Source organism: Pinus tabuliformis, chromosome 3_2, assembly GCF_031772625.1.
Source record: "Pinus tabuliformis cultivar Carrire ecotype Pingquan chromosome 3_2, CPIR1, whole genome shotgun sequence".
Taxonomy (NCBI): domain Eukaryota; kingdom Viridiplantae; phylum Streptophyta; class Pinopsida; order Pinales; family Pinaceae; genus Pinus; species Pinus tabuliformis.
Genome location: NC_142302.1, coordinates 120,266,258 through 120,338,346, shown reverse-complemented (window position 1 = coordinate 120,338,346; position 72,089 = coordinate 120,266,258). Strand labels below are relative to the sequence as shown.

Genomic DNA, 72,089 nt, shown 5'->3' with positions numbered 1-72,089 from the left:
GCCAAAGTTACTTCACTAATGGTTTACATTTCCATGTTGTTCGGTTGGTTTTCTTGGAATGTGGAGGACCATGATCTGCATAGTCTGAACTATCTGCACATGGGTGCTTTGAAACTTTCGTATGTTGTGCCTGGAGATGCAGCTCTTGCATTTGAGGAAGTGGTCAAACGTGAAGGTTATGGCGGCTAGGTTAATCCAATAGGTACATGCCCTGTATTTATTTTGCATTCGTAGTTATTTTCTTACTGTTATTTCTTTTCCCACTGTAAAGATCGTATCATTTCCCATTCCTTGAATTAATAAGATACCTCTCGAAATGTCACCCATGAATGGGGGAATTGCTGCTATGGAGCTAGGATAACTTGTCCAACATTAACTGGGGGAATTTCTGCTAAGAATATATGATAGCTTGTCCAACATCACCTATGTTTTAAAGAGTGCAATAGTATTATATGATCTGCAACTTCTACTTTACTGTGCAAAGATCAGGGTGCTAAAATCACACATCCATTCAAAGCATCTTGATTTCTAACAATAAATGCATTATGCCAAGCTCTTAAAGAGTAAAGTTAATAGTAAATCTCTCTTGGGGAGAAGAACTTTCTTCAAGCCATTCAATCCACCTATCAATCTGCAAAGGGTTGTGAGGCTTACTACGTGCTTGATTGTGTTCCCTGTGCACATGATAGCATGCAAATGAGTGAAAAGTAGCGTTTAGATCTAGCATATGTGAGAAACATCTTGCAATTTTGGGTTTGAGGCTTGATGAGATCCATCCATCCAACAACTAACTGGTTTGTAATCCCTAAAAATTTGCAACTGACCCAAACCTTCTTCCAGTGCTAATGTCATCATAAATTTTGTAGCCTGTACGTCAGCATCATTATTAGAATATAGCACCCCTTCCTGTACCACACCCAAAAAGGAGTTTGTGAGATTCTTATAACTATAGAACACCTTCTACTTCACTAGGGCATGGATTTTCTTGAGAGGCCACATTAAAAAAGCCACAAGTTATATATTAATCAATATCCACATTAGAAATCTCTCTTGCATGTCTTGGTTTTTTCACCTGTAAGTAGTACTTGTATGTTTCCTTAACTTTATAGAAGACCATGACTGGTGTGAAAGATTTATCTTGGAAGAGGGTTGCATTTCTTGTTAGAAATATTTCTTGAAGGACAAATATAGGTAGAGTGATGAGTCTTCTTTACCTCCTCATTGTCCAACAAATATTGTAAAGCTTCCTCAATAGTTGTCTCCATTAAATGACCAAATTCCAATGAAGAGGAGGAACAAATAGAATGTGACAATCCGCAAAAATCTAGTTCCAGAAGGTCTGACCTATCTTTAAATTCCATGAAAGATGCCTTTTAGGTCATGTAACAACCATCTAAAAGTCTTGTATGTTGAAATCTATCTGTTTTTATGTGCTAGGGTATTCTTGAGAATTAGTCACCCAATAACCATGGCTTTAATAAAAGGGTTTCCCTGAAATCTTTTAATTCACTTGATTTCCTTTTCCTAGTCAAACCATCTTCTATTAACCATATGCAAATGTAAAATCAAGGAATGGGTCTTATCATAAGGTCCTTTGATCCTATAATCAAAGAAGGATTTCTTGTAGGACTATTTCCAAACTTTCCAGATAGGCCCCATGGCATCTAGAATCATTTTGAGCCCTTTGTATCTTGCATTTCCATAAAAGATGCTTGATTGCCTTTTACTTTTAGCTCATGCCAACCATCCAAAATCCTTGTATAATGAAGTCCATCTTTTTCTACTATGCTATTCTTGAGAATCAACAACCCTAGCACCATGAATTTAAAGAAAGAGTAGGCTTCCAGTTTCCTTGACATATTTGAATTCACTTGATTTCCTTGCACTAGAAAAACCATCTTCTATTGAGCCTCTGTGCAAGTGAAAAACAAAGGTTGGATATTATTACAAAATTCTTTGGTCATGTACTTAAAGAAGGATGTCATTTGGGACTATTTCCAATTTTTCTAAATAGGCCCCTTGGCATCTAGACTTTTTTTGAAAAAACTATCATTAGAAATGATCTTACAGAGTTGTATAAAATATTCATTGTCTTTTTCCTTGAGACTTTTTTCTCTATAAGAACCAATCACTTGAATCTTCAACACGTATAACCCCATTTATGAAATCCTTTTTTGGACGTTTTTTTTCCTACAATGGAAGGGATTAAAACAATTTTCTATCTATCTGACAATAAGTTCCTAATTGACTTAATCAGATCCCAACCATTTCTAGGCTCTTCAAATTCCAATGCATCTCTTTGGATACTAGATTCCAAGACTGCAACTCCTTTATGAGGATTATTGAACCTGATATACCAAAAGCTTGTGTTCCACTTATAATGATAGAACCAAAAAAACCTTTTATACCACTAATATGTATAGTAGTCTGAATGTTGTTGCTCTCTAATTGTCCCTAACAACAATTGATATTTACAATGACAACCCTTTTGGGTGCCTTGGATATTGAAGGACTTATCTTACAAATGCCACATTGGCTAGCTTCCTTCTCTATCTCCAAAATATATGCAATTGGGTCTACATATCTAGCCTCTATGTGATGGTACTCTAGTGCTAGTGGAAATAACTTGAGTGATAACAACACCTCAACATTTCCCATCCTGTGAATCTAAAGCTTTATCTATTTTGATTTATATTTCGGGTTGCAACCCACAAGAAGAAACAAAATACAAGTTCAAGTGGGTGTTACTTAGCTCAAACTTACTCTCACTACAAGGATTACAATAGGAAAAATCAATCTCATGATCAATGGCTTCTCCTACTTCATTGTCATTCATTTCTTCTACCTTGTAGCGTGCCTATGTATAAAAACATTCATTTTGGTTCATATTTTTGGCCACTCTCTATTTGACTATCTCCTCATCAACCCAAGATAAGGGCAAATAACAAGAAAAAAATGGAGGATTTTTTTCATTTACTTTTTAGGTTAAATATTCTATGAGACACCTTTTTCTCCACATTCAAACTTCATGTACACTTGATCATTTTCTCAATATTCCCTAACTCCTATTATTTTAATATACCATCCTCCACCCTACAGTTCTTTCCTGTTGTTAATTAGCTGTTACAGGCCTAATTCAGCCTCCTCTCACACTTATCAATAAGACAACTTGGTGCTTTGTAACATGGGAAGGCATCAACGAAGTTTGACCTAAGTGATGTGAGAAGAGTGGTACCCTCTATGGGGATTGAAAAAGTGTCTAAGGGAGAGATATATCCCTCTATATGAAATAATACACCATGCATTAGTGATGAGAAAAATTTCCCATAATAAATATGGTCAAATTTTGGTTGTTCACATGATGTAATACTGTCCACAACTAACTAAATTTATGCCTTCTGTGGATAGTTGTTTTGTAATCCAAAGAGATTTTCTTCCAGTTTTGTATGGGGTTCAAGCTAGGGAATCTTGTTAATTCCTCCATCTAATCATGGTCTCGACTAACTGTCCTTTTTTAGCATTCCACTCCACTTCCCAATCACCTACCAAACTTGATTGTTCTGCATTTTTCCACATGGTATCCTATAGTTCATGTTGTTCCCTGTCATAAACATTTCCAAGATAGTGAAAATTTATTGAATGAAGATGGTGAATGAGATTATATGATAGTCTGTTTGCATACATATACACCTAATCAATGGAGCTTCCCCCATTTACCTATCAGCTTAGGTCAGTGGTCTTCAATGAGGTGGTAAGTTGCCATTAAATCTTTCCATACAATTTATCTCCTTGCCCAATGCCACCCTTTCTGTTGGTTTTTTAATCCATTTCTCTATATTGTCTGGATCTATGTAATGTTAAACTTCTCTGGTTGAATATTAAACTAATGTGTGAAACAATTGTAATGTTAAACTTCTCTGGTTGAATATTCACAATTTGCAATGTTTGGAGACTTATTTATATGCTAAAACCTATCCAGTATTGGTTAAATGGTGCTAAGAGTTGGCATAAGCCCCGATCTCTATGGGAGATCATTTATGCCTATTTAAGCCCTATATAATGTTGATATTATGGTTAATCCTCACTGAAGGTCATGTGTCAACCTTCTATTTGATGTATTGATGGCTTATTAAACCTACATATCAGTAATTAATCCATTTTATTGTATTTGTCTATTTTTGGCTAAGGTTGACCTAGTCAACCTCTTGGGGCTAGCATCCAAACCATAAAGGAGGTGGATAACTAAAGCACACTCATTCACTCAAGTTGATTATTGATAAAGGCCTAAGGGCATCCTTCTATACAATTCTCTCTTGGAGTTCTTGTGTTTGGTTATGGTGTGATCTTCTCTTGTAATGTTGTTCTAAATCTGTTGTGTTTTTCTATTGCAGATTAGGGTTTGCTGAAGTGTTCATCATGTATTTTCTATCTATTTTATGATCTCAACATTGTATCATAGCTAGTGTGGACTTTTCCTTCTATATCTAGCACTATGCAAAGGTTGTTTCAAATCTGAAACTAGGGTTTCAATACTTTTTTTGGGGGGACAACAAATGGAGTTGTAGGGTTTTTATCCTCTCTTTTCTAGTGCCCTCCTTCATTGGCATATTTTGGTCTTTCCAGTGGATTCAAGGGGAGTTTTCCTAGATCTATGCCCTTTTCTAGGATGACACACTCATCTTTTCTCTCTTTTCAGCCAAAGTTTTGTAGTATTTTGTGAATCTATCGAGGGAAGATGGCTTTTTCCTAGTCTCAATTGGGAAACAAGCCCAACTATCATATTTGGACTGATTCAATGACAACCCTTCTTGGCAGAAAGGATTTATGGATATATTTGGAGAAGCCTCTTCTTTATGAAAGTGATGAAAACTATGACCTTGTATGTCTAAAGAAGGATGACGCCCTGGGGTTGATCATTATTTATGTGGAGCTAGACCTTGTGCATCGAACAAAGGATAAATAAAGTGTGAAGTAGATATGCTTTCTACAACTTTTTGGCACAGTGAATACTACTTCATTTGACTTGAAATTGAGCTCTCCAATCACAAAATGGCAGATTTCTCTATCATTGAGGAGTTTATTGCTTGGTCTCTGAACCTAAAGATTGACATTCTTACATCTTGTGGCCGAGGTAAAATGGATTTTGATTTTGAATATATTAATATTGTTCTTAAGAATCTTTCCCTTGCAATTAGAAATTTTACTATCGTTTGTTACAACATTCCTCATTTTTTCAAGGCACCTACTTCACCTAATTAGCAGATGTGTCTTCTAACCTAATCTAGTATCACAAACTACCTCATAGAGATCAAGCCCATTCTAAGGCTTCTACATCCCCATGCAAGCATGATTTTGCAAGGGGAAGTCAAAAATCCTTAAGGAATTAGAGGACAACGTGCTCTTATTGCAATAGGGATGAACATTCCTTCAAGAATTCAGAATCATATTCTTTACATTGCTCAATTAGTTGAAGGTGCCTTTTTGCCCCTTATTTATATGTTTGAGCTATTGATTTCCTAGGGTACTTATTGGAGTTGGCCAATATGTGAAGAAGAATTCAAAGTATTCTCTTTGAATAGGTCTCAAATGTTTAATAACATTTTCACTGATGATTTTATTTTCTCCATTTGGTTGGATCAGGATTTGGTGGAGGCTACTTGGGGTTGCTTGGACATTTTTGTAGTGATTCTAGGGTAGTGGTTAGTGAACGATAAATTGACTATTGGTTGGTTGGGCTTGATGATTCACTATCTAGGATCCTTTCTCTATGGAATTGGGTCAAGCTCACAATAATACTAGTTCATAATGATATTTCTAGTCCCACAACCACTACTTCTCTTTGGGTAGCTAAGTACTACCTCACTTTTACTGATGATTATTGTATGCATCCACACAATTAAATCCAAGGATGAGGTGTTTGACAAATTATGGGAATTCAAATCTCTTGTTGAATCTCAATGCGAATAGAAGATTGAATGTCTTTGGACTAATGGGGGAGGTGAGTACATTAGTAATGTTTTTTGACAATTTCTTCACTCTTAGGGAAATTCTTGGTAAAAGAATGGTGTGGTTGAGCATAAGAAAATCCTAACGTGACATCATAATCACACACCTACTCATGCAATTATTAGTATGACCCTCTATGAGGAGTTTCAGGCGTAGAAGCCTGTTATCTCACATTTCAGGATCTCTAAATTAGTTGCTTGTGTCCACTCGCCTCATAAAAGGTGTATTAAGTCACTTATCCATTGTACTTCTTGTAGGACTTTGGTTGGCTACAATGAGACTTCTTAGGGGTATCATTTCTATGGATCCACCTCTCACTAGGGTGATGGAGTGTTGTGATGCTATATTTGATGAGCCTTTTCTTCATGGTTTGCCAATATCTCTTATGTCACTCCTTTCTACTAATGATTCTTAACATGTATCCATGAAAAATGCCTCTTGTCTTGTTGGGTCACTTGTTGATGAATCTTAGATAGTTATAGTGCACCTTTCCACATCTCCATCTAATGTTGGTCCACCCATATGTACTCCATGTTCATCCTCTGTAGTTGTTGGACAATCTATGGGGACTAATAGGACTGCTTCCTCATCCTATCCCTTCTCTCCTCTAAATGTTTCTTCCAATATTTTGTGATTAAACAAGGTAAAATATTCTATAATCCAAGTTGATACTCTTCTGGTGGAAACACAATTGTTTGATGATGACGGTGATGATAATCCTTTACTACATTGTTTCTATCCCCCCTAAGTGGGTGTTTTCAGTTTAATGATGCATCTCCTTCCAATTATGTCCTGATTTGAGATGCTACTCTTATGTGGATGCACAATTGTTTGATGAGGGGGTAGAAACTGCATTATTGGCAGACTGTCAAAGGATGGGAGGAGAACTAGGGACCTTATTCTCATACAAATCAAGATCACATAGAACCAAACACCTTAATATCAGGGTCATGTTATGATAAGTACTCTACTTTTGGTTGGGGGGGTGGTTAAATTTATACACTGGTAACTTGTGTGTATTGGTTGTGATAGGATTTAATTTTTGTTGTAGGTAATCTGGTAACTACAGTAATATGTGTTTCCTTTAAAAGATTATGCAAATAGGAAACCTACCTACTTACAATGGGCTCTTGATAAATTGACTTCTCTACTTATAATTTGGATTTCCTTGCATATAGATAGTAAGATAGCAAGTGATTCTTGTAGCCATAAAATTCTGAATTCATCCACCTATATCACACTGTCTCAATGAACTATATATAATTTGTTGATGGATAACTATTGGGACAAGAATTTCACATGGGATAATATTATATCACATGTGCACATAGTCTCAAGTGTACAATTCACCTAATGCTATGAAAATGGTTGATGAACACATGCTTCTCTCTTCCTTAGACTATATCAAGAACTTCCAACAAGGGTTGCGTACAGTTCCTGTAGAAGTTGCATAACAATTCACCATGGATGGTTGCACACTTTCCTAAGTTTTCCCTTGAATAGTGACAGAGCTTAAGAGAATTCCTTTTGTACTGGTTAATGGTCTTTAGTGTCACTTTGGTGATGAGATGTTGTGTGATCCAAATGGAAAATGGCATCTACCCATGGTATTCATCCACCCATGGTATTGAAAGTGGCATCCACCCATGGTGTTTCCCCATGGTATTTATGTAACATCAACCCATGGTATTCATTCTCCCATGGCATTTACCCACCCATGGAATTTACCTATGGTATTATAACCAAAAAAGGCTATAAGTAACAAGTCACATTTTGTAAAAGGACAGATTGTCCACCACATTGTAGCCTTTACAATTATTATCTGTTTTAATAATAATAATAAAATCTTTGTGGTTTTATTTACTATGTGTTCTCTCATTTTATTTCTGGCATTACAATTTTTCAGATCTTGGAAGCCTCCTTCCCCAAGATCCATTTCAAATTTTTAGATCTTGGGGGCCTCCCCCAAGATCGGATCAGTGGTATCAGATTCAAGTTATGACTCCATGGGAATAAGGATTTGATGCATATTTCAGTTTCAAAGTTTTGTAGAAATCTTCAACAATCTTCATGCACGTGCTACAACATCTATAGAGCACTTTCTTGGGAAAAGTGGGAATAATTTTCTTTTTCTCATTTTTTTTTGTAGGAATTTTTTGGGCAGCAAGTTTGCAGATAAGATCTAAAAATTTTGGTGAAAATTTTACAAAAAAAATTAACATATCTGGATTCCTTGAGAAAAAATACCCAAATTAAAAAAATAAAAAAAATAAAAAATAAAAAATGGCCAAATCGGAGTCTAGATGAGGGAGATTTCACTGATTTAAAATCAGTTGTGTTGCAGAATTTTTTTTATGGCAATTCATCGACGGTGACTCTTCTATAATTTTTTGCAATTTTTGTGCATAATTTCAGAAAAATGAGTGAAGATCTAAGCTCCTTTGAAAATCACTCAATTTCAAAAACAAAATGGGTAGAATCAAAGTTCGGATGTGGGAGATATCGCTGATTTAAAATCAGCTATTTTTTTAGAACTTTTGTTACGGCGAAATAGTTGTAGCGTGAATTTGAGATTCTAGAGTGTCCAGATAAGGATTTCCAACACATGGGAAGATGCATAATGGTCATTCTATTTCCAAAAATAGGTTATACTAAATATTCTAAGTTATATTGACCGAGTTATCTCCATTTTAAACTTGGAGCAACATTCGGAGTGGGATCCCTTTGGAGATGTGCCCTCCCACCCCGCCTTAGTAGGCACCTGCTTCACATTCATCAGTTTCATCATAGCAACATCCGACTTGGGTTCTTTAAATACATGCCCTCCCACCCCAAGCTATGTAGCCACTTGCTACTTCATCAACAATAAGCATCATGGTTATGGGTCAATCACATAAAATCCTTGTCATCGAAGTCCATTTACTAGGTCTCACACTGTTAGTATCACATGTGGTCACAAGCATTACATGGTATCTCTATCCTCGAATCTTCATTTGTCATGGTTATGGGTCATCCACAAATCCACACTTCATCGAAGTCCATTTGTTAAGTTGCACATTGTCAGTATCGCAATTGGTCACAAGCATTACAATGTATCTCTATCCTCAGATCTTCGTTTGTCATGGATATGGGTCATCCACAAACCCAAACTTCGTCGAAGTCCATTTACTAGGCCGCACATTTTCAATATCATAGTTGGTCACAAGCATTACAGGGTATCTCTATCCTCGAATCTTCGTTCATCACGGTTATGGATTAACCACACAAAACCCTTCTCTTTAGTGACTCTTCATATTCAACACATGCTTCTTAGGAGGGAAATTCATGCAATGGGAATCACTGCTTCTTAAGGAGGGAGGAATGATCCAAATGGAAAATGGCATCTACCCATGGTATTCATCCACCCATGGTATTGTAAGTGGCATCCACCCATGGTATTTGCCCATGGTATTGTATGTGACATCAACCCATTATATTCATTCACCCATGGTATTTACCCACTCATGCAATTTACCTGTGGCATTGTAACCAAAAAAGGTTATTAGTAACAAGTCACATTTTGTAAAAGGACATATTGTGTACCACAATGTAGCCTTTACATTTATTATTTGTTTTAATAAAAAAAAAACTTTTTGGTTTTATTTACTATGTGTTCTCTCATTTTCTTTCTAGCATTGGAGTTTTTCAGATATTTGGGGCCTCCCCCCAAGATCCATTTCAATTTTTCAGATCTTGGGGGCCTCCCCCCAAGATCCAGATCATGGTGTAAACATGTTATAGTTGTATAAATGGACTGCTTAATATTGTCCTCACTGTCATAGGGTTCCATCATGGTTAAAATTGATTAATAAGTCTATATATGGTGGAAGACATTGTCTTCATTACTTATACTTTTTTGGCGGTTACTCTGCCCTCATTTTGTAATCTTGTTTCTTGCCTTGATGATCGAGAATACAATTAGCTCCATGGTCTTGAGCAAGGCAAGTTAATAGCAAGGAAAAATTTAACCATAATTCTTGCAGGTTGTTTGCATGATTAGCCATTTTGTTTATGCAAAACGCATGTTACAGTAATCATGTACTTTGAAACAAGCCATAAAATATTTTTCTCCTTTAAAGTACTAAAAAACAAGTCATGATATTTTACCTCTAAAAATATTTCCAAGCAAGGCCACACATCAAATACTGAACAAATACATTTTATTATATGTTATTCTAATAAAATTAGTTCTTTTTTTTTATCTTTACTTTGTGCATTGTATGCATGATGGAGGTGCATTTAAAAAATGGTGCCTATTAAACTAGGAATGACAAAGAAGTGCCTTTGAATTCCCACTAGCAGTTGGGATTCAATTGTGTTTGTTTCTTGTTCAATATTGTAGCTGCAACAAGCCAAGTCACTTGGAATATTACAGGATTTTTGGCTAATGTTTAGTCATGGAGGGAAGATTTTAATCTATGTTCAGTTAGGGAGGGAAGATTTTAATTTATAGGATTGTATACTTTGTAAAAAAACTCTCTTCCAATTAATTTGTGGCCATTTGTCAAATGACATGTTTATTTGGCTAGCATTGAGAAGTTTATCATTGATGCATGGAGCACTACATTCTGCATTGGTGCTTAAACTTCCTAACACATAACACCTTGAGGTGAAGATAGATTCTTCACAGCACACCTTAGGTTGTTTCTTCACAACACACCCTCGGTTGTTCTTAATCAAGGAAGACATCTAGTATCTTCCCATTCATATACTCTTTTCACTTGAAAAACTCAGTTACAGTAGATGCAACAAGATTTATACACTTTACTAGTTCAAGCACACAAACAATGGTAATGTTATATCCTTGGTAAGGAAACTATTTTACATATTGACCAATGGTCTATGTAGTTTATTAATTACCAAACTAATATTCAGGAACATTCGCATATGAAATGGGCATCATATTTACAACAGATTTATCTAGTGATAGAGTAAAAGAGAGGGACCACAATAAAGTCCTTGGCTTTTCTAGCACCCTTGCATCCCACGTTCTTAGTATCCTATATGTTAGGGATTCTCATCTAGTGGTTGTTCTTCTGGCAGCAACTAATTAAGGGAGAACCTAGAGGTTTAGTTAAGGCATAAGGCTATATAAGGGACAAATAGTTTAGCTTCATCAACTACATATATAACTAATTTCTGCATAAGATAAAAAAAACTTGGATCAACTATAAGACTCATCAGCACCATTTTCCACCAAGGAAATATACCAAAATGGACGAATGGATGAACATTGAAATTATGGAACATAAAAGAAAAACTTCACTAGGAGGAGATTCAAGCTACTCTCACCCTCTCTGGTTACTAGGTACTATAGTTTGCAACCCAGGTTTTTCATTTACCAGTACTATGTCCTTCTTGGAAAAATTTGTGATACCATTGTTCAGATAGTTTTGGGTAATGTTTTTGTTTGTCCATGAAATCCATGTAGTAAAGGCCAAACATATATCCATTCAAAGTTATATAGAAATTCCCATACAGAGTTCCCACACACATTTACTCCTCTATAATTTGTTCCATTTCACTTGTTATTCAAACATTCATTTAATTTTTTAATAAAATTTTCTTCACTCTCTAGCACATTCATAAATATCAATCAAACTTCAACATTAACAGAACACATGCCTCATTGTGTTTGTCAAATGATGTAGTGTACTATGTAGATAGTCCACTTGAAATGTATCATTCCATATTTATGAGAGTGGGAGGTTGTCATTATTGGCATCACCAAAACCTGATACCATCGGTCCTTAGATTTTCCAATGGCTTTGCTTTTCTCGTAGGCTTACGCCTACCAAGTTGTTGTTGGGAAAAGTATCTATTCAGAACGCCCCTATCCCACTCTAAGGTGTGATAGTGCCTTAGCAACAAACAAGGAAAACTACTTGAGTATTCTTCTTTATGAAATGTAAATGAGGAGAAAGGATGTAACTAACCTGTGTCTTTCTCTAGTTTGTTGATCCAATCACTCCTCTCTTCAATAGCTCCCAGCTCCCTGCTCCCTTACCGGCCCAGCTTCACCGAATTCCTGCAAGATCACAAGAGAGAGAAACTACACGAAGATATAGATATACATTCATAAAAAGCTCAGGATCAGATTAAGCTAAACATGCAAATATAACAAAACATCATTGGTACACAGCATGTAGGAGAAACTCAAATAGTTTATTGATAGAATAAGAAAGTCCAAGAGGAGATACAACCAAGTGAGTCCCGATCCAGCATCTACCTCCCAGCAAAGGAATCCCTTCCTCTCCTCCAACAAAGCATAAATCACCCAATGTACTAATCTCAATCTCAAACCAACAACAATTCTCTGCAAAGTACAAAATTTCAGCCTCCTGGATCTCTGGGATGAGGGATCCATATATAGATGTAAGCATAGAGGATGAGTCAGCTTATGTTTTGACTTGTGGCTTCTCTCTGTCAGTTCTTGCTTCCACTTGGAGACTGAGAGCCTCTTACTCATCACTTGGTCGAATTCAGTGAGGCAAGTGTCATTGGAGAAGATTTTGGAAGCTTCCATGGTCTTTCCACCTCGTTGAATGACTCTACCACTTGTCATTTCCCGCTAAACGCACCTGGGTAGTGCATTCAAGTGCGTTGCAACGCACCTAGCCAGTGTATTTGGGTGCTTTGCAACGCAGGCAGCTAGTGGAGCTCCTGAATTGATCCTGATTTGACTAGTTCTGAGTAGTTTTTGGTGGAGAACTTCTGGGAGAAGCTGTCATTGGTTGACCTTATTCCTTTAGGGGTAGGAACAACACTTTTAGGGACTTTGGATCCCTTGGATTATGGACATTTCATGCTTATAGCTGTAAGGCACAAAAATGTCTATAACAGTTGCCCCCTAAAGTATGAGGCCGTTTATCGGGTGAAATGCTTTATTAGGAGGATCTGAAGTTCATTCAATGTTGGGAGGAGACCTGTAATAAGATACAATACAATACATTATTTTTCATACTGTTTTCATGATCTAGCTGAGGCGGGCATTCCCATGCTCAGCTTTATAAATTCATTTTTACGTACATAGGACAGACAATCGTCTGATGGTAGACTGATGATCCTAATGAAATCATCATCTTTTTGGTAGGATGATTATCTGTTCTACAATGTTGTACATGTTAATGTCTTTATTTCTCCTGAATATATATCGCAGCCCGGATGGATGAAACTAGATCTGGGGTCTTCAATCTCGTCCGATCTTCACTCTAAGTACAAGTCGATCCATGTGAGAAATGTTTTGAAGTCGAACATGGAAAGACATCGCTTGATTACCAGTCAATGATGTAAACTGTTAACAAGCGCGAGAGGAATCACCGATAATGATAATGACCCTCAAGGTACTGCAGTACAATTCACGTGGTGTGAATAAAGGACTTGGCGTCGAACACCATGCAAAATCTTTCGGTCGAAGGTCATTGAGGTATACCTGTCACCGAAAGTGAGAAACTTGCCATTGAGGCATGCAAGCTTCAAAGTACTGAAGGGGGTGTTCCTAGATCAACTTCTTGGATAATGGGCTGATGTCGACAAGAAGCGATCCGTCAATGGAGGGCCTTGATGTATCCCACATCAGTGACATGGAACGGAGCAAATGATTTTGATGGAGGTGAAAACGATCTGATGATATATGGTTCAGGGTGGCGGTCATGAAAGAATGAAGTATAATGTATGGTAGTGGATGGGACACGGTTGACTTCTCTGGATGACTTCTCTTGAACATATCGGTGACACTTATGTGATGGATTGGTAGCATTTACCCCAAAGGTGGATGGTATGGCGAGACCATGGTGATGTGACCGGTGAATGAAACAACCCAACCCGACTCAGGCACGGAGTGGAAGTGTCATGTTCAAGAGTGACTTGCTACCAATAAAGGTTCTTTGAGTTTCTTCCCAATTTTTCCCCAGTCATTGCTGACCAGTACCTCTTTATTTTTGTCACGCGTGAGGAGGATAACATATTCTTGTTCTATAATTTGCCCTTCGGGCAAACCCATCGCTATGTTTTAATGAGCCTAGCGATAGTGAAACTCGTTCTCGTCTAAAGACAAGTTTGTCGCTATTAATGTTTTTAACGAGTTTAACGACAAGGAAACTCGGTGCTTTTCATTTTTAGAGAGTCTGAAAAGGTACGTAAAGTTAACTCCAGAGTTCCTTTTTCATCATCTAATCCCTTAAGCCCGAAAAAGTATAAAACAATACAGAAGAGATGAATTTTCGACAGTTTTAACGAGCCGAACAAAACAAGCACTCGATCTTTTTGTGCAATAATCCCTCAGGTCCAAAAACATTAAAATCTAGAGGAGGGATAGCTCTTCCTGTCGCTTTAACGAGCTGGAAGGCCAAAACTCGGCAATCTTTTCATATTTTACGAGTCAAATGAAAAGAGCTTAAAGAAGACTCGTCTTTTGAGGAACGAGTGATAAAACGGGTAGCAGCTGATTCCAGGTAAGGGTTGGAATTTTCCAAGCACGGCAGTGTCACAAGGATGGCTAGTGAAATCACTCTTCGCAGCTGTTCCTCAAAATGGGTAAACAATCATATGGAGGTGAATGATCGGCCAAAGGAAAAGTGGAGGTGACGGTGCAAACACGACCAAGGCTTTAATGGCTGATAATGTTACATTCACGGTGGTTATTTACTGGAGGATAGTTCATTTTTTAACGAGCTTAAACGCGGGTTGAAACACTTGCTCGATCTTATGTTTATTTTTTAACGAGCATGAACTATGTGCTAAAACTGCTCGGTTATCCAGTCATATGATAAGAATGTCTCATGTAAGATGCCATTTTTTATGGAGCTTGCGTCTTACAAAGCTATGCCCTGCATCCTTTCGTTATGCAAGTTCGGAAACGACTAATCCTACGAGTTTAAAGGGTTAGACCTACGGGTTTAAAGGGAGGACCTAAAAATTTTAAAAATAAATAGCCGCCCCTTGCTTGCACTCCAAAAGGTTTGCATGCCCCCAGGTATAAAACAGAGTTTCAAGGTTACCTCTACTTCACTTCCGCCAAAACAATTGTTTTACTGAGAGAGGCCTACCTCTTTCAGGTCACCCAAAGATCGTTCTGTTAATCTTTCAAACAAAACACTTCTTCGGCAATGTCTACCGAAGTAAACAAAGGTGAGCAACGATGCCCGCCAACTCACATAACTTTGACAAAAGAATCTTATTCTAGAACAACCCCTCTTCCAATCACGGACGGGGTATGGACTAGTCATATTCTCCCGCGGAAACCTACCCTATACCCGAAGTTTTCCTACCAAAGCAGACCAGGATGCATGCCCCCTGGGTTCCAGTCATATCCCCCCGAATTACTCGCGCTCATCGGGAGGATGGACCGTGGGTTGAGATATTTCTTGCGTGAAGAGACCATTTAGGGATGGTATATGACTATTTGCGATGCGTGATCCGGGAAATGAAAGCTGGTCTACGAGCTTGACCACTCTTCCTTCGTGCGGAAAACACATTACTCTAAAGAGTGAGGAGACGATGGCTCCCATGCAATATATATAGTCTCGTCCAAGGAGTAGGTTATAATCCAAGGGTCCTTGAACGACCATCACGTTCATTTGAATGGTCTTCCCTTTCAATGTTATGGGCACATTGGGGAGGATCCCTAAAGGTCGACTGGTTCCTTTATCGAAGCCTGTCAGATTTCTCATTTCAGGCAAAAGCGATGGTGAACCAAGCGCTTTCCAAGCAATAGAGGAAAGGATACTCACAGATGCCCCCTCATCAATGATGGTGCCAGCCATGACCATTATGTATATTTGGACGATAATTCTGAATGGTATGCTTGCTGGTAAACGGGGTCTGCCTAGTTGACTCCAGTCGAAGGAGACAACTAGGTTGCTTGGAGGTGGGACCAAGTAGACGGCCGGGTATGGCTCTGACGAACTTCCTTCCTGCGATAAAGGAATGGGTAGGTTGCCCCCGTGTTCGTCGGAGTCTATGTTGATGAAGAGAATTTGGACGGTGTCATCCTTGTTCTCTTCAGTGACTGTGTCATTCGAAGATAAATCCTCTAAAGGCCAGACCGGGTCAACTGCCGCCTCGACCTTTTGACTTTCGTCGGGTATGGATTCAGCTGGTTCATCTTCAATGACCGGCGCTTCAGCTGACCACTTGAGTGGGCCAGCTGGATTTTCAACTAACAAAGGACTCGGCAAGAGTTTTTTATATCCAGGAGGAAGTCGTAACGGTGAAACCGGACGATCATCCAAAACTCTTTTAGCTTCGTCTAAGAAGGGACAACGGTGGATGGCGTGGTTTCCTTCGCACAGTTTACAGGGAGATCTAGCTCTCCCTTTTTGTCCTGGGACTTCACTTTCGCTAGTTGACGGTGTGCTTTCAACATGGCTATCAGAGGTTGATGCCACCGGATTGTGCAAACGGGGAGACCAGTCCCTTAGTATCCGAGGGATGCAGGGACAATCTCTATGAAAGTGGTCTCCCTTGCAAATGACACATGGCGATTTAGGCCTGGTCAGTGTAGTGTGTGGATTTTCGTTAGACGACACTCGTTTGCCCCCAGCCACTTTTGGCTCCTTCTTCTTCTTCTCTTTCTTCTTCTCTTTCTTCTTCTTTTCCTTCTTCTCCTTAGGAACCTGACTTTTGGCTTTGCCAGCCCTATCAAGCGAAGAGGAAGGAGGAGAGGAAGAATTAGAGGAAGTGGAAGGTTGGTGGGTAACTCTGGACTGGTCTAACTGCTGATTCGATTGTTCAGGAATAGTGGTGTTCTGAACGACATTGGTTGAGAAGAGCCAGACCGGCAAGCCAATTGTCAGTCCTGGAAGCGACAATGTGGCCATATGGGGCGCACCAACATCTCCCCAAGAGGAGAAGGGACTAGGATTTCCACCAAGGGGAATTCCTTGGTTGGTAGGCTCCATTTTCTCAACCTAAAGATCAACGCAGGAAAAAGGGTATGAATATTCCGTTTAAAATAAATTTTAACGACGCTTGGACACAACTTGCTTTTTCAATTTTAAAGAGTCGAGAAAAAGCAAAAGATGACTCTAGTCTCCTTCGATTTTTAATGAGCCTAAAGTGACAAGTGCTGAGATGGACCTTTTCCGTTAAGGAGTCTGAAAAGGAACGAAAGGGACTGCTCTGGAGTTCTAGGTAGAGGGTGTGCCAAACCAATCGCAAAACCGCAGAATACTTTTTAGGGTACGGGCGGTCAATCTTCCCGAATGCTGTGTTCAGTGCATTGCGATCAGTAGGGCGGCCGACACGGCTTCCTATAGATAAAGGTTTTATGCCTATAGGGGTCTCCCAATGTATACTCGACGGTACGTGGGAGCACAATCCGTACTGGCACTTATCGTCTCTCAGGACGAATCACCCAACCATCAGTGAGGCCGACAGTAACCAGGTTTTACGACGCCGGAACACGTCTCTAGCCTAGACCTCTATGTTGTGCATTAAGTTCCAATGCGTTGTTAAGTTCATTCAATTTATTTTAGGTTGATCTTTCTTAGAAGTTTGCCTTTTTGGATCACCACGAGATGTAGATACAATTCCTAAATGCAGTCTAAAGATGATAAGCAAGCATTTATCTCTTTTCAACAATGAAAATCCTAGCTACAAGGGGAAAAGAAAGACACAATCTTTTCTCAAAGAGCAAAGAGCACACTGTAAATGCACTTTTTCCTAAATCAAACCATACAAACGATCAATATGCAAATGCACAAATGCATGTATTTGTTTTCACTTTCTTAATATTGATGCCTAAAAAGAAAGTTGTTGTACAAATTTGAATTCGATTTCAAGCGAAAACACAAACAAGCTTCTTTTCGAAATCAAAAAGACGATTACGACACTTTATGATTTTGAAGTAAACACTTGTTTCGACACCAGAAATTCACAAATTCAAACCAAAAGACAAAAGTAAAAGCGTAATCAATTGTCAACAGAAAACACTCTTACTCCTAAGATCAAAACGACACTTACGACAGGCCTAGATCTAAGGGCGACAGTATGACTAGTTTACTTTTGTAATGGGAAACTGCAAATGATGTAACAAATACACAAAAACAAATACAGTTTCTTTTATACAACTGAGGCAGAATTAAGGCAGAGAAAAGGGGTTTTCAGATAGGTACACACACTGATAACAGGCTGCAAAAAACAGAGATAAAACTGAACACAAGGATGCAAAGAACCAGAGCTGCACAGGGCAAAGGCTGATCAGTGCACCTGTTGCACAGAGAAACTGAATTGCAGCGCAGGTTGCCCTCTCGGGACCTGCGTTGAAATGCAGAGCCTCTTCACAGAGCCTGCGCTGAAGCAGAAACGAGAATTATCTCCGGGTTCTGGGTCACGGTTTACAGTTTGATCTAAGGTTTTTGGCCGGATAAAATCTATCAATAAGGTACAATTAGGAGGATGATTTAAAGGAGGACTAAGAGCTATCACAAAGGGCAGTTAGAGCATTTGTGGATCAGTTGTTCAGATCATAAACAAGCCCAGTGAATGGACTAGAGTAGCAGATCTCTACTTTGCATTTGTAAATGGCAAATGCAGTTCGATTCAGCACTCCTAAGTTTATGAGAAGAACAACAATAGAAACACAAATAAACTAACTAGATACAGTCCCCAGCGGAGTCGCCAATTTGTTGTTGGGAAAAGTATCTATTCAGAACGCCCCTATCCCACTCTAAGGTGTGATAGTGCCTTAGCAACAAACAAGGAAAACTACTTGAGTATTCTTCTTTATGAAATGTAAATGAGGAGAAAGGATGTAACTAACATGTGTCTTTCGCTAGTTTGTTGATCCAATCACTCCTCTCTTCAATAGCTTCCAGCTCCCTGCTTCCTTACCGGCCCAGCTTCACCAAATTCCTGCAAGATCACAAGAGAGAGAAACTACACGAAGATATAGATATACATTCATAAAAAGCTCAGGATCAGATTAAGCTAAACATGCAAATATAACAAAACATCATTGGTACACAGCATGTAGGAGAAACTCAAATAGTTTATTGATAGAATAAGAAAGTCCAAGAGGAGATACAACCAAGTGAGTCCCGATCTAGCATCTACCTCCCAGCAAAGGAATCCCTTCCTCTCCTCAAACAAATCATAAATCACCCAATGTACTAATCTCAATCTCAAACCAACAGCAATTCTCTGCAAAGTACAAAATTCCAGCCTCCTGGATCTCTGGGATGAGGGATCCATATATAGATGTAAGCAGAGAGGATGAGTCAGCTTATGTTTTGAATTGTGGCTTCTCTCTGTCAGTTCTTGCTTCCACTTGGAGACTGGGAGCCTCTTACTCATCACTTGGTCGAATTCAGTGAGGCAAGTGTCATTGGAGAAGATTCTGGAAGCTTCCATGGTCTTTCCACCTCGTTGAATGACTCTGCCACTTGTCATTTCCCGCTCAACGCACCTGGGTAGTGCATTTAAGTGCATTGTAATGCACCTAGCCAGTGTATTTGGGTGCTTTGCAACGCAGGCAGCTAGTGGAGCTCCTGAATTGATCCTGATTTGACTAGTTTTGAGTAGTTTTTGGTGGAGAACTTCTGGGAGAAGCTGTCATTGGTTGACCTTGTTCCTTTAGGGGCAGGAACAACACTTTTAGGGACTTTGGATCCCTTGGATTATGGACATTTCATGCTTATAGCTGTAAGGCACAAAAATGTCTATAACAAAAGTGAAATTGCAACATCAAGAGTATGGACATCACTCTAATCATCATGTGATTTTCCTATAGGTCTGGAAGAAGAGTTGGAATGAATCCTATTTTCCTTTTTCTACTTATACTACAACCCTTTCTTATACTTTTGGATATACAATGTAGTTTTTAGCGGTGCAAGAAATTGCATTTTGGATGAAGCAACCCTTGCTTATACATTTGGATATACAATGTGGTTTTTAGCGGTGCAAGCAATTTCATTTTGTATGATCAATCACTTTCATGTGACCCAACTAGACATTTTGTGTTTTCATTTTGCCAATATAAAGGTAGAAATATTGTAAAAATCAAGGGTACCTATGCCCAAGCTATGAGAGTCCAATGGAGAAAATCAAGGGTACATGTGCCCAAGCTAAAGTACAAATAGACCAAAAGTAATGATAATAGATTTGTGTCAGTAAATTGCAAGAAAATTTGGATCTTGAAAAATGTAGTATTCAGATGCAAAACCTGTCATAAATATAGGCATATGGTAGTAACCTTCTCAAAAGAAATTAGCAGGAGGAGTGAATCTCCTTGGAGAGAAAACCAAGATGGGAGAAAATCAATTGATTGCCCCATTGGCAGTTTGCATTCTTTGTTATGATATAATACCATTCAAAACAGTGAGTTTCATTTGAAATTTTGTGATGTAATGGGGACCATTTGAAAATTCCTACCTCTTGGTGAATCTAGCATGCAACAGTCTCCATTTATGGTTTCAAGCTAATTTTTTTAATGAACTCTTGCAACGATGTTTTTTTTTCAATCCATACCTTTTTCTTTGCATCATGGTTTTACCATTTATCTTTTTTGGTCTTTTCAAAAAATGGTTTTTGTTCTTAGAATATGTGTGGCTTGTTTTTGTTGTATCAATTTTTTGTGTACACATTTCTTGTATCAGAAAACAATTCATTGTTCTATTTTTAATTGGAATTTTTTCTTTAAAATATAAATTGCTAACTAGAGCTACATATTCAGTTGTCTAAGAACACAAGCCATATCGTAGTTCCAGATTTCTATTTTGATGTTGAGGGTATGAAATGTTTAAATTCCTGATACAATATATTCCTTTCATGGATACTATGTTGGTATTATGATACAGGTGTTGTCCTTGATGGCAACTCACTTAGACGATGGTTCACAGTGCAGCAAGTCAACAACAAAGGATTACAGATCAGACTCCAAATAATGAACAAAGAAAGGTATACGTTGGTTCACTTTGTCCAAGGAGTGCATACATGCAGGTTAATAGAACAAAAGGAGTGTATAACGTATACATGCACTTGCACAAGAGGAAAAGTGCATACATGTTGGAAAACCAAGTTTTTGGTCCAAGGTATTGATCCTAAGTGGTTTTGGTCCAAGGTATTGAGAAAGGCCTAAGAATATATAAGGAGGAGAAGATCATTAGGCCAAGTGTGCAAGAAATAAGTTTCTAAGGAATACTTCTATCTGAATTATGTTTTATGTTGCAAGGTTATTTTTGGGACCAAATCTGAAATATTTATGTGCACCTTGAGTTCAATGTTGGATCAAGATCATGAGACATGAAATGACTTATTCTTGAATGATCTGATATTGGTTAAGACTAGATCTGATGTTTTGCACCTATTTTATTCATTATCTATCAAGATCTGGGTTTGTCTGAAGTTTAGAATTGCAAGTCAATGTTTGTAGATCTGTACGCAGGTTCGTCTTGGCCAAAAGTGTATACATGCAGGTTCGGTTCTTTCAAGTATTGTATACAAAAGAAAAGCTTCCTTTTTAGGTCTGACTGATCTATCTAATCAAATTCTGTTGTTTTACTATTTTCTATCACTTGATTGATTGATTGTATAAAAGAGAGAAGTGATCTCTGTCCCTACCTGTGTAAAGCTCTGAAAGTTGACAGTAGATATTCAGTATATTGATAGTTGGTACAGACTTGATTCAAAAGTTTATGTTTGCAGTAGTTTTGAAGGTATATGCAGGTTCAATTAACAAAAGTGGCGTATACATGCAGTTTGGGTTCAACCAAGTAGCGTATACACTCTAATGCATGATTTTTGAGGTTACAGCTGGTTCTGAAGGATAATGCAAGGTTCTAGGTTCAGCAAAATGTTCTAGTGTCAGTGATATGATTGTTCAAATTAACTGAATATTGGTTGATGCAGTTTAAGTTTAAAAAGTGTTGATGGGTCCAGTGTGAAAATTTTATGAAACGTGGCCTTCCGATTGTGGTGTTGTGATCCCAGGAGTATCCAGTCTGGAAATTCATGAAACATGGTCCCTGGTGGAAGAGTGGAGTTTTTATGTAGGCTGGCACCTACGTACTAGTAAACATATTGGCTAGTACAAGAGCTAGGGGGTTGTAGCTCCTTTCCAGTAGAAGCTGGAGAACAAGAGAAGGTTGTAACCTTCTGCAGGTAGAATCCTGTGTACTGGTATGAGTCTGCACCAATATAAGATTGTAAAAAGATTTTCTTATTATTAAAAGAAGATAGAGACGACGGTAGTAGGTGGCTTTTACCCACATTGGGTTTCCACCTTAAATCTTGGTGTTCATGTGTGTTTCTTATGTGTGATGCTTTATTCTGCCATTACTGCACTGTCTAATAAATCTCCGATATACTAGTTTAAGCTCAACACATGATAAATTAACTAAATCACAAGTTCTTTGGATATATGTTGGTTTCCTTAATCATAGTCGCATGTACACACTACTTCACTTCACTGAAGTAGCATATATAAATTTATTTGTGAAATAAAATTATTGATCTGATAATACTGATTCACCCCCCTCTCAGTATTATTTCCAACAATTGGTATTAGAGCAGGTCCTTCAGAAGAAGCTTGATCGCTTGAAGGGATATCGATCAACATGAATAATCAAGAAAGCATGGGATCCATCAGACTACCAATCTTCGATGGGAGAAACTTTGTTTATTGGAAAATAAGAACCACAACCTATCTACAATCACTTGGAACAAATGTCTGGGAAATTGTGGAAGGAGGATATACATTTCCAATAGCAATTCCTACAAATGCGTCAAGTAAAAAGAAATATGAAACCAATGCCAAAGCTGGCAATACTTTATTGGGAAGTCTGTCACAATCAGAGTTTGTCAAAGTCATGCAGCTCAAATTAGCCAAAGAAATATGGGACAAAATCATTCTGAGCTACGAAGGAGACTCTCAGGTAAAACGTGCTAAGCTTCAAACTCTCTGAATTCAATATGAAACTCTTAAGATGCATTGTGATGAAATTATATCAAGTTAATTCTTACGTATAGATGAGGTTGTTAATTGTACGAAGAATCTAGGTGAAGAAATAAAGGAAGTTACCTTAGTTGAGAAACTTTTGAGATCCTTGTTTGCTAAATTTGAATCAAAAGTGTCTGTCATAGAAGAAAAACAGGATCTCCAGAACATCACTATGACACAACTTCATGGAATCTTAACTGCCTTTGAGATGAGAAAAGGAGGACCATCAGATATGAGAGAAGCCACATTTAAAGCTTCAGCAAAAGGAAAGGAAGAACACAATGAAGCAGGACATATTTCAGAAGAAGAAGATGAGGTAAACTTTGTTAAGAAGCTTCAATGGGGTTTCAGAAGGTTTAGAGGTAAGCTACCATTCAAATGATTTGCTTGTGCCAGAGTCAGTCATTATGCTGCCAGATGTCCACATAAATATAAATATGAAAAAGGAAAGGAATATGCAAAAGGGAATAGAAAACAAGTTGTAAATAAAAGGAGTTACTATACTCATGAAGATAGTGATGGTTTATCTAATAGTGTTGAAGATGAAACTAGACAAGATTCCAGACTTCTCATGGCTTATGATAGCAATGATTTTTGGGATAGTTTAGAAGAGGATAGGGATGGTTTATCTAATAGTGATTATTATAGACTTCTCATGGCTTATGACGATGATAATTTTTGGGATGATTTAGAAGAGGAAGACCTTCATGAAGAAATCTCTAAACTCAAAACTTATTTAGAAGAAAAGAATATGATTATAGATACCTTGACATACCAACTTGCTAAAAAGGAAAAACACAATGAAAAACTAGAATGTGAAATTGTGGGTCTAAGAAAGGATCTTGAGAAAACGAAATCTCTCAATCGTAGATTTGATAAGGGATCAGAAACTTTAAATGAAATTATCAAAGTTTAGTGTTCTCCTCTGATAAAGACAGGTATTGGATATACTGAAGAAGCATCTCAATCAAAGAAGCCGTCAACCTCCACCAAAAGCTATCTTGATGCAGCAAATACCAGTGAACAATATGACAATCGTCATCAAAGGCATAAAGTTGATCACCAAGTAAATCATACTCATTTTACTGCAAGGATGAATAGAATCCACAACCAACCTTAGGAAAATCATACTCAATTTGCTCCAAAGATGAATATCAATAGAAACTACAATCATCGGGTTAATAGATTTGATACTCACAGGAACTTCTTAAATGGGAAATGCTTTTCATGTCATAATTTTTGGCACAAAGATGCTCAATATGTTGCTTACAAAACCATCATGACTAGAGAAGCACAAAATCAAAGGAATGTAACAGGGATAAAGAGAAGTTCCTATAATAACATTTCTCCTCTTGAAAATGTAATAGAATGCTCAATCTGTAACAACTTTGGTCGTGAAGAATCTAATGCAGGAGAAAATTTCAGCAAACATCTCAAAAGGATCAAAAGCCATTAAATCCCAAGATATGGAGAAGGAAAGAAGCTCAAATAGAAAGATGTGGTATAGCCTTGTATGCAGAAAGACAAGAAAATCGGTGGTACATCGACAATGGATGCTCCAAACATATGACAGGTGAAAAAGAAAAACTTCACTCATATAATGCCTTAGAAAAGGAAAAGAATGTCTCATTTGGAAATGACACTCCTACTGTCATAAAAGGTAAAGGTTATGTTTTCTTGAAAGAAAAGGTTAAAGTTGGAAATGTTATGTATGTAGACGGTTTAAAGCATAACCTGTTGAATGTCAATCAAATGTGTGATCAAGGAAATGAAGTGGTGTTTCATTCAAATGGATGTGTTGTTCATGAGCCTGATGTTAGCACTCAGAATGTACCTTAAGGCTGAGAAAAGGCAACTTTGAGGTAACCACAGACCAAGCTTTCGATCTGGCATCTAGCCCTACCAGACTAGAGAGGGCTCTCTCTTTGCCAACAAGATGTGGCTGCAATAAACGAAATTTTAGGCTATATATGGAGTGTGGGGACTTGTTTGAAAGGTTTTGGGTCGAAATAACAAGAGAAAGGATGACTTGGGCTTTGGAGTCGATGCCATTTTCTGTCGGCAAACTTGGGGCAAAGTAAGTGCCATGTTTAGCAAGATAGAAGATTGCAAATGTGAGAAGAATAGGGGATAAAGCCCGCTTCCCTCCAGGCATCAAATAGGGGATGGATCTACAGTAGCAGCTTTAGGCGAATGAGAAACATAGGGTTGCTCAGCAGAGCATCTAACCAGGATGAATTCTGCAAAGACAACAAGTACATATAACAGAAAAATCATCATGAAAGGAGCATCATAGGGGATGGATTCCTAACATATATCTTAGATAATGTTGTAACAAGGTAGAGAAAAAAAAATATGTAAGTGATTTGCATGAAAAACATACTGAACAATAACACCGTGATGGATCCCAAGTCCAAATGGCAGAAAACTGCTTTATTAAAATGATATTTAGGAAAAATTTACACAATGCCAAGCAGCCTCTTTGCTTCCAAAATTGAACCATTATCTTTTAAAAATAATCCTATATATATTCTATTACATATTAATTATAAATTCCTAAACATAGGAATCAAAATAATTAAAACAAAAATCAAAATAAAATATTTGTTGCGGTTAAATTACATAAATTAAATTATAACAAAATGATTTAACATAATAAAATACCTAATTAAATCTCATAAAAAAAAGGAACAATTTATTTGCTGCCACAAGTCAAATTGCCAAAGTTTGTTTTTAAACCATCGCTTGAAATCTAGGATAATTTGGGACACTGATCAAATAATCCTCCACCTGCACCCTGTAGATGCCTTGGATTCCTGAAATATTTGCCATTTGTTCGTTGAATGTTTTGAATACTGCCACCTCTCCTTCAAAAACTCAATGTTGTTGATTTCATAGCTAAAATACTTGCCATCGATTCCTAGAAAATATGAACGTCCGGGAGGAGATGTGAAGTCAGCTCTACGAAGGGCAGCATCAGCGTAGTCAGCCTCTCTTGGCACATAAGGCCTATTGATCTCATCGAGATAATTCTGCTCTAAAACACGTTCTCTTGTTCTCTAACGGTGTAAATATTCAAGCCCTGGATCTACCCCATGATAATCAATATCAGATAACAACCCGTTCCTCATAGGCAATGGATCAGCAGGAGGCAGGGCCTGCCTCTGATACACAAAAGCATATGGATCTGATGCTTGCAAAGCATAAGCATCAAGCAATGGTGTACGTTGAGGCAATACTATGTCAGGTCGATATAATGGAACTATGGGAACCTGATCAACAAATGGTACACATGTTGTTGCAGCATATGGAGATTTCTTATATCCTTTTCCATAACATGCTTGAATGCTCCACCAAATCCTAGCCAAACAGGAAAATGAAATCGAGTTTGTGTCCAACCGAATATCCATGGGATGGCACGGAGTGACTTAATTCCTCCACTTGGTTTCCTTTTGAGGGGTGACTCATGATGTTCATTCGACCATACTCCAATTCTGGTGTTGCAGAACGAAAATATTCAACGAATCTCAAGTTCGGGAAAACAATTGATCTGTACTCCTTTGTAGCAACAACAGCCATTTCATCCATCAGTGCATGCCAATTGGGCTTTGGTGCAACTAGAGGCCACATTCCATGCTCCAGAGTGGCAGCAGTAAATCATTGGAGAGTTCTGAAACACCAATGTTCCTCACCAAAAGACTGTTCTATAACTTCCCCTTGAATAGTGACCCGAAAAGAGCCATGAATTGTATCTGGAGGTTGTGACAATATGGCCAGATGGGTTGGGCCTTCCCCCCTACCTACAGTTCCTCCATGACCATGGAACATTGTCAACTTAACACCAAATTCTTTAGAAACCTTAATAAGGTCCTCCTGTGCTTTGTACAAAGCCCAAGCTACACTTAGCCTACCAGCATCCTTTCCAGAATCAGAGTGACCAATCATGAATTCTTTCTTTCCATCAATTATGTTTATGTACCAATTTATTGAAAACAATCTAGCCAAAGCGGCAGGAGCAGCCTCTAGATCTGCAAGTTTCTCAAATAATGGTACAACACGTAATGGCCTTTTTACATGGCATTCTCGTTGTAATAACTCAACTACTAAAACATCTGATGCTGCAGTTTCCATCGAAATAATGTAAGCTCCAAAGTTGTCAGTAGGAAGCTCAGATATCACATGAAATGTGTCTAGAACATCTCGAACCTAATTTGTTTTCGGGAGACCTAGCCCAAACAAGGGACGTTTCCCTTGTAGTTCTGACAAAAGCCATGCTTGTCATTGTTCCTCTGACCACTCTTTGTAGGATCTGCCATCTTTGATCCATGTGAAAACTAGCAGCTACAGCTCAAGCAAAGGCCATTCCTTGTTCTTTTTGCAGCACCATCTTTGGTGTCTCCAAGACTCTAAGCAAACATGCTTTGGAATTTTCTCCATGTGCAGGCTCAATTCTAGGCACTTTTAGAATTTTTTATAGGATGGCTCTACGCGCAATGCCATAGTCCAGAAGCGCAGCGCCACAGCCAGGAGCACAGCGCCACACTCTAGATTGGCTTGGCTATCAATATTTTGACTTGGTTTCAATGTTTTGACTTGTGTGTGTTGTGGATGCAAGGGCACTGATATTTGGAGTTGAGCTAGACCTTTGTTCTCATCGTAAGCATGACAAAACAAACAAGAATCCTTGGAACCAATATGCAAGTTTCAATGCCTGTAATTTTTCTTCTTTCTTTCTCAATTTTTCTGCCTTCTCCTCTCCCAATTGTTTTACAAAACTAAGGAATTGAACAAAACAAGTTTCTCAGTGTTGTAGCAGCATTGTCCTCTCTCCTCACATCATGTCAGGACTCTGCAAAAGCTTTGAATCTCTGAAGCTCTGGCAGCACAACTGCCTCAAAATCTGGCCTGTCCCTGCGCCGCATCTCAACACATTTTAATGCAAGTTTGGCTAGCTCCATAGCTTCCCTAATAGGCCAATCTGTAACAGATTGATCCAGAATATTTTTGAACGAGCCCCTCTCGACAACCCTTTCCACATCATGAGCAATCCCCATTGGTTTTCTAGCAGTCAATAATTGGAGGAGTACTACTCCAAAAGCATAGAGATCAGACTTGGTTCCAAGTATCCCTGTTCACTGATACTCTGGGTCAATATAACAAAATGTGCCTGAGGTTGTGGTGTTCCTGTACAGTGTAAGACTACCCGAGACCATTGGAGGAACAAGCTTGGCCAGGCCCACATCACCTATTTTGCTCACAAAGTTCTGATCAAGCAAAAATATTTGTTGGTTTTAGGTCACGATGAACTAATGGCCTAGGCTTGGAACTATGTAAATAGAGCAACCCAGTGGCTATTTCTGAAGCAATACTAAATCGTGTATATCATGGAAGAGGTGGTGTTGCTCCATTGTGAAATAAATGATCCTCCAAACTTCCATTTGACATATATTCATATACCAAACATCCAAGTTCTGGACAAGCTCCAAGCAACAAAACTATATGGGGATGTTGTATACGGCTAAGAACTTCAACCTCTTGTTGAAATTGTTTCCACCCTTGGGTTGCATCTGGGTGAAGAGCCTTGACAACCACTAGGCTATTATCCAATGTACACTTGTAGACAGACCTATATGAGCCCTCTCCATCCTTATTTGATTCTGAAAAGAAATTTGTTGCTGCCTCAATTTCTTCTATTTTAGCCGCTCCTTCATGTCTGCATCATGCCTTGCTTTCTCTTTTGCTCTATCACAATCCAGCCACAAGACTAGCCACTAACATCTCCTAGCTCCCTCTGGATCATTCAATACCTGAACTACTGCACGGGAGGCCTTTGAGTCAACCATTCATTTGGTCATATCTTTTGATCCGGGAGCCGGCTTTTGGAGTGTGATATACCATTGGAAAGCGCTTTCTGAGCTACTCCTAATAAACATACTTATGACATGTTTTGTGCTGAATATCATGTGCAAAACATCTAACAAAACCAAACATAGTAAGAGCTCATGTTGATCCCTGGTGACGGATTACGAAGACTGGACTCACACTTGATACAAGAGAGACCATGATCAAAGGTACAAGAACTCCAAACAACTTATACATACTCAAAGGAGGACAACAACAGTGCTATCTAAGAAAAAATGATGAAAACTGGCTATGGCATAGAAGATTGGCACATCTAATATTTTCTCAAATAAGAAAAGCATGTAGACTCAACGCTATTCATGATCTTCAAGATATCAGGATCCCAGAAAATACAATATGCAAACCATGTCAAATAGGTAAGAAAATGTTGGCATTATGAGATAAGTGTTGTCCTTGATGGCAAACCTCACTGATGACAAATCATAGTACAGAAGGTCAGCAGCAAGGAATTGATGATCAGACTATAAGAAGAAGAGAAAGTTCATACACGCAGGTTCGTTAAGCCCAAGTCGCGTGTACACGCAGGTTGGCTTCAGCAAAAGCGCGGGTATGTGGAAAAGTACCTTTGGTCCATGGCGGTTATTCCTTGGAAGTTGTGCCTATGGTTTTGGACCTTGGCGTCTCGGCGGACGTGTTGATCCCTAGTTTTGAAGTTGATGGTATTGGATTTCTATGGTTTTGGCTCTTGGTATTGAACAAGGCCTAAGGCTATATAAAGGGAAGGAAATCATTAGGCAAGTGTATCTGAAATGTCTTGAATATCTGATGAAGCATTAGATCCAGTATGCAGGTTATGGGTTGATGATGCATTGCTTGATCTGAGCTAAGGAGAGATCTCATCGGTTGATGGAGAGCAAGATCTAAGGAGAGATCAGGATCAAATGGTTTGAAATGAACTATCTTTATGATGCTTATTCTAGATCTACATACTGACGCATGTATTGTTCTATAAGTATTATGAGTATGATTGATGTCTGGTACAGCTGCAAGTTATGAGAAATTATTTTTAGATCTGTACGCGGGTTGTCTTTGGCGAAAGCGCGTATACACGCGGGTTTGATTCATCGAAGTAGCGTATACATTGTAAAGCTTGATACTTGAAGTTTCAGATGGGTCTGATGATTATTACAGAGTTTTGTGTCTGCTCTGTGTTCTGGTGACGGTGTTGTTAACAGGGTTTCAGTGATTCAGAGTTTGATGATTGTTTTGAGCTTCAATGATAGTTATGGGTCCAGTATGAAAATTGGATGAAAAGTGGCCTTACAGATTATGTGTTGTGCTTCAGTGTATCCAGTCTGAAAATTGATGAAACGTGGTACCTGGAGGTGAGAAGATTGTAGGCAAGCACCTACGTACTAGTATCTAAGCTAGTACAAAAGCTAAAGGAGATCTTTGGAGCATTGTAGCAGGTGGCAGCCTGCGTACTAGTAAATGGATCGGCTAGTACAAGAGCAAAGGGGGTTGTAGCTCCCGTACTGGTATAAGACTGCACCAGTACAAATATTGTAAAAGGATTTTCTTATTAAGAAGAAGATTGAGATGACTTGCAGCAGGTGGTTTTCACCCACATTGGGTTTCCACCTTATATCTTTGTGTTCATGTGTGTGGCTTTTGTGTGATGATCTGTTCTGTTATACTGCACCTGTTTACTGTTAATATGGTTAATAATGTTCTGATGCATTTACTGAAGATAAGCTAACTGAATCATAAGATTTATGGATATACGCTAGTTGCTTTAGACACAGAAGCGTGTACACGCGGGTTCACTTAACTGAAGTAGCGTATATGTTTTTGAGCATTGAAAAAGTTTTAATGATCTGATAATATTGATTCACCCCCCCCCCCCCTCTCAGTATTATTTCCAACAATTGGTATCAGAGCAGGTCCTTTGGTAGAAGCTTGATCGCTTGAAGGAGATCCGTGGAACAATGGGAAAGAAGCTTAAGAAGAAAGCTCATAAGAAGAAGAAGACATCTCAGAAGATCTATGACAGTGGGAGAGTCGATTGGGGATTAGGTATAAGAAGCTCTTCAGATTCAGAATCATTATCAGGTATGAATGTGTTATCCTCTGATGTTCCAGCCATATTTCCTTGTGAGACAAATGGAAGTGATAGTGAAACTACTGAACTTGCTCTTATGGGTGAACAAGAAGGAAATGAGATAGAAGCAGAATTTAGAAGACTAAGAAGCAAAATTAGAACTCAAGAAGATCTTCTGAACATAAAGGATAATACTGCTAAGGCTCAACGAGAGTTATTCAAGGAGAAATATCAAAAGTTGCAGGTTGAAGCAACTTCTCTAAGAAATGAAGTCAATGACAAAAGCACAACCATCAAGAAACTCAAAGATAGATCCAGCTACTATGAAAATCTTGAAGCTACAATCCTCTCTCTAAAGGAAGATCTTGAAGAATCCAAGAAGCAGAATGAAGATCTACACCAAGCAATTGAAAAACAAGACAACGAAGTCATCAGCTTAAAATCACAGTTGGAATGTGCCTTCAGAGTTCGTCAAATTCAGCAGGATCTGTATGAAAAGCAAGAAAAGGAGATACTCAATCTAAGGCAACAAATGGAAGAAGGAAGAAAAGATGGAGAAGACATAAAGAAGCAATGTCTAGAAAAGGAGGAACAACTTCAAGTTGAGGTAAATATCTTGAAAGGTAAATTAGAAGAAAAGGATAAACTTTTGAGATTTCAAGATAGTACTAAAGCCTTGGATGATATTCTTAGTAGTCAAAGGTCTCCTGCAATCAAGACTGGTCTTGGTTTTCATGAATCTGTTGAAGGTGAATCTAGCTCACAAGGTGAGGCAAGGAACTCTAAAGAGAAAACTAAAATGATCAAAAGGGAGATGAAAGGTCAACCCCATCAACAATCAAGGAAAGAGACTCCTCAAAGAAAATCCTTTACTCCTCCTATGAATAATGTTGAATGTTATGTATGTCATAATCTTGGACATGTTGCAGCTAGATGTAGAAGAAGAAGAGTTCAAGATCATTATGCGAACAGGTCATCTCAATCAAGGTACTTTAATGGATATTGTTTTTCTTGCAATATGTTTGGTCACAAAGCTGCTGATTGCTACAGGAGGAATATGAAACATGTAAGATGTTATGCATGTAACAAGCTTGGACATATAGCAAAGGAATGCAGGAACAAAGGATGGACATCACACCAAAAGGAGAAAACCTCATCACACTTGAAGATATGGAGGAAGAAGGAAGTACAGTCAGCACAATGTACTGAGACACAGCACAGCACAGACATATCAGACTCAGGGGGAGCTGAAAGTGTAAACCTTCAGTGTCCTGAATCTCATACGCAAGTTCCTTAAAGGGAAGTCGCGTATATACGCGAGTTAGACACTGCAAAGTCGCGTATATGTCAGTCTGAGGAAAAGCAGTGGGGACAGGCTCAGAAAAGGGATCTGACATGATTCAGTCCATTATTTGCTCTATTGGTTAATTGTTACAGTCTGTTGAGGATGTGTGAAAAATGTTTTGATACTTGTAAGATGTCTAGAAGTGTTTTGATCCTAACTTGATGATGATGATGATGTCTTGATGCTTACTGCTGATATATGCATGATCAAATCTAACAGATGGCACAAGTTGAGGGGGAGCATGTGCCTTTAATAATTCATTGTTGGCATTATGGTCCTTGGTGATGATTCTTATATGACTAAATGATATATCTTGCTATGATAAACTCTCATATGATTCTTGAAGTTACATAGAAGATGTTCAGATCAGATTTATGGTTGTTTCTTTGATGATGCATATATGGTGCTTACATGGTGATCTTCATAAGGACAAGGAGAAGTACAAAGCTTGAATACACATCTTCCTCACTTGATGATGAGTCACTCATATTCTGCTGTTGTCATATGCATAAAGATCATACAGTTATGATGCAGGCACTCATGTGGATAAGGATTGTTGCTGATGATGATATCAAGAAGCTTTGTCAAAAGATTTGAGCTCAAGATACATAGTGTTGATACATGGATGACTCCTCAAAGTTGCTTTGTTGGAGACATGGTGATGAGTTCTTATCTATATGATGATAGGTTGATACTTACATATGTTGGTTGATGCAGATGTTCCCAAGTAATGATACTTGGATCATGTAGAGCTTGATGAAATGGCTATGGTGGTTTCACACATATGAATGACTCTGAATTCTGTTCAAAGGGATGAATTGATGCAGACTTACCTTGTTATAGGTTGATGACTTATTCTCTACAGGACATTTACAGGTTGCTGATATGGAAATTGGTATACGCGAGTTGGATAAGGACAATCCGCGTATATACGCTTGTTTATGTGGATGCAGACGCGTATATGGAGTTTTTGAAGGAAATCAGCAGGGACAGATGTTGGTTGCAGAAATTCTGATATGGATCTAACAGAGATCATCTGGTACAGGTTCAGAGGGAGCAGATAATCTTCCAATGATGCATTGTTGGCATTATCTTAAAGCTTTTGGTTCTGGTTCACATTTGTTGTTGGCTTCAGGTGGAACAAAGGCGAGAGGAGAATAGAAGGATCTCTTGGTTGCTGATCTGAATGGTGATTATCAGATGCTTCTGGTGACTTTCATAAGTCTTGATCTAGTTCTTTCGTCTCTATGTCATATATCTCTTTTGTGGTATCTCTTTCATGGTGTCAAGGTCATGTAACGGCCTATTTTGGTTTCCCCACTATGCCTGGGATGATTGATGCAATATTATTGGTTGCCATATGTAAACTTTTGATGTATCCCCACTTGGTTGGGTGGATGAGTCAATTTTTGTATATCCTCACTTAGTTGAGAGATGGATGTATGTATGAGTCTTTGGTGATAGGAAGGTCTTTTATGATGTATAGAGTCATGTTCTTCTTGAAGAACATCTTTTGCAGATCTTGCCTACAGTCAGGAAGAGCATGTACAACACACTTCAGCGGTACAGAGATTCAGCATGTACTCAGGGGGAGCATGGACAGATTGGTACACCTTGGCATATACAAAGGGGGAGACTATTCAGAGATTTCAGCAGGTACTCAGGGGGAGTATGGACAGTGGAATGATTCAGCAAAGGAAGAGAATATCTTGGTCCACCCTTTGCCCTTGATGTCAAAGGGGGAGAGTGATTTGGTGTTGTTGCCATCAAGTCCAAAGGGGGAGATTGTTGGCATTATGATGCATGTGTTGTACTTGATGGCAACCCTCTCATAGAAGAATATCTCACTTATGTATAACTGGGTGAATCTTCAGAAGAGATATCATGGCAACCCTCTCATAGAAGAATATCTCACTTATGTATAACTGGGTGAATCTTCAGAAGAGATATCAGATGTGACCGATGGAGGACAGCTCAAAGGAATCAGATGATGAATCTTCAGAAGAGATATCAGATGTGACTGATGGAGGAGATTGTTGGCAAGTTAGCTTTGCCATCAAGTCCAAAGGGGGAGATTGTTGGCATTATGAGATAAGTGTTGTCCTTGATGGCAAACCTCACTGATGACAAATCATAGTACAGAAGGTCAGCAGCAAGGAATTGATGATCAGACTATAAGAAGAAGAGAAAGTTCATACACGCAGGTTCGTTAAGCCCAAGTCGCGTGTACACGCAGGTTGGCTTCAGCAAAAGCGCGGGTATGTGGATAAGTACCTTTGGTCCATGGCGGTTATTCCTTGGAAGTTGTGCCTATGGTTTTGGACCTTGGCGTCTCGGCGGACGTGTTGATCCCTAGTTTTGAAGTTGATGGTATTGGATTTCTATGGTTTTGGCTCTTGGTATTGAACAAGGCCTAAGGCTATATAAAGGGAAGGAAATCATTAGGCAACTGTATCTAAAATGTCTTGAATATCTGATGAAGCATTAGATCCAGTATGCAGGTTATGGGTTGATGATGCATTTCTTGATCTGAGCTAAGGAGAGATCTCATCGGTTGATGGAGAGCAAGATCTAAGGAGAGATCAGGATCAAATGGTTTGAAATGAACTATCTTTATGATTCTTGAATTTTTGACCGGAGAATCCACAGTAGTAGAATTTTTACACCAACGTTTCAAATCCCAAATGGGATCCATCATCAGGGTAAAGAGAAAGATGATGAGAAAGATGAAAAAGAAGAGCCAGATGGAGGAAATAAATACTCATGAGGGCGAATATATTAAAGGAGCAGCACAGGTCGGCCAGAGAAATTTATGATGAAACCTAATGTTAATTTTAAAATAAAATCATTTATTTAATTTTTATTTTTATTTTTAATGTTTAAAATTAATAATATCACTTATTTAATATCCCTAAAAAAAAACCAAAAACATTACAGTAAAATCTAAATTAATATTTATATTAAAAAACTAATATATATATTATAATATTAATATCATGAAACATTATATAACTTAAAATCTTTGATAATAATATCTCAAACTAATATATAAATTAAAATTAACATCAAAAATCCTAAAATATGACTTTAAAATTATAATATAACCTAATATTACATGTTCACTAAATAACATAATATTTATATAATATTTATATAACCTAAAATATATATAACTTAATATAAATAATAGAATAATATAAATAGAGCAATTTATCTATATCAATGTCTAGAAATTAATAAATTTATTAATATTTATTAATGTCCTAGCCTTTATATATAACATAAAATCTGAATTAATATTAAAATCTTAAAAAACTAAAATGTATATTAGTATTAATATCTTAAATCCTAAAACCTATATAATATTAATATTTATATAACCTAAAGACAATAAAACTTAATATATTTATAAAACTTGATCCCAACCTAACCAATATTTAACCTAAAATTTTTATAAAACTTAAAATAAATAATAGTATTAATATTAACAAAACCTAATATCTATATTAATAATTAAATAAATTAATTAATATAACTTAAATTCTATATCAATTTATATTAAATTCTAAATTCAACCTATATTAAAATCTTAACTATTTTAAAAACAAACAATAATATCTAAATTAAGATCCAAGTTTGTAGTAATTATTAGAGATTTAATAAAATATGAATAACCTAATGACCAACTTAATACTATAATCAAAACTATGCTAATATTTATAATAATATGTGAACTAATGTTAATATCTATATTGATAATTATCTTACCTGATCGACAACTTACCTGGGGCCGGGCTGACGTTTCTTGATTTCACTGATCAGGGGAAGCCAGCTTCCGCTAATCTCCAAACCGCTATCTCTGTTCAGATTACAAGGATGCTTCAGGATCTCGAGGGCTTCTCTGATTTTTCGTTTCTGATGCTGCTCCTCTCTCGCGATAATTGATGCGCTTTCTAAGCAGATGTGGTGTTTGGTCTTCGAGGAGTGCTCTGCCAAGGCTGAGGTACGAGATCTACCATTCTTGATGTCAGCGCCATGCTCTTTCAGTCTTGTCTGGAGGGAGCGACCGGTTTCACCTATGTAGCTTTTTCCACATGAACAGTCTATTTTATAGACTCCTTTAAGCTGCTGCTTGTCAATATCATCCTTAACAGATTTTAAACTTTGTCTGATGGTGCCAGGAGCTGAGAATTGAGTTAGAATGTTTTTCTTTCTTAGGATCTTTGCCATTTTGTCCGTGACCCCATGGATATAAGGTAGAAAAACCTTACCACCATGAGGTTGATCCTCCTCTTTGGGTTTGGGAGATGACAACCTCTTTTCAGCTTTCTTTATGGCTTTTTTAATCTCATGATCCTTGTAGCCTATATTTTTGAAAGTTGAAACTAAATGCCTCTTCTCTTCATTTATATGTTCTGGGTCAGAAATTCGGAGGGCTCTAATGGCAAGAGTGTTCAGAACGCCAAGCTTTTGGGCTGGGTGATGGTGGGAATCCGCATGAAGGTAGCTTTCTGTGTGAGTTGATTTTCTGAAAACCTTATGGCCCAAAGAGCCATCCTCTTTTCTGATGATAAGAATGTCTAGGAAAGGGATGCTCCTATTTTCTTCAAGCTCCATAGTGAATTTTATATCAGGGGAAATGGAGTTAAGGTGATTGAAAAACCTGTCGAGTTCTGTTTTACCATGGGTCCATTTTATATTAGTGTCATCGACAAACCGCTTCCACCAAGCTGGTTTTAAAGGATAAGATTCCAAGGCCTTCTTCTCAAAATATTCCATGTATAAGTTGGCCACAACTGGCGAGAGGGGTGATCCCATTGCTACACCAGATGTTTGTTCATAAAATGCTCCTTGGAATGTGAATACAGTTGACCTTAGGCAGACTTCAGCCAGCTTTGCGGTCCCTGGATCAGTAACACTTCTTATAACCTGAATGGCTTCATCAAGAGGAATCTTTGTGAATAAGGAAACCACGTCAAAGCTCACAAGGATATCATCCTTTTCCATACTTTCATTTTTAATAAGATTCACAAAGTCGTGCGAGTCTTTGATGAAGGAGTCAGTATTTCCAACCAGGGGCTTTAGAATCTTGGCGACATATTTAGCAAGTTCATAGGTTGGGGAGCCAATAGTATTGACTATCGGTCTAAGGGGGACCCCCTCCTTATGGATCTTGGGTAATCCATAGATTCTAGGAATGGTTTCACAGGAGGGGGTTAATTTCTTCTTCAATTTTTCGTCAAGGTTGGAATCTGAGATAATCTTTTTTACATCCTTCATAATCTTGGTCATGGGATTACCGTTCAGCTTCTTATAACTGCCACAATTCAGGTGCTCATTCATTTTCTTCACATAGTCTTCTTTATCCAGGATAACTGCTGCTCCTCCTTTATCTGCTTTAAGAACAACTATCTTGTCATTATTTCGTAAGGATCTGAAAGCCTTTTGCTCTTCCTTATTCAAGTTGCTCTTGGGAGCCTTGGCTTTTCTCATGATGAGAGAAAACTCTTGCCTTAATGCCTCTTTGTCTTCAAGAGGTAGGTTGCTAATCCCATCTTCAATGTTACAAATCATCTTTTCAATGGGGAGGCTTTTAGGGGCCATTGCAAACCCCATCCCCTTGCCGAGAACATTAACGGCTACCTCGTCAAGAACTTCGGAAGACAGGTTAACTACTTTTCTTTTAGCTGTTGATCCATAAGAGTTTTCTCCAGGCTCCTTATCACCCCTGCTCAGCATCTTGCATTTTGCCACATCATTTTGGATAAGATTGTCATTATTAGCGTTTAATTCTAGCCTTTCCACATCCTCATCGAAATTTCTGACTCTGTCATGCGCATCTTTTCTGGAGACTTGCACCCTTTCCATCCTATCCATGTTGACCTGGTTCACATTGTCTTCATTTTTATCCTTTTCGGCCCTGCCCAGGGAGCTATCATTTTCTATGATGGTCTTATTCATTTTGGACTTATCACATAAAAATTCTGCGTTTTTATTGTCACAAACAATGTTTATATTACAATTTCCATTTAAATTTTTATATGCATTTGAAGTAACTCCTGCGTTTTCACTAAAACAGCTACTCATATTTACACCGGAGCCTATATCCTCCGCGTTATCCATATCTATAATATTGATCGAGCTATTAAAATTAAACCGGTTATTATCAATGTTTTCCGCAATCATTTTTACGCTAACACTTTCCTTTCTGTTGTTATCTATTTTGCTTACGCTGTTTTTATTATCAAACGTGCTGCATCTATTTAATACAGAATATGGAGCATCTGCGTTAGAGCCCGGGTTGACAGACAGAATTTCAAAGGAATTACCACTGTTTTCAGCGCGTTGATTCCGAGGATTGGCAGTTATTGCTTCTTCTCTATTCAACACGTAACTGTTTCTTGATTCTGGAACCGAATTATCAAATTCACCTCCACCGTTATTTGAATTCGGAGCATATGCGTTAGAGCCCTTGCTGACAGACGGATTTTCATTTCCACTGTCTTTAGTGCGGTGATTCTTAGCAATTATTGCTTCTGCGCTAAAAACGTGACTGCTACTTGAATCTGGATCGAATTCACCTTCACTGGAACTGTGCCTGTATTTATATGAGCAGTCATTGGGACAATCTGCGCAGTTACCAGGAAGCTCTGTCCGAACATTCAAATCTGCGTTTTTAACCTTAAGAAGCTTGGTTAGCTTATTGTGCTGTCTATTCTGCGCAGTCTGCCATTCCTTCTCTGCTTTCAGTGCGGTCCTGCCATCTATAATGGTCCACAGGTTTTTATCGATGCTGCTGGCAAGTTTAAGGTGGGAAGAGAGGGCCAAACGACCAAGATGCTCCAGGGAGGCTCTAATTCTTCTGATTTCTGACCGGATTAGAGAGAAACTGAGTTGGAGAAACGCTTTACTGTTGTATTTATTATGTAATTTATGTTTAACCTGTGCAAATGGAGGAATGAGATTGTTGTCTCTACAACTTTTGAGGAAATGTAGATCTGAAGCTCTTCTTTTTATCCTTACTCTAAAACTTTCAAGTGCAAGGATTTCACTCCAAGTATCCCCTCCGTACAGGGATAAGATATTGGATTTCAGAGATCTGTGGTTTGTGCTTCTTGAATTTTTGACCGGAGAATCCACAGTAGTAGAATTTTTACACCAACGTTTCAAATCCCAAATGGGATCCATCATCAGGGTAAAGAGAAAGATGATGAGAAAGATGAAAAAGAAGAGCCAGATGGAGGAAATAAATACTCATGAGGGCGAATATATTAAAGGAGCAGCACAGGTCGGCCAGAGAAATTTATGATGAAACCTAATGTTAATTTTAAAATAAAATCATTTATTTAATTTTTATTTTTATTTTTAATGTTTAAAATTAATAATATCACTTATTTAATATCCCTAAAAAAAACCAAAAACATTACAGTAAAATCTAAATTAATATTTATATTAAAAAACTAATATATATATTATAATATTAATATCATGAAACATTATATAACTTAAAATCTTTGATAATAATATCTCAAACTAATATATAAATTAAAATTAACATCAAAAATCCTAAAATATGACTTTAAAATTATAATATAACCTAATATTACATGTTCACTAAATAACATAATATTTATATAATATTTATATAACCTAAAATATATATAACTTAATATAAATAATAGAATAATATGAATAGAGCAATTTATCTATATCAATGTCTAGAAATTAATAAATTTATTAATATTTATTAATGTCCTAGCCTTTATATATAACATAAAATCTGAATTAATATTAAAATCTTAAAAAACTAAAATGTATATTAGTATTAATATCTTAAATCCTAAAACCTATATAATATTAATATTTATATAACCTAAAGACAATAAAACTTAATATATTTATAAAACTTGATCCCAACCTAACCAATATTTAACCTAAAATTTTTATAAAACTTAAAATAAATAATAGTATTAATATTAACAAAACCTAATATCTATATTAATAATTAAATAAATTAATTAATATAACTTAAATTCTATATCAATTTATATTAAATTCTAAATTCAACCTATATTAAAATCTTAACTATTTTAAAAACAAACAATAATATCTAAATTAAGATCCAAGTTTCATCATAAATTTCTTTGGCCGACCTGTGCTGCTCCTTTAATATATTCGCCCTCATGAGTATTTATTTCCTCCATCTGGCTCTTCTTTTTCATCTTTCTCATCATCTTTCTCTTTACCCTGATGATGGATCCCATTTGGGATTTGAAACGTTGGTGTAAAAATTCTACTACTGTGGATTCTCCGGTCAAAAATTCAAGAAGCACAAACCACAGATCTCTGAAATCCAATATCTTTATGATGCTTATTCTAGATCTACATACTGACGCATGTATTGTTCTATAAGTATTATGAGTATGATTGATGTCTGGTACAGCTGCAAGTTATGAGAAATTATTTTTAGATCTGTACGCGGGTTGTCTTTGGCGAAAGCGCGTATACACGCGGGTTTGATTCATTGAAGTAGCGTATACATTGTAAAGCTTGATACTTGAAGTTTCAGATGGGTCTGATGATTATTACAGAGTTCTGTGTCTGCTCTGTGTTCTGGTGACGGTGTTGTTAACAGGGTTTCAGTGATTCAGAGTTTGATGATTGTTTTGAGCTTCAATGATAGTTATGGGTCCAGTATGAAAATTGGATGAAAAGTGGCCTTACAGATTATGTGTTGTGCTTCAGTGTATCCAGTCTGAAAATTGATGAAACGTGGTACCTGGAGGTGAGAAGATTGTAGGCAAGCACCTACGTACTAGTATCTAAGCTAGTACAAAAGCTAAAGGAGATCTTTGGAGCATTGTAGCAGGTGGCAGCCTGCGTACTAGTAAATGGATCGGCTAGTACAAGAGCAAAGGGGGTTGTAGCTCCCGTACTGGTATAAGACTGCACCAGTACAAATATTGTAAAAGGATTTTCTTATTAAGAAGAAGATTGAGATGACTTGCAGCAGGTGGTTTTCACCCACATTGGGTTTCCACCTTATATCTTTGTGTTCATGTGTGTGGCTTTTGTGTGATGATCTGTTCTGTTATACTGCACCTGTTTACTGTTAATATGGTTAATAATGTTCTGATGCATTTACTGAAGATAAGCTAACTGAATCATAAGATTTATGGATATACGCTAGTTGCTTTAGACACAGAAGCGTGTACACGCGGGTTCACTTAACTGAAGTAGCGTATATGTTTTTGAGCATTGAAAAAGTTTTAATGATCTGATAATACTGATTCACCCCCCCCCCTCTCAGTATTATTTCCAACAGAAAACCAGAGTTCACTTCATGGAAAAAGAAGGGTCAGCTAGTAAGCCTCTTGAACTTGTCCATACTAATTTATGTGGACCATCAAGGAAAAATTCACCTCGTGGAGAAGAATACTTTATTTTGTTCATTGATGGTTTTTCTAGAATGTGTTGGATAGGTCTTCTAAAACATAAAGATGAAGCATTTGAAAAGTTCCAAGCCTTCAAATCTTTGGTTGAAAATGAATCAGATCGAAAAATCAAATGCCTCAGATCTAATCGAGGAGGGGAATTTACCTCGAATGAATTCTTTGACTTTTGTGAACAACATGGAATAAAAAGGCAATTCTCCACCGCAAGGACTCCTCAGAAAAATGGTGTGGTAGAAAGAATGAACAGAATAGTTCAACAAATGGCTCGAGCTATGCTAGATGAATTTGGAACTCTTGCAACCTTCTGGGGTGAAGCTGCATTCGCTACCGTAACTATTCTCAACCAAGAAAATGTTCAGGTAAATAGCACTCAAACTCCACATGAACTTTGGTATGGTAAGACTCCTACTATAAAATACTTTAAAGTTTTTAAAAGCAAATTTTTTATCAAAACGACTGATGAAAAACTCGGTAAGTTTGAACCCAGAGCAGATGAAGGTATTCTTCTTGGTTATTCTTCCAGAAGTAAAGGATATAAATGTTATAATAAAAGACTTGGAGAAATTGTTGAAAGCATTGATGTTGTAGTTGATGAGGCATGAAAAAATCCAAAACATATAAAATCAACAGAAGATTATGACAATGCAGAAGATGGGGGTTAGTTTCCCACATCAAATCAAAATCATATTGAAGAAGAAACCAATAAAGCACCGGAAGAAGAGATAATGGTAGAAGAAAAGACTCCATCCAGGTATGTTCAGAAAAATCATCCAGAAACTCAAATTTTAGGGGCAAAAGAGGCAGGTGTATAAACAAGAAGAACTATTACAGGGACCTCAAGCGATCTAGCATTACTATCCTCCACCGAACCTCAAAATGTAAAAGAAGCATGTAAAGATGAATGTTGGGTCAAGGCCATGGATGAAGAACTTGAGCAAATTGAAAAAAATGATACTTGGGAATTAGTTCCTAGACCTCATGATAAAAATATTATAAGAACTAAATGGATATTCAAAACCAAGCTGAATGAAAATGGAGAAGTCATTAAAAACAAGGCGAGACTTGTTTGTAAAGGGTATGCTCAACAAGAAGGTATAGATTTTGAAGAAACTTTTGCACCTGTTGCTAGACTTGAAGCCATAAGGATGTTTCTTTCTCTTTCTAGCTTTCAGAAATTCAAAGTATACCAAATGGATGTAAAATCAGCCTTCCTGAATGGAGATTTAGAAAAAAGAAGTTTATATAGAACAGCCAGAAGGATTCATTCTTGGAAATGATGCAAAACTTGTATGCAGACTCAAAAAGGCTCTATATCGTCTGAAACAGGCTCTAAGGGCCTGGTATTACCACCTTGAAAAATATCTACACAAACAAGGTTTTACAAAAGGTTCAGCAGATAGCAATCTATATACAAAGATTGAAACTGATAAATTGTTAATTATTATTGTTTATGTTGATGATATCATTTTTGGTAACAATGAAGAATCGATGAGTCAGAATTTTTCTTGGTGAACTTACCTATTTTCTTGGCCTACAAGTTCAACAAAATAAAGATGGTATTTTTCTGTCACAAACCAAATATCTCAAACAGATCTTGAAAAGGTACAGAATGGAAGAATCTAAACCTGTATGTACCCCAATGGTAACAGGATGTAGTCTCAACTCAAATGATGAATCAGCGGTAGTACATCAACCAACTTACAGATCCATGATTGGTAGTCTACTTTATCTAACAAAGTCCCTGACCTAACATCATGCATGCAGTAGGAACAATTGGAAGATTCCAAGAAAATCCAAAGGAATCACACCTTCAGGAAGTCAAAATAATTTTCAAATATCTTCAAGGAACACAGGACTTTGGTTTATGGTATCCTAGAGATGCAGATCTTATTCTTCATGCATATACATATGCAAATTGGGCAGGAAGTGTTGATGATCGAAAAAGCACTAGTGGTGCATTCTATATGGGTTCTAGGTTAGTGTCTTGGTTCAGCAAGAAACAAAGTTCAATTGCTTTATCTACAACTGAAGCAGAATATGTGGATGCTGCATCTTGTTGCACACAACTACTTTGGATGATGCAAAATTTGCAAGACATTTAGATCACATATACTCCACCTATCTCCATTCTATGTGATAATACAAGTGCCATCAGTATTTCAAAGAATCCAGTCATGCACTCCAAGACCAAGCACATATCCATCAAGTACCATTTTCTACATAAACAAGTGCTTGAACAAAAGGTCAAATTGGAGTATGTTCCCTCCAAATAACAAGTTACTGATATATTCACTAAACCACTGCCCAGAGAAATGTTTGAATATCTCAAACAAAAGCTGGGAGTAGTTGTTGCATCATCCTGCATTTTAAATCCAAATTTTTCATAGAAAGGTTATTATATGCGTGTTTCATGAAGTATAGTCATATACACATGTGAGTCTCTGTGGGTCAAGGAGCATATATGTTTTTCAGACAGGAAAAATAGTGGTGCAAGCTCTGATATGGGTGCTCTGTTTGATATTGATGACTGTTGTCTATCAATATGCTTTTTTCATTAATTTTTATCTGACTGACAAAGCTACCTTGATCATTGACTTGTTAACAATGCACAGGTAGCACAAGTTTAGTGGGAGCATTAGCCTTCACATACATTTAGCATTGTTGGCATTATGGTTGCTGAGTCCAACTATGGCTTCATATATTTGTACCATTTGTTGCTTAAGTCATGTAAAAGTCTAGGGTGTGATATGTCTTCTCATACATTTGAATGGGTCCTCTTGGACAAATGATGTAATTGGTATCCCCACTTTGCATGGGATGGATGATGTAATATTTATTATTTTTGTCATGTATAAACAATTGGTATATCCCCACTTGGTTGGGTGGATGAGTCAAATTTGTTATATCCCCACTTGGTTGGGAGATGGATGTATGTATGAGTCATTGGTGACAGGAAGGTCATAGTCACATAGTAGAGTTATAGAGTCATGTTTTTTTGGAGAATATTTTTGCAGACTCTGCATGTGCTCAGGGGGAGCATGGATAGTTTTAGTGCATCTCAGTATGTACAAAGGGGAGCATGGATGGTTTCAGTGCATCTTAGTATGTACAAAGGGGAGCTCAATCAGAGAATTCAGCATGTACTCAGGATAACATAATGTATGTCAAAGGGAGAGAATATCTTGGTCTGCCCTTTGCCCTTAATGTCAAAAGGGGAGAGTGCCTTGATGTTGTTTTTTCCATCAAGTCCAAAGGGGCAGATTGTTGGCATTATGATATAGGTGTTGTCCTTGATGGAAACTCACTCAGATAACAGTTCACAGTGCAGCAGGTCAACAATAAAGGATTACATATCAGACTCCAAAGAATGAAGAAAGAAAGGTATACGCTGGTTCACTTTGTCCAAGGAGCATATACACGTAGGTTAATAGAACAAAAGGAGCGTATAATGTATACACGCACTTTCACAATAGGAAAAGCACGTACATGTTGGAAAACCAAGTTTTTGGTCCAAGGTATTTTGATCCAAGGTATTAATCCAAGTTATTTTGTGTGAGGTATTTGGTCCAAGGTACTGACCCTAGGTATTTGGTCCAAGGTATTGGTCCTAAGTGGTTTTGGTCCAAGGTATTGAGAAAGGCCTAAGAGTATATAAGGAGGAGAAGATCGTTAGGCCAAGTGTGCAAGAAATAAGTTTCTAAGGAATACTTCTATCTGAATTATATTTTATGTTGTAGGGTTATGTTTGGGACCAAATCTAAAATATTTATGTGCACCTTGAGTTCAATGTTGGATCAAGATCATGAGACATGAAATGACTTATTCTTGAATGATCTGATATTGGTTGAGACTAGATCTGATGTTTTGCGCCTGTTTTATTCATTATCTATCAAGATCTGGGTTTGTTTGAAGTCTGGAATTGAAAGTCAATGTTTGCAGATCTGTATGCAGGTTCGTCTCGACCAAAAAGCGTATACACGCAGGTTCGGTTCTTTCAAGTAGTGTATACAAAAGAAAAGCTTCCTTTTCAGATCTGACTAATCGATCTAATCAAATTCTATTGTTTTACTGATGTCTATCACTTGATTTATTGATTGTATAAATGAGAAGAAGTGATCTCTGTCCCTGTCTATGTAAAGCTCTGAAAGTTGACAGTAGATATTCAGTATATTGATAGTTGGTACATACTTGATTCAAAAGTTTATGTTTGCAGTAGTTTTGAAGGTATACACAGGTTCAATTAACGGAAGTGGCATATACACACAGTTTGGGTTCATCCAAGTAGCGTATACACTCTAATGCATGATTTTTGAGGTTACAGTTGGTTTTGAATGATGATGTCGGGTTCTGGGTTCAGCACAGTGTTTTGGTGTCAGTGATCTGATTGTTCAGATTAACTGAATATTGGTTGATGCAGTTTAAGTTTAAAAAGTGTTGATGGGTCTAGTATGAAAATTTGATGAAACGTGGCCTTCAGATTGTGGTGTTGTGATCCCAGGAGTATCCAGTCTGGAAATTCATGAAACATGATCCTTGGTGGAAGATTGGAGTTTTTCTGTAGGCCGGCACCTATGTACTAGTAAACATATTGGCTAGTACAAGAGCTAGGGGGTTGTAGCTCCCTTCCAGTAGAAGCTGGAGAATGAGAAAAGGTTGTAGCCTTCTGCAAGTAGAAGCCTGCGTATTGGTATGAGTCTACACTAGTACAAGATTGTAAACAGATTTTCTTATTATTAAAAGAAGACAGAGATGACGGCAGCAGGCAGTTTTTACCCACATTGGGTTTCCAACTTAAATATTGGTGTTCATGTGTGTTGCTTATGTGTGATGACTTATTCTGCCTTTACTGCACTGTCTAATAAATATCTGATATACTGGTTTAAGCTCAACACATGATAAATTGACTAAATCACAAGTTCTCTGGATATACACTAGTTTCCTTAATCATAGTCGTGTGTACATGCTAGTTCACTTCACTGAAGTAGCGTATATAAATCTATTTGGGAAATAAAATTATTGATCTGATAATACTGATTCACCCCCCTCTCATTATTATTTCGAACATACTAAAGACTAATAATTTTTCTTGGCTTCATGAAACCAAACAACATCAAAGTTTGGTTCAGATTGTGGAGGCACTAAGCAAGTTATGGCAGAGGCCAGCTTCCATGAAAACTTTGGGACTGCATATTGGGTGTCCTACATTCAGCGTCTGAACACCAAGGGTGGCTTCCCTACACTAAATAAAAGCAAGTATTGCTCAGAAAATTCACTACTCATAGTTCCCTTTGAAGTAGAATTATAGTTTTACATGCAGGACAAGATACCTCCCTTGGCACCTTCTGCCATTACAGTGCCAACCTCTGATTGTGTAGTGGTCAAGGGCTTCTTTTGAAAAGGCATGATAGACTACTATTATGATGCCTCTCAGTGGCAGATGAAAAATATGCATGGAAAACTATACCTTGTGCCCGGAGGAGATGAAGTTGGATCCTTCTACATGTCAAACAAACCAGATAGTCATGGTGGCAGATTCTCCTTGGAGACCTATAATCCCAATGGTTGGCAAGATTATTGGTCACCTTGTTAAAGTCAATGATGATTCTATTCCATGGTCCCTCTTCAAAATCACCAGGAGCAGTGGAAATGTGTATCTTTTTTTGTTGTTATACTTGATTTTAGTGGTTGTTTTTGTTCTTTCACCAAAATTTATCCCTATGAAACTCATGTCATTCTAGTGGTATAAGGCCACACCATTCATAGAATGATTAATACTATGGATCTCACCAATCAGCCAATACTTCCACACATTTCAATAATATTTTTATGGAATTTAACTTTATATTTTAATCCTTTTTGTTTGTTTTAGTTAGCATAATTGTTTTTCAGCTAAAAATTTCATGATTTTTTATTCAACTTTGTGAAAATGCAGGTCACTAGTGGGACCATTCAGCTATTATACAATGGTGGGAACAAAAGTAGGAGTTCCTCCAATGTCTTCAAATGTTATAAATAAAGGGGCTTCATGGACATGGGTATTCATTTGTTAGTTTTGGATGTAGAAGCCTTGTTCTCCTCTATTTTGTTGAATATGAAATTCTTCTACCCTTTTGGTCTTGTTGGTTGTTCACAAAAACTTCAAAAATCACAGAGATTGCACAAATATAATTGTTACCATGGGCAAAGGCAGGCTTGAACGACATACTTTTGATAAAAAGTGCTTCCCATAATTTTTGAAAAACTTATTTTATATTTTATGGTGAGAAAATTTTGATAATAATCGTAGTTTGTAAATCTAATGTACGTGTATAGGTTTGTTGAGTTTTGCTAATAATCATCTTGAATTTTGATAATAATCATAGTTTGTAAATCTAATGTATGTGTATAGGTTTGTATAGGTTTTCTTGTTTTGATGACATTTTTATGCTCAATCCAAAATTTGAATATTGTAGTTGTTCTAAGAATTGAGCACTTAGGTTTTCAAATTTTGATCATGTTGTGTGCTTCTCTCCATTTTGGCCCCTCATGTTCCATTGCCTCCTGGAATTGATCTTTGCAAGAGTTTGATAAGTAAAGGTCCAGAGAATAAAGCATCATCCTTCACACCTGTTTCATCTGATCAACATCCAACAATAATAGGTAAACTCAATGTCGTTGAGGAAGATGGTGATGGAAAATTTGAAATGGTGGATGGAAATTCAAAGACTGATGTGACTGAACATGGTAGTCTTCTTTTTGCTCTTGAGTTTAAAAACATAACACTTCGTAACTTCTCAACTGTTTTTGAGGGAAACCTTCCTGACACTCAGAGCTTTGGTCATATTAATGTGAAGGTTGATGGAAAACAGCTTAAGCGAAAAGAGAGCAGGTCAAAGAGCAAGTTAATGCTAGATGTAGGTGCAGATGAAAACCTTGACTTGCAAACAGAGTATTTACAACTTGTGAATTATCAAGACCGTGAACTATGGGCCTCAGATTTTAGCCATTTTGCAGAGGAATTGCATCAAAAGTCTGAGATGAACTTGGAGAGTCATGAAGCTACAATTGATGCACTTCTTTTGGTAGTAGAATACCACCTGAATCTATATTTCATGATGAACTCCAGTGACAACAACCATCACATGAACAAAAGTGCCAGTATAAACTCCAAATCTTCTCACATGGGTAGGATGATGGTTGATGAGCTATTTTCAAGTAATAGATAGTCATAAGTGGAAATGATATGTAATCTTGAAGAAAATAGAGACAGAACTGGAATTGACATTCTTATGCAAGCAAAAAAATGGGACAAGTGCAGTCTAGTATTTTAAATGAGGGATCATATGATGAGAAAGCAATAAGTTGTGATTTTGAAGAAAGGCCAAATGGTTTTAGAATTTTTCCTGATAATGCAGAGTTTGTGGATGTTGTTACACTTGTACGCCAGCATCAGGGTCTACTCTGTGTTTTTCTTATTCGGTTGTTACAAAGGGAACATCATGACATGTATGAAGTTATTCTACACGTCTTCTTTCTTTTCCTTTAGTCGGCTACTCAATTGTCTTGTCCTCCAGAGAATGTTGATGTGATTTTGCAGGCTACAGAGCGTCTCAATACATTTATTTTCTCTCTTCATTAACAGCAAAAGGAGTTTAGTCATCCAATAGAACCTGGAAAAATACATGGATTTGGTGGTAGGGAACACTTTTCAAAGAATATTTTTTGCAGCCAGTGTTAGTGGCATCATGGATGGGGATGAGTGTGGTAGGAAAGAGGGCTTCTAGTATAGGAACTTGGTTCCTGCCTCTTCATGGATGGACAGAATATCAAAATTCTCAACCTCTTCATTTCCTTTGTTTAGATACATAGGTTGGATGGCATTGAATCACTATGCGAAGGAACACCAGAAGAGAGGGCTCCTCCTTGCCCAAGATATGCAACAAATGACAATTTTATTGTTTATTTTCTCTGATGAACTCACATATGTGAAAATATATAAAGGGAAAGGGAATGAAGAATTACAAGAGGCCTCCATTTTGGAATCCATCAAACATAAATCTGAGAAATCTGTTAAGAAAAGTGATCATTTAGATCAAGTGGATATTGATGGATTTGTCCATGCTCTTTACCCTGAGCTAGACATGATCTTTCCAAACTTAAGAAATCAGTTTTTCACATATGCAGAAGTGATGTTGGAGGTTGTCTGCTCCCATTTAAAAGCAGTTCCACCTAGTTCTATTCTAGATATACTTGGTTTTCAGATTTATGTTCCAACTCGTTCTTGGATGTAGATAGAGATCAAAATGTAATGATTGATGCCAATTGTGGCGTGTTGAAAGGTGTTGTAGCTTCTAATGTTAAGTGCATCATATTTTGAATACTAGAAGTAATCGTTGTAGGACATATGGAAGCTATTATGCTTGAGATACCATGGGTGGTTTAGTTGTTGTTGTCTTTGTGTAGCACTACCTATTGTGATGTGCCTTTATTGGATTATGTCTTAACCACTTTAAAGCCTTTGATTTCTCACGTTGTTGGAACAATGGCTTCTTCAGCGCATTTATTAGAGGATGGCCTCTCTATCATTATTTTGAATCTTTATGTGTTGGTGCTCTTATAAATGAGCTGAAATCAGATCCTGAGCATAAGAACAATAAAATTCCACAAGGTGCACTATTGATTTTTCTTGCTCGATATATACTTTCTAACTTGTCTATTATGAGGAGATAACTTATGCAATCACTGTTATGTTGGGTTAATTTTACTAGCTTCCAGGCAACAATAATTTACTACAACTATCTTTCTGCATTTCAGAAGGTCTTTGTGGTTTGTAGATGTCTGGCCCAAGAAGTTTTAAGAAAGCTAGGTATTTTGTTAGTGAATGAACATCCTTCAAATTTTAAGAAATATTCATTTGCATTTATTTGCAGTGACCATACGATGCCATTGGCAACTTCTAAGAGAGGAGCAAAAATTTGATCCATGTGATGTTGATAGACAAGAAGACAGATGTCAGCTAGGAGATTATTCACAAACCAAGGACCATGCTGATGTAGTTGAAGATGGGACTAATGGACGTGGAGCTAAACAAGGTGCCAGTAGTACTTTAAAGTACTTTTCATGTATTTCTGATATGGAAGAATTCACAAAAGATTTGCAGGCACTGATTTTTACACAAAGTCCAACACTTGAGGTTTGCTGGAAATTTCATCCTTAAATGGTTAGTAAATTGTCTCAAACTACAGTAGCCTGTTTTCTTTACTCGGGATCCATGGTGTGCAGATACAAGTCTTTTCATTCAAGCAAAGTGGCTACAAGAGATGAAGCTTATTCATTTCTCTCTGAAAATGAGCAATGCTCACTCAAGATCCATGGTGTGCAGATACAAGTATTTTCATTCAAGAAAATTTGCTACAAGAGATGAAGCTTATTCATTTGTCTCTGAAAGTGAGCAATGCTCAATTGTTTGGAATCATTCACTTGAAGGTCTTTCTCAAGAAGGTCTTGCTCAAGTTTTTTTGACCTTAGAAAAGAATCATTGTTGGTAACTGGTTTTTGTGATGCTTGACTATATTTTTTCCTTGCCACCTTCATTTAGTTTGGATGTTATTTTGAGCTCTATTTGTTCTGCACTAAAGTATGTTTGCTTCCATGCACCAAGAGTTACATGGTGTTTTAGTCAGGAAAATTGTTATTGTAGTTGTTTGAATGGGAATCTTTGGATTTTTTAAGTTCTTCATCTTCTTCTTTGGTTGAGTTATTTTATACAATGATTGAGAATTCTAAACTAGATAAAAGAGGTATTTCCCTTCAATATCTAGGTAGAGTTTTTGAACATGAGGAACTTGGCAAGTTTACATCTTTATCCATATAAGGAATTTTTAGGGAAAATGGTAGCTTGGGAATGGCTATCAAGAAAGTAAGTCAGCATTATCTTGATTCCACTCTGGTTGCGAACATGTGGGGCAGAATAACATCTTTAGTAGCTTGTGAGCCATCAATGACCTTAAGAAGGGAAGCAATGGAATTGTTATCGAGATTCATACCATTTTTTGAACATCATCAGTTGCATTCATTTTTTAGTTATATTGGTGCTATAGTACCAACTCTATTTTCTAATTCAATGAGAGATGGACCACTTATGTGGATTGTGATATCTCTTCTTGCTCTTGCATGCCTCTAGTCTCCAGTGGAGGATATTAATATTATACCTCCAAGTGTATGGAACAATATGCAGGTCTTGGCAAGTTGGCAACATCTAAGAATGGTAGTATTTTCTCCACTGCTTCTAAACCAAATATGTTTCCATTACTTTTTTCATGCTTATAATTTGAAAATTATATCAAAAGGAAATTTAAAATTAGTATATTAAACTTGTAACATACATCATTATGAAATCTAGAATGCATCAGATATGTAAATACTAAACATTTTTCAAATCTGGAAATTAGAGATTAGTAGAAAGTAATATATAAGAAGAACATCCAAGATTAGGTTTGGGGAGGAGTGAAGGCAGAGAAGGATGTAGTGAAGGAGAAACTAGAATGGGTGAAATTTGAGGAATATTTTTCATAACTGCTTGATATGGCATCAATTGTGCATACATATCCTTTTTGTATCCATGGTAGAGATGGGTTGTGTTCAAAGTGAGAATGATTGTCATGAAGGGTCTAATCATATTGTTCCTAGAATACAAATTGTTCAAAGTTGACTTAGGGAGGTTATAAGTTTATTTTCTCTCTCTGATCTGATATGAAAATTATGCTAGGAGGTGCATTCATTTAGGAAGAGAAAGTTGCTTGTCGGGCTTTATTGCAGCTCAAGGATCCAACAGATGAAGCCAAGGAGGTTTGTTGTGTCTCAGTCTTTTATTATTGTAAGATATACAAATTTGATGAAACACTGGGATTGTTGGATATGAATGTCTAAGGCATACACATGGTAGTTTCTTTATACACTTGTTTTCCTATTTTCCCTTAAAATGTATTTTTTTTTATATGAAGGTTCTTAAGGAAGAATTGATGAGGAGTTGATAAAGTGCACAACTGAATCTAGATCTTGAAAATGTCCATGAATCAGTCCTTCAAGTGTGTTGTCTTTCCTAATTGTTATATCTTCCAGTTGTCAGAGTTCCTTCCTTGTGCATATTGCCACTTGAAGATCATAGTTACACTGATTATCCTCCTCCACTAAAGTACTAGTACCAGATCTTCCTAAATTGGTTGTTGGTATAGATCCTCGTAAAAATGTATCCAAATGGATCTAGTTTTTGGTCTGTAAAGCTGGTTTTTTGGCACCTTTTTTGTGCTCTAGGATTTAGTAGCCTAGGCCTTAGGTCCTAAAGAGATATTTAGAGAAGATAATTATTGGTGCAATGAAGTAGAAGTATATTTGAGGTCACTTTAACTACAATTAACTTGACCATTTTATAGCAGTGAGGATAATGCGATTGACAAAAAGAATTGTCTAGTTGTGTCATTTATATCCTAACTGCTACAAATTATACATATCTCTTAATTTGGTTCCTACTCCAGGAGTTTCCTTTAAAGATTTAGAAGGCCCCATATTTACTGGTGCCAATGAAGGCATAACAAAGGAAGGGCCTTATCTGGCATTTTTGGCTCAGGCTCCCACATTAACTTGTTTGGAAGTGACATTCTACCATAAATTGTTCCATTTGTGCCTGTTGTTATTTGCAACCTCACGATTTCAAATTTTAAGACATACTCAACTTCTCACATATGCTAAATCTAACTTCTTGTGCTTGGAATGCCCAAAATTTGTTGCTCTACTTCACTATAACTCCCAATCCAAGTTTGGATACAAATGTTTCACTTCCAAATTCAAATTATATAACTTGCTACTGTTATTGGGTTTGTTTCAAGTGAGTTTGGTTTTACAACAATTTTTTTTTCTTGATTTTCAGGTCCCTTTGCATATTCAATTAATTCTTTTTATGGGGACACATTGGTTCCACTTCTACATTACCTTGGTAGGCCCACTTGCCCCTGTTGGTTTTGATCCACTTCGTTTCCCCTACAGTGGCTTACGATTGTGAAGTCACTATCACAAGTATTGTTGTTCGAATGACTTATTTTTGGTGTTTCCAAGTTTTTTTTTTCTTGCTTTCAATTGCAAAGGAGGAAAAAAAAGAACTTATGAGGAAAAATAAAAAACCAACGGTCTTATGAAATACTCACTCTAGTACCAAAATCATCTGCCCCCAAACTCAAATGTGACTATCGTTTGAATTTTTCTAGCCAAATAGATGAGAAAAAATTGATTCTCCAATATTTCACTGAAATAATTCTTGCTGGACCTAGAACATTTGGAATATGGTAGAAAATCATTGCCCACACTTTATTTCCTTTGCAAGCTTTCTGGCCACAAAAAACAATTTTTAACCTCCTTGGTGTGTTGCTACCAGTGAATTGTCGGTGAAAAGTGAAGTTAGGGTTTGCTTGATTTACGTAGTGAAGATGAGGTTTTAGGAGTGCCCCACCACCTTTATTTGGCTTTATGGGAAAAACTCAAATTTTAGGTCTTTATTGCTTATCTAGTTGGGTTTTTTGGTTGCTAGTAACTTTTCAAAAGGATTCCCTAGTAGATGGTGTTGAGGAGTACTCTTGTGGTATTATGGTATTCTTGACCACCCACAACACTTGGGAACATCACCCCCAAGTACCAAGGGTATCCTCTGTGTACAAAGAATGGAAGGGGCATCTCTGATGATGGTCCCATGCTTGGGGAACATGGGGAACATAAATTCATGTTCCCAACACCTAGGTACACATCCATGTGGAACCTTGATCACAACTTCTTCCACTTCCTCTCCATGTCATCCAGAATATCCTCTAGCAAATATGTATTTATCATTTCCTTCTTATCCAAATGGAATCCCCAGTTGGCTTAAGGAATGTTGCAGTTCTTGCTTGTGTGATGCATGAAGTTATTTCTTGTTTAGCATATGATGCCAACTGATTTGTTGAATTATATATCACGAGATATTTAGTGTGGATCATCAACACACAGAAAGGTCTAAAATATGATTTTGTAACATGTTCATCACGAATTTAGGTTCAGAGATTCAGAATCAAACTAGCAATAATAAGATATTTTTCAAGGACCACATTATTTACTACTGCTAAATTATTTATTGGCACATCAACTACTACAACAATGAACCATGAACATGTCAAGCATGCTTGAAAATCATTGACAACAATAGCCTATGAGTTGTATACAAAAACAAACATTTTTTATATTATTCACATGAAGGTAGGCTCAGATGTTTATGCCATATATGGAGAAATCCTAGTAAGATTTACACAGTGCTCTATATTATTGCCTTTGGAAGGACTTACCTCCAACTTGCATTTTTTTCTGCAATTTTTTCACAAGTCTTCTACTACATTGCATTTGTCATATTCTAATAGCAATGAGTTTAGTAGTTAGAGCAGAAAGTAACACATCTAAATTGATATTGGTTTTCTAATTGTTGGACTTGCTTCTTTTACTTGGTCAATCTATGCATTTGAGATTTTGTAATTTGCAAATAATAATTTGTTCCTTGATTGTAAATTTCTTGCTACTAATTACAAAATTCATTTGTCTAATGTACAAATTGAAAGGAAAGTACATGGAGAACCACCATTTTGGGAGAGGTCTACATGAGAAAGCAAATCTCACCAGAAACCTCAATCTGCCATGATTTTTGTTTCCCTTTGAACTCTACTTTTGGGAATTGTTTAATTAGAATGCCCAATGTTCTTGTGCATGTCATGTATGCCCATCTTATTATGAATTAACCATTACTAGATTTTTTATGGTTTTGATATTCTCCATGTCACTTTCAGGCCAGAACTCCATAAGGACATGGATTGGAGAAAGGAAAAAACACTTCATGCCAGTTCTACTAATATGTATATACAAGGAGTTCAATTCTAACAATATTTTTAAATACTAGAAGCATTTTATGAAAATCAATGAAATTCACTGCTTCATTTGGCAAGACCTTTGGGAAGCTTCAGAAACCTAAAAGATTGAATGTGAATTATGTTTTAAGGATAGCAAAAAGCTTCATGGATAGAGAAAATAATTTGGAAGATGAGTTCTCTAGGTAGTATTGCTCTTTGAACAAGACCACTAGTTGCAGTGGATTTCCAATAATTATAGTTGTTTATCAAGCTTTAGCAAAAAGCTTATCCTTTTTTGATTGGTTATTAATTGATGGATTTGTTATTTCTACTTGTTTCTCATTTTGGAATTTTTTGTGCTAAATAGTTTGAACTAATTGAAGATCAAACATTGGTGATATCGCTGTAAAATGTAAAATTCTTGGTTTTATTGAATCAAGTATTTGTTGTAAAAAAATAAATCGATGTGTTATATCTTGGAAATTACAAGTATGGTAAATATGGAAAAACTATTGGTGATTTGCATGTAAATCTACAAAACATATCGAAACTACTCTTATTTTATCTTTTCATTATAATGATCACCGATGTTTTGAATTTTTGTGATTGAGGATGGCCACAAGTGTTCCCTCAAATTTGAAGTTTGGTGTTGGAATTCAGTGTAGATTTTCCATTCAAGAATCATATAGCAACTGGAATTTGAAAGTTACATTCCAAAATAATCTTATTTGGGGGATTAATAGTGGTGATTGTTATATATTTTCGATGTTGAAAATTTTCTCCAAAATCATAGCTAATATATTGTACCACATGCCATGAACACAATGGGAAGGGAATTATCTTTGAAATTTATCCACTTATACTATAGTGATCCATAAATATAAGAAAAAAATTGATAATTTGATATATACTAGTTGGCTTATTCATATGTGATAATGGACCCAAATAATAGTTCTTATCTAAAGAAATGCTCATTAGACTTGGGAATTCTTGACATCATCGACCTCCAACCCTGGACTTATTCACTTAGCCTTATACATTATCTGGTTATATACATGTATACGAGGCTATCCTATTATTGTATCCTTTTTACTTCATTTCATTTTATTCTAGACTTAGCTTTGGCATTTTCTAGGAGTTTTGTTTGCACTCCCACATATAAGTAATCTACAGTTTGAGATTTTTAGCATGTAACTTAGTTGGCATGATTGTGCCTAAGCTTTCCTTGAAGGTTGAATACTAAGTTTACTAAGGTGTTATTTTCTATGGTGACCTTTTATTTACTTTGTTTATACAAGTCATTTGGCCACATAGTGGCCACTATTGCCCAACTGAAGAAAACTTGTTCGAGTTTCTTGCTTTTATGGGGAAAAATGGCATTGACAATATTGCTAATGTTGAGGTATATATCATATAAATCCTTTATAGTCTACTTTAGTTTATATTCCAATGTTTATCGTCTTTCATGTCTTATACTCTGCATTGTATCTTATTTCTTTTTCAGAAAAAGGAACTCAGTATTGATGGTAAGAAGCAAGAATTGAAGAAAGAGGAGAACAAATATAACATTGGAGCAACAAAATGCAAATTAAAGAGAGAGAGAAGAGAATTGGTCTAGTGGTACCCGTAGAGCCAATATCCCGCATAAGACACACACATAGAGATTGATGGTCAAGTCTTCAGAGTTGGTGAATTCACCTGCAATTCCTTGGGAACACAATAATAATGTTTTGAAATGATGGAACAATAATTCATGTAAATTGTAATCCAACCAATATTAAGTTGAAAACTCATATTGTAATACTTGACATTTTATATAATATAATTTATGTGGTTGAAATTATTTGTAGTTGCACTTGATATTATTTAGTATTGTAATTAATATATGTAACTTTGTGTTTTCATATTAGATGAGCATGTACATTGTATGACATTTTTTTAAATTTAGTTGCAAAATCATACTAATTAATTTATGTTGATTAATATTGAACACATAAAATCAATCTAAAACTACTAAATTAGTAGTTTATACTGAGCACAAATAAAATAAATATATGACTAAATTAGTTGCTTAAAATTATTGTTAATGAAAGTAAATGAAATTAATATAAACTACTAAAGTAGTCATTTATATAATGAATATGAACATATTGAAAAAAGATAAATGAATACTGAAAATAAAAAATTTGTGATTATAAATGACGACTAAATTTTGCATATATACAACTATTAGTAGTTAATTTACAGTATCTTATAACACGATCAAAATTTAGTCATATTTCTTTGGTCATTAATTGGTGTCAAATGATGACTAAAATTTGCATATATATGACTATCAGTAGCTAATTTACAATATCTTATAACATGACCAACATTTTGGTCATATTTCTTTGGTCATTAATTGGATTTCTTGGGTGATCATTTAGTAATATATTTTGTTGTATATTTGGTCATTAATTAAGGCAATTAATGACTAAATCAAATACTAAATTAATGACTGAATTTATGAGTAACAATAAAATTGAGAGAAAACTCGACGAATCGCTGAGCTCTGGAGCCATGAAACCCTAGTTGTGCCTCGGTGCCTCTGCGGCTGCTCTGGGGCCCATGGTTTTAAGCCCTTTGCGCTCCTTTTCTATGTTCTTTTTTGAGTTCCTGTGGTTCAGAGTGCTTGTCTACTGTTGGGAGGGACGAGTAAGCCAGGATCACCCTCATGGAGGTCTTGAGCTAGCCCTAGGCAGGCCCGCCTTCATCTGTCGAAGCCTTCTCTCAGCTATTGGCCGGCTTGCCGCAGAAGAAAAAAAGTGAAGCAGCCAAGTTTGTCAAGAGGCTGGAAGACATTCCTGAAATCTCCCTGCTGCCAGAGACCCAATTCAAGTTGCCCTCTCCTTGGCTGAGACGGCTCTCGTTGGCCAATTCACTAGTCTATGGCCTTCTCCTAAAACCACTGAGACATGGGTTAACAGGAACTGGGCTCCTCTGATCAAAAGCAGCATCACCTCTTACTTCTGAGGACGAGGGTTTTTCCTCTTCGAATTCACATCAAAGGATGACAAGGACCTGATCTTTCAGAATGGCCCCTATTTCATGGGCCCCCAAGGCCTTTACCTCAACAGATGGATGCCGGATTTCGACCCTGCAATTGATGTTCTCACGGCTGTCCCTGTATGGGTCAGACTTCCTAATCTCCCAGTTCATTGCTGGAACTAGGACTCGCTGAAACACATAAGAAACGCCCTTAGGAAATTCATAGATAGGGAAAACAACAAATATCAGTATGACTGTGCCCATATCTATATAGAAGTAGACCTAGAGGTGGGTCTCCCGGAAGCCATCAAAATCAAATTAGGAAACTGGACCCATCTGTAGAAGTTGGATTATGAGAAACTGCCTTTCAAATGCCGAAAATGTCATGTCTACGACCATTTCACCAGAGGATGCCCAACCAATGCAGAACCAGATAAGGGGAAAGAAGAAGGTTGGAACCAGGTTAAGCGCACCAGGAAAATCCAAAAGTAGGTTGGTCCAAATGGAAGAGGTCCTCAGGCCCCTCCTCAACATCCCCCTCCCAGAATGGATCAAGAAAATAAATTTGCTCCTCTAAGCTCGCAAATAGAGGAATCTCAGGAACCAGAAAATCAAAAATCAACCCCACCCTCTAAAGGTACCCCCAAAGGTTCTGGAAATGGAGTTGAGCAAGCTGGAAGTGGTGTTCCAGCAATAGATATGGCATTGGCTGAGAGCTCCAAAGGAAATATTGTCAAAGTAGAGGAAGATGAGCATGAATCGGATTGCTCAGAGGAAGAAGGGGAAATAGGAGAATCCCAAGCTTCGATAAGGAGATCCACAAGAGGCCATAAATCAGATCGGGAAAAAAGAGAGCAGGAAACTTTCAAGGACAAGCTCCAAGGCAGCCAGCCAACCCTTGAGAAGTTATTAGCATCAAAAGCAAAGACGGTGAGAAACCAGCCCCAAGGCTCCAAGGGAGCCAACCAGAAATACAAATGATGAAGATAGTCTCCTGGAACTGTAGAGGTATGGGGAGCAGAATCAAAGAAGAAGCCATCAGAAGTTTAATAAGAACAAAAACTCCCGACATACTTCTCATCTAGGAGACCAAACTGGAAGACTATGTCTTCCTTCAGGCAAGTAAGAAACTCTGGAACAAATGTGAGGCGAAAGCAGTCTCAGCCCGAGGGGCTTCCAGAGGGTTGGGCACTCTTTGGAACGCTAGCAAATTCTCAGTCATTTCAGAGACCCTCAATATTCACTGGCTACTCTTAAAATTGCAGCACTTTGATTCAAAAGAGATTATCAGTCTCTTCAATGTGTACATCCCCGTGAACGTTGTGGGAAAAAAGTCCTGCTGGGACTCCATAAGAACCCAAGTAGATCTCGTTAATCTTGAGAATATCATCATAGCAGGAGATCTTAATCTCACTCTCTTATCAGCAGACAAGAGAGGAGGCAGCATTGTTCGAGATCTGGCAAGGGAATGGCCAGAGGACCTTATGCAGGACTGGGACCTGTTGGACATCAAGCCAATCTCTGGTAAGTACTCTTGGACTAATAAAAGAATTGGCCCTGGCCACATTGCTTCCAGATTGGATAGATTCTTACTTCAAAGCTCTTTTCTTCTGCTTGGATTTGAGTCTAGAGTTCATATCCTCCCATGCAGCACTTCAAATCATAAACCCATCAAGCTAGAACTGGTGTTTTAGCTTGAACTAGGTCCAATTCCCTTCAGATTCATCCCGCTCTGGGCTAAGGAATCAGACTTCATGCAATTAGTTAAGGGCATCTGGATGCAGCTAGTCAAAGGCTCCCCCTTTTTTGTCTGGGAGGAGAAGCTCAGAAGAGTGAAAAGGGCTTTAAAAAGTTATTCCAAAACTCTGCCCAATCCAGCAAATGAAAGAAAAAATCTTCAACGCATTCTGGAAAATCATCATCTCCAAGTTGAAACAGCTGATATAACTAAAAAGATTCTAGACAAAGAAGCCCAGCTCCAGCAAAACTATCACAAGGCTTGTCTAGCAAAAGAAGAGTACTGGAGACTTAAGTCACGTAGCCTTTGGCTTAAAGCAGGGGACAGGAACTCTACCTTCTTTCATAAACAAGCTCAGGCAATGAAATGTACCAATTCCATTTCCGAAATCAAAGATGGCACTATTACCCACAAAGATAATGCAAGCATCAAAAAAGCTGCCTCCCTTCACTTTAAAAGCCTGTATAGTGAAGATATAAATTTGGACCAAATCTCTGATATGATTGGCGTGGTTCCCTCCACGATTACTATTGAAATGAATCACCTTCTTGAAGCTAAAGTATCCAAGAATGAACTCATGGATGCCCTCTTCGCCATGGACCTAGACAAAGCCCTTGGGCCAGATGGATTTACTGCCAGATTCTTCAAATCTTGCTGGCCAATTGTGGAGAAAGACCTATACAAAATGGTTATTAAGTACCAAGCTTGCCAGAAAATCGAAGGCAGCACGAACTCTACTTTTCTTGATCTCATCCCAAAAGAGAAAGATGCCAACACCTTCAACATGTTTCGACCGATTACGCTATGTAATATTGGTTACAAATTGATTACTAAAGTCATTGCTAATAGACTTAAGCCCATCCTCCCCAAAGTCATTCTGGAAAGCCAAGGAGGATTCATTCAAGGGAGACAGGTAGTGGACAATTTCATTCTGGTCCAAGAGGCAATCCACTCAAGTCTAAGTCGCAAGGAGAAAGGTATGCTTGTCAAGCTCGATTTAGCAAATGCTTTTGATAAAGTCAAGCATAGTTTTCTACTGAAAATCTTACACAAATTTGGATTTGGGGAGAAATTTATAAATTGGATTTGGGCCTACATTTCAGAGCCTTGGATTTCTCCATTAGTAAACAACAGAGCTACTGACTTTTTCAAAGCCATGAGAGGGTTTAGGCAGGGGTACCCTCTCTCACCCCTTCTATTCATTGTTCAAGCCTCTGTCCTCAACTTCTGTTTAGACAAAAAAATGATGGACCAGGAAATTGTTGGGCTTTGTATAGCAAGAGGTGTTAAAAACATTCATCATGCCCTCTTTGCAGATGACACCTTGTTATTGGGAGCTGCCTCTGTGCTTATAGCCTCTAGATTTAAAGGAGTCTTGGACGAGTTTTGTATGATTTCGGGAAGCAGTCTAAATAATGGAAAATGCCATATCTATTGCTGGAACACCACTTCCAGCATGCTCAATTCCATTTCCAGAACCTTTGGTTTCGCAGCCTCCTCAAACTGGACTTCCTTCAAGTATCTAGGCCTTCCTATATTTCTTAAAAGAGCCTTCAGCAGAGATTGGCTCCCCCAACTGGAGAAATTCAAGAACAAGTTGCTTGCCTGGGGCTTTTCCTAGCTCAACATTGTTGGTAAGTCTGTCCTTATTAAATCAGTTCTTAACAGTCTTCCCTTATTTCAGTTTTTTGTTCTTCTTGCTCCCTCTAGCATTCTCAGAAAAATGGAGGAGACCATTCGGAATTTTTTTTGGAAGGGGGGCAAGCAAAATGAGAAAAAGATTATGTTAGTCAGTTGGGATTCCATCTCCAAACCGCTCTTGGAAGGAGGCTTGAACTTCAAAAATCTTGGATATCAAAATATTGCTATGGGAGCTAAGCTCTTTTGGAGAATTATTGCTCCTAACCCCGGTTGAGCACATCTAGCTCTTTGGAAAAAATACTTTAAGGGCAAGCGCTCCCACTGTCTAGACCATCTTATGCCACTCCTGAATACGCCCTTCCAGAAGCTTTGTTCCAAAGCGTGTCCTCTTATAGATACTCATGCCTACTGGGTCCCCAGCAATGGAAAAAGGATCAACCTTTGGACAGACATAATTTTGAACAATGAGACGTTGGGAGCCTGCCACTCTCTTCAAGTGTTGCGCAGTTGGATGAACGATGCTAGAATGTGTTCCCTGTGGCATATCTCAGCCTGGTAGGATTCACGCTGGGCTGGTTGGAAACTTGAAACACCCCCAAATTTGTCTATGGAACGCGAGGAACTGCTCTCCAAGCTTCACAGATTGGCTCCAACGCTGATGCGAAGCAGGGATTCAAGAGGTTAGGGTGTGTATGCCAGTGGTTATTCCGTTGCTCAGGGATATGCAAAGTTGTGTGAGTGCCCCCATGTGGCCACGAATCCAGAGCCATGGAAAGGGATATGGCATTATCCCTCATTGCCAAAAATTGATTTTTTCAATTGGCTGTTATGCCATTCCAAAATCTTGACAGATGATAGTCTTTAGAAGTGTGGCTTCCACGACCCTTCAAGGTGCAGAATTTGCAAGGTAAATCAGGAAAGCGTTTCAGATTTGATGCTTGAATGTTCCTTTACTTTGCAGATCTAGTCCGCGCTGCTGGAAACTTTGAGTTCCAGCTTCGAGTTGCCTTCCTCCACTATTGATTTTTTTGTCAAATGGCTACAAAGGTACCCTGGTCCTCCTCGAAAAAATAAAATTATTAGAGCTTCTTGGTTTATTCTCCCTAAAATTACCTGCTGGCAAATCTGGCTTGAGCGAAACAAAAGGATTTTCAGAAACTGCGAGCAGGATGTCAAGCTAGTGATAGTTAAAATTAAATGCCAGTTAAAAGAGTGCCTGAGAGACCACAAAGATGAATTAAATCTCACCCAGCAAGATAAAAATTGGGGATCTTCTCTCGATCTACAGTTCCAAAAACTGGCAAAGAGTATCTCCCTCCCAAAAGTTTGGAAAATAAGGGCTACAGCAAAAGAGCTCCAGGGATGGATTCCAAACCATCAGAGGCACTTTCTATTTTTTAATGGGGCTGCAAAGGGAAATCCTGGAAGAGCTGTTGCTGGAGGAGTTATATTGAACCCAACTGGCTTTAGGATTCACAGTTTCGCCTGGGGTTTTGGCATTGCGTCCAACATTCAAGTTGAGGCTTTGGCTCTTTTTCAAGGACTCAAGATTCTAAAAGTGTTGAACATCAAGGAGGCTAATGTTATTAGAGACTCTCGGGTTATTATTAACACTATGGTGACTCATTCTAAGCCAATGGACCTAAGGCTAGGAAGGCTAATACACAGAATTTCAGACCTTGGAGACTCTTTCCAGAATTTGAATTTCTTTCATGTGTTGAGAGCCAATAACAAGGAGGCGAACACCGAGGCTAACAAAGCGGCCCTTCTTATGGCTGGTGCTCTGCTAAGAGGTGGACAGGAAATATGGGAACTAATTCCTTAATTTAGAAAATTGTCATGTTTTATTGCCTTCTGTTAAATCAGTTTGTTTGTATCCAAAAGCTTTGGAAAATCTCTGAAATTGACCGCATAGTAGCAGCTAAGAAGAGAAGTAAGCTAAACATAATTGTCATGGTCTTGCAAGGTTGTTCGACACTTCTCGATTCAGACTCACCTTTTGTAATCCGCCCTTTGCCATTAAGGCCAAGTTTCTAATATATCTACTACTCGTTTCTGTAAAAAAAAAAATTGAGACAATCAATTAATGAGTAAGCCAAAAATGATTGAAAGTTGGTCACGTTATAAGATACTGTAAATTAGCTACTATTGGTCACCGACCGAAAAATAGTTGTTTATATGCAAATTTTAGTCATTTTTTTAGTAACTAATTAGCCATTTTGTACTAGTGTAGGTTTCATCATCAATATCCCAGAGGTGTTGTAATACATCGAGGTAAAACCAAGTGTTTATTGCGAAGTTGAGCGAGAAAGTGACGAGAAAATGGGACTAGTTATAGGATGCTACAAGCGTCTTTATTTTTCTACAAGAAACAATCCAACAGTCTTGTAAACAAGTTAGAATGTGAATATAAGATGAGAAAAAGAGGTGGTAATGCTAGAAAATGATGTCATCCAACTAGTTAAGGCTCAAGGAAACTTGATTTAAGATTCATCATCATGAAATCAAATCCTATTTGTCTCCTATAGTTGTGGAATCAGTTGTACATGCAAACAATGAATTGCAAAATCTATAACAACAAGAGAAATGGAATAGAGAAAGACTTGAAATTTCATTAGTAAGTGTTATAATTGATGAAATCTTACATAAATAACTTACAATGAAGAATTGTTCAAAGAACCTCCTACTTAACCATGCACAAAAACCATTAAAATGTAACTCTCGGAATTGCTAATGTTAGAAATTGAACAAATGCAAAGCATAATACCGACATAATTACAAGAGGGCTCTGAAGCTCCTAGGGTGGGCCTAGCTCAAGGATGCTCAGAGTCCTTAAAGGAGAACTAATTTAAGAGTTGGAACGGAATACTACTTCCATTAACTAAAAATTTGTTCTTACATTACAAGACTGCAAAACTTACTTGAGAATACAAAAGGCCTAATCTTTCTTTCTACTTCTTACTTATTTATCTTCTCTTGGGATAATTAGATACTCTTATTTATAATTAAAGTGGGGAGCAACCATGTTGAGAGGAGGGCTGCATTTCCCTCCAAAACATCCTAAAAAGGGGATCTTTTTCCAAATCCACATCATAATAAAAGGAGGGGAATTAAATGCCCGGAGCCAATTGAGTTTAGATCTTCCTCTTGCAAGGAACAAGTCCCTAAAATCTCACTAGTACTAGATCTATTGGAATATTCTAAATATCTTTATAAATATCACACAATAAACATGTTAAGGAACATAAAATATGAAAACCACATTGAACTCTTCTAGGAACCCATTAAGCTAGGAAAATATACCATCAAGTGCAAAAGGTGGGTTCAAAGATAGTTTTATGTGCTTGGGAGTGGATTGATGGGCATTAAATTACCTATTTTGGAGACCCGTCAACATCTACCCTTCAAATTTTATTAGTAAGGTGTCTAAGAGGTCAACATCCCCCCTATGATTGAGGTCGGTGTATAGACTTTACAACTATGGCACACTAAACTGACGATACACAAGCTTAAATAGGTATTATAGTTATGTTCCCATTTAGATATGTGATGAAATCCAAATCCATAAAATCCCTTAGAATTGTATGCCTGTGCATGTGATGTTTGAAGCATCTACCTACTTCACTAACCACATTATGCTTACGCCAAATGCAGTTATCAAGTGATTCATGATCAAGTACTTGTCTTACCAAAGTATGCTTGAGCAAATGATTATTGAAGCATCTACCTATTTCTATCTCATATTCCATTTTTCTACAAATTCAATGAGATAAATCAAGCACTCCTTAACTACCAATACTCCATATTAATCCTCATGATGCATTTCCCAGTACTTTTCACTATTGGGACAACAAAAGAAACATATCTCATGCAACATTGTTGACATATTTCTCTCCCTTGATGGATCCCAATGTCAGACCATTCTCGTAAGAGAATTTAGGTGTAATATACTATGATCCACCATCCAAGAAATGTCTAAGCCACTCTAACCGAAAAGTATAGGATTATTGGTCTCTGATACAAAATGTAAAAATGAAGATATTGAAATAGTGTAATGGGATAGGCATAAGAAACACAAACAGGCACATCGAGTCAATATTTACCTTAGGGACTTCTACTTGAGAAAACCACCATCTAAATAGATATCTATTATTTCCTTGGAAGCATATTACAACTAAGTACTTTAAGCCTTTAAATAGGCTTCATCACTTCAAATACCTTGGAAAAGTACCATTGATTTCCTAATACAATGGGCCTCTAAACCAATTATGTTAAACCCATCATTCATAGAATCAAGGTTATAATAATTACTTTATGATCAAGTCAATATTAACTCAATAATATACTATTGACACAACCACATTAATAAATGTGGTTGATATACGCCGAAGGCATCATTTTCTATCATCTATATGCCAATCAACTTTTATAAATGAGACCAATCAACATAATTTAATATTTTGTATTAATGTATTGACATTACAATAATTTAGAAATTGTAAATATAAAACAAAACTAATTCATATATTTATAATTGATTTTTGAATATTTATAAAAAAAAAAAAAAAAAAAAAAAAAAAAAAAAAAAATAATTTAAATTTAACTTATAAAAATAATTATTTGTTTATTTAAAAAATACCAATTAAAAGTAAATTAACATTAAAATAAATGTTACCAGATTTATATAGATAAATCATGATCATAATTATTCTTCAACATCAAATACATTTAAATTTATATAACATGTGGCATCAATTTAAATCAAAATTTATAAGAAAAAAAAACTTGAACAAACTTTCTAAGAAGCTTTTAATTATTATCATAATGATAAAACAAATAATAATAATAAAACTTTAAAAAAATGTTAAGAGAACCCTATTACAAAGCTAATGTTGAATAAATCAAATTACTTACCATTCCTCCCCTCAATCAAATTACCAAAATAAGGACTATAACTTTATCTATGTCCTCAAATAAGAAAATGACATCCAAATGGTTTTTTTCCCAAGCTATGAATAAAGTTTTCATTTTTATCAAAATATCATTACGAGAATTTCAAATGTTTACTTTTTTAGTTTTCAATTCAATCGTGATATAAACAACGACAATTTAATTATTTATTACATTTTCATATAAACGTAAGATTGAGAATTATTACCATTAAAAACTCGTATAAGAAAAATTTTAATCCAAATTTAAAATTTAAATTTTGTTAGCTAGATTTATTTTAAAAATAATGCTCATTAAAATGCATTTCTATTAACAAATTTCTATTCTATCCCCTACAATCACAAGTATCTCTATACAAATTGGCATAGACCTAATATCATTGTTCTTTAGCCTACTACTCCTTTTTATCCTTTATTCTTCTCCTCTTCCTGAACGTTGAGTATCTCAAAAAAAAAATTAATAAAAAATTCCTATAATACAAATTAGATTAAGTATTAATATTCATGTTGTGAGGATTCGCAATCCTCACCATTTTGAGGAGATGAATGGGCTCTAATTCATATCCATCTTTGACGTATTCCACATTTAACCTTTCGGCCTCGTCTATGGTGGTATCTCGTGATTTAATCAATGCGTATTGTTAAGAGAAATATTTGATTTCCTGATATAAAATGATATTGGTGTTAAATTGTAGAAAGAAAAGATTTCATTTGACTTGTGTTTTAGTCAAACGGAGAAATTCGATTTTCTATATCAGTCGGATGACTTCAGTTTCAGTTAGCAGGAGCGATATGGCCAAATTGCTCAGTTAAATAAGCAAATTCAAGTTTGTAGGCTAAAAGTAGAGTTGTACGTGGGTTGATTGTTAAAATCTAGCAATATAGTGGAGTTATTGTTAGTTAAACTTTGTTATCTGAGCTATAGTTTAAAATAGATTTAGTAGGAGTTTAGTTGAGTAGTATATTTATTATTAACTCAGTGATCTCTCAGTCAACTGATCAATTTACTTAAAAATATCCCTAGTCGTGCATGAAATTTGAATTGCCTAGTTGGAGTGGAGGAAAATGCACAATGTAATTGTCAATTGTATACTAGTTGAGTGTACAATTTTTGCATTGGAGCAGGTGGTCAATTCCTTCAAAATTTGTGCAAGGAAATAAGGAATTTCCCTATCTTTTAGGAGTTAATTTCCTCAAGGATTGCACATGGAAATAGGAGGAAGGTTGAGGCCTATTTTGGCTAAGCGTTCGTCAAAGCAGGGCAAAGAGCAAGAGATCAGTATTGCAGTGGAGGTTTAGCTTCAATGATTGAAGTTGTCATTATAATAGATCCATATTATCATCTGATTTAATGTTGAAAAAATGTAGCAAGAAATTCTCAAATTTATTTTTTCTTGATTAAATTGAGAAAAATTGAATTTCCACATCAACAAACAACTTGAATGCAGTAATTGTGGTGACATGGCTCTCATCACTCAGATAGCTTAGTAAAATCAAATTATAGGAGTTAGAGTTCAGTTAAGCATGTGTGATTGCAAATTTGTAGCATTCAAGGTGAGTTTTTTCAAGTTGTTTTCAATTAAAATATTTCTAATTGTTGGAGGAACTAGTGGAAGGTCAGTTGTGCAATGGGACTTCAGTCAAACTCAGTGATCATCCAGTTAATTGGTCAACCAACCCAAAATAGCTAGTGCATGTAGAGAATTCGAGTTCCCCAACTATGGTGGATATTCCAAGGCAGTGTAACATTAATTGTAGGCTAGTCTTGCGTGTACAGGTGTTGCACGCATTCAGACGATCAACCTTGCGAATTGAAAAATCAATTGGAGGAATTTATTAAATAATAAGGGCCTAATTTCTCAAGGAATTTTGCAAGAAAATAGGGGTTCAACCAGAGTTTTTCTAGGAAAACTAGTGTCTTTTCTATCGACTAGCCCTCTAGGATTGGCAGCAACCCTACAAACAAACAATTTAAAGCAATTTGTGATTTCCTCTATGTATGATAGATAAGAGAGAGGCAAAGGAACCAACCTGGATCTTCTGCTTAACTCCTTTCTTGATCTCTCTCCCCCTTGATAGAGCTTGTACCTCCTCTCCTACTTATCCCCCTTAGAGAATACCTATAGAAACAAAGTAACAAAACACCATCAAAGCATCTTGATCTATTATATCATAAGCATTGCAGAATTAGAAATACAACGAACATACAATGGCATTCACAAATACACAATTGTATGGAGGAAAACTCCAAGAAATTTATTAAATAAAAGGGAGAATTACAACCCAGCTGTCTAATCCAGTGTCATTCTCCCAGCATCAAAGCCCTCTTCACCTCATGAAAAGAAAGATCACCCAACAATACAGAACTCTTTCTCAGATACAAACTATCAACACTTCCTTACAAATTACAAAATTCCAACCTCTGGATGTCTTAGATGATGGATCCATTTATAGATGTGTGCAAGGGAGTGAGTCATCTCTGGGTTTTGATTAGTGTTATTTTACTTGTTACATTTTGTTCCACTTGAAGATTTCTTGGATCTCTTACTCATCCCTGGGTGAATTCAGAGAGGCAAGTGTCATAGGAGAAGTTTCTAGAAGATTCCATGGGCATCCACTTAGCAAACTGTCTCGGACATTTGTCCATCCTCTCTCATCACACCCTACAGAAGGCCTCATCAGTATGCATCGCACCTAGCTAGTGTAGAAGTCAGTATGCATTGCACCCTGACAATGGAGCAGTCAGTATGGTCCAGTTGAGGCTAGTTCTAGATGGTTTTTCAGGTGGAACTTTTGGGGAATGTTGTAATCAGTTGACCATTATCTTTTAGGGTATGAAACAACACTTTTAGGGGTTAAAGAGCCCTAGTTTATCGACATATAAGATTGGGGTTGAAGTGCCTAAATATGTCTATAACAGTTGCCCCCTAAAGCATGAAGTCATAAATCTTTGATGTCTGGTGAAATGCTTTAACATGAGGATCCGAAGTTTCGAAACTGGAAAGTGACCTGTATAAGATACAATACAATACATCATCATCATATAATTTTCATGATCTAGCTGAGGCGGGCATTCCCATGCTCATCTTTATAAATTCATTTCATGTACGTAGAACAGATAATTGTCTACAGTTGCAGACTGGTGATTCTTCATATGTAGAGTCATCCTCCCTGGCTTAGATGACCATCTGTGCAGATTTTGTGTACATTTGATGTCTTTATATCCCTGAATAAATCGTAGGATGGATGAAACTAGTTCTGGGGTCTTCAAACTCATTCAATCTTCGCCCGATGTACAAGTCGATCCATGTGAAAATATGTTCTGAAGTCGAACATGGAAAGACATCGCTTGATTACCAGCCAATAATGTGAGTTGTTAACAGACGTGAGAGGAATCATCGATAATGATAATGACCCTCAAGGTACAGTACAATTCGCGTGGTGTGAATATATGATCTAATGTCGAACACCACGCAAAATCTTTCGGTTGAAGGCCATTGATGTCACCCTGTCGCCGGAAGTGAGAAACTTGAGATTGAGGCATGTAAGCTTCAAAGTACTGAAATGGTTGTTTCTAAGTCGACTTCTTGGATAATGAGCTAATGTTGACAAGAAGTGACCCGTCGTAGGAGGGCCTTAATGTATCTCACATCTACGACACGAAATGAAGAAAATGATTTTCAAGAGGTGAAATGATCAACGACACAAGGTTCAGGAATGGAGGTCATGAAAAATGGAGGTTGAAGGTATTGTAGTGGATGAGACATCAACTGGATGGTGAATTCTCAACTAAATGACTTCTCTTGAACATATCGGCGACACTGAGATGGATTGGTAGCGTTAACCCAAAAATTGATAGTGTGAAAGACCAATGGTGAAATGACCGGTTAACGGAATAACCCAACTCGACTCAATCATGGTGATGGAGTGAAAGTTCATGTTTAAGAGCAACCTACTACCATAAAGTTTTCAAGTTTTCTTCCCTTTTTCCCCAATCATTGTTGACAAGTACCTCTTTATTTTTGTCAAGCTTAAGGAGGATAACATATGCTTGTTCTATAATTTTCCCTTTGGGAAAACCTGTCGCTATGTTTTAGCGAGTCTAGCGACAGTGAAACTTGTTCTTGTCTAGGTGGACAAGTTTGTCGCTATTATTTTAACGAGTTTAACGACAAATATATCTCGGTCTTTTTCATGTTTAAAGAGTTTGAAAAAGGACAGAAAGGAAACTCTATCTCATCTAGGACGAGTTTGTTGCTATTGTTTTAACAAGTTTAACGACAAGGATGACTTGGTCCTTTCCATTTTTAGAGAGTTTGAAAAGGGATGGAAAGGAAACTCCAGAAGTTATTTTTCGTAGCATAATCCCTTTGGTCCAAAAAAGATTAAAATAATACAAAAGGGATGAATTTTCGATTACTTTAGCGAGCCGAAAAGGACAAGCACTCGAATTTTTTTGTGAGATAATCCCTCAAGTCCGAAAGAGATTAAAATCTACAGGTGGGATGGCATTTCCCATCACTTTAACGAGCTAGAAAGGCCAATCGCTCGACAATCTTTTCATATTTAATGAGTCTGAAAAGGGTTTAAAGAAGGCTCATTTTTTAGGAACGAGTGGTGTCTAGGGTAGCAATTGGTTCCAGGTCAGTTTGGAACTTCTCAAAACATGGTGATGTGAAGAGTTTGGCTGGCTAACAAGACCACTCATCGTAGATGTTCCTCAAAAGGGTAAACAACCAAGTGAAGGCGTATCATCGGCCCAAAGGATGGAGGTGATGGGCAGTACAAAACCAAGGCTCAAAAGGTTGATAGCATGGAAATCACAGAGGTTATTTACTGGAGGCGGGTTCATTTTTTAACGAGCTTGAACCTTGCGGAAACTATGCTCAGTGGTAGGTTTATTATTTAATGAGCTTGAACCATGCGACAACATATACTCAGTGGTAGGTTTATTTTTTAACGAGCTTGAACCATGCAACAACATATGCTTAGTGGTAGGTTTATGTTTTAACGATCTTGAACCGTGCGACAACATATGCTCAGTTTTTAGTTTTTCTTTTTATGTGAACTAGAAATGTCAAAACTAAAAAAC

The 72,089-nt window shown here is 37.1% G+C and overlaps 2 pseudogenes; one reads left to right on the top strand and one right to left on the bottom strand.

Annotated features, from left to right (window-relative positions):
* Window positions 1–26,246: 26,246 nt before the first annotated feature.
* Window positions 26,247–27,115, bottom strand: LOC149180105 (phosphoenolpyruvate carboxylase pseudogene; annotated as a pseudogene).
* A 19,736-nt stretch (window positions 27,116–46,851) lies between these two features.
* LOC149180104 (uncharacterized) lies at window positions 46,852–47,836 on the top strand (annotated as a pseudogene).
* The last annotated feature ends 24,253 nt before the right edge of the window (window positions 47,837–72,089 follow it).